At 47.9% G+C, this 63,864-nt stretch overlaps 2 long non-coding RNA genes and 1 pseudogene across 3 annotated transcripts; 2 read left to right on the forward strand and 1 right to left on the reverse strand.

Moving 5' to 3' along the window:
* Nucleotides 1–1,351: 1,351 nt before the first annotated feature.
* On the forward strand, nucleotides 1,352–8,482 carry LOC101907661 (uncharacterized). Of its 2 annotated transcripts, XR_009492832.1 has the most exons (3): nucleotides 1,619–2,958; nucleotides 5,150–6,340; nucleotides 6,450–8,482. It is a non-coding gene; the product is annotated as an uncharacterized lncRNA (long non-coding RNA). The 2 variants fall into 2 exon arrangements; XR_009492831.1 differs by lacking the exon at nucleotides 6,450–8,482 and having other exon boundaries at nucleotides 1,352–2,958; nucleotides 5,150–5,994.
* Nucleotides 8,483–11,945: 3,463 nt separating this feature from the next.
* LOC100295083 (NADH dehydrogenase [ubiquinone] 1 alpha subcomplex subunit 1-like) lies at nucleotides 11,946–12,659 on the forward strand (annotated as a pseudogene).
* Nucleotides 12,660–14,383: 1,724 nt separating this feature from the next.
* Nucleotides 14,384–55,142, reverse strand: LOC107131810 (uncharacterized). Its single transcript, XR_001495063.3, has 3 exons — nucleotides 27,801–55,142; nucleotides 15,824–15,909; nucleotides 14,384–15,048 (listed from the first exon to the last, which is right to left on the reverse strand). It is a non-coding gene; the product is annotated as an uncharacterized lncRNA (long non-coding RNA).
* Between the last annotated feature and the right edge of the window lie 8,722 nt (nucleotides 55,143–63,864).

Raw genomic sequence — 63,864 nt, forward strand, 5'->3', positions numbered from 1 at the left:
GGTGGCCAAAGTACTGGAGTTTCAGCTTTAGCATCACTCCTTCCAAAGAAATCCCAGGGCTGATCTCCTTCAGAATGGACTGGTTGGATCTCCTTGCAGTCCAAGGGACTCTCAAGAGTCTTCTCCAACACCACAGTTCAAAAGCATCAATTCTTCGGCGCTCAGCCTTCTTCACAGTCCAGAATAAGCAAAGCCAGAGACATAAAGTAGATTGTGGTTGCTCAGGGGTAGGGGGTAGGGGGTGGGGGAAGTGGGAGGTAGTAGCTAAAGGGGGCAGGGTTTCCTCCCCAGATGATGAAAATGTTCTAAAACTGTGATGGTTGCACAACTCTCTGTGTACTAAAAGTCATTGAACTGTACGCTTTCAGGGGGTGAATCGGGACTTCCCTGGTGGTCCAGTGGTTAAGAATCCGCCTCCTAATGCAGGGGACAAAGGTTCGATCCCTGGTCTGGGAAGATCCCACGTGCCACAGGGCACCTAAGCCCGTGTGCCACACTACTGCGCTCTACAGTCCCTGAGCCACGACTACTGAAGCCTGTGTGCTTAGAGACTGTGCTCTGCAACGAGGAGCAGCCCCCACTCACCGCAACTAGAGAAAGCCCGCACACAGCAATGAAGACCCAGTGCAGCCAAATAAATAAATACATGGGTGAATTGTTTGGTATGTGAATGATATCTCAATAAAACTGTTAGAAAATAAAATAAAGACCGAGGGGGGGGATACTCCCAAGGCAGAGGACTCAGGCTTTAGGAGTGTTGGCTGTGCTACTGCCTGGCTGCATGACCATGGACAAATCACTTCACCTCCCAGAGCCTCAGTTTCCTTATCTGTTAAATGGGTACATCTGCATGACCATGGACAAATCACTTCACCTCCCAGAGCCTCAGTTTCCTTATCTGTTAAATGGGTACATCCACAGTCCCCCGCCGCCATCTGCAAGGGTTCAAGGGAAGTTGAAGGAGCTAAAGCATGCAGCCCAGACCCGGCCATTTGAGAGCACTATAAACGTTAGTCACTGGACATTAGACTCTGGATGTGTCTCCCGTGCAACCCACTTCTCCTTCATACTCCAGAAACCTCGAGAGCATCCATTCCAGGAATGGGACAATTCTTGGAATCAAAATCATGTAGGCTTTCCTGCCCTGGAAAAAACAGAAGTGCTCACTGTTGTCCTGGCCCCCAGTCCTAAAATCGGGCCGGCCTTCTTTCCCTAGACCCAAAGGGCCCAGTGTATCACTTATAGCTCCAGGAGACCAAAGTGGTCTGCAAAGAGGTCCTCATGGCCCCCATCACCTGGGGCCCTCGAACCTGCGCTCCACTCCCTGTAGTCCCCACTGCTGCTGGGGGCTTTGAGGATCTCAGGAAAGTCAAAGAGAAGCTGGCACTGACCCTGCAAAATAATGGGATGGGATGGGGTGAGGGGACTCCCCAAAGAAGCAAATGTGTGTGGGGGGCTTATCCCTGTACAGTGGCTCCTCAGAAACCTGTCCCTAGGGGAAAACAGAGGATCTCTATCAACATGGCCTGGGGAAAAAAGTCTGTACTCTTTTCGGACCTGCCCCCACAGGCTCCAGGCCAAGAAGGTGCACAGCAGCATCTATTACATTTCTAAAATTATGCCTAGGTCTGGGGGGGCAGGGTGGCCAGGGCTAGGAGCGGGAAAGGATGTGGTAGGCGGGCAGGCAGGCAGGAAACCTTTAATCCAGTGCCTTGTGCCCCGCTTGCACATTGGGCAGCGGGAAGGGAGTGCCCCTTCAGCAGATGCTAGGTCGGTCCCAAGAATCAAAAGCCCTTCTGTGCACAGCCTGGGCGCTCAACCGTTTTTCAACATTGCTGCACTGCCTTCTTGGATGGTTTGAGTTTTCTTTGGATAGAGGCAGTTGGGGGGAAAGGGATGATGTCTTTGGGCCACCCAGTTTGAGAAGTAAATGAGAAAAAGAAAATTGCTGGTGGTCAAAATCTAGAAGTGGGAACAGAGTTGCTGCAGACAGTCGTGCAAGCTGTGCACTGCACAACTGCTGAGGCGCCTTTCCTCAAACAGAGAGTCATGCTGTGTGTATACCCATTCGGGGTCACCCATTATGTGCCAGAAGGAGAACCACCTGGCTCAGGTGACCAGGGCCTTATTCTTGGATGGAGCTGGGGGGATGGGAATCAGTGGCCAGTTTGTATGCGGGGGAAACAGCAAGACCTCATTACAATGGCAGTCCTGATCGAAATACTTAGACACTCCCCATACAGATAATTAAATCTAACAGGGTCGGGGAGGAAGGAGAAGTCAAGGGAGTAAGAGCTCCCAAATATGTGGGCTCTCCTACCTCCCAGATATGATTGCCAGAGAAAAATAGAGGATACCCAGTTAAATTTGAAGGTCAGATAAACAATGAATACATAATATCCCCAGGGCTAAGATCAAACAAAGAAACAAACAATGAAATCTTTTTAGCATAAGTATGCCCCAAACATTGCATGGGATATACCTACGCTAAAGAAATCACCTGTTAGTTCTCCGTCAGTCAAATTTAACTAGGCATCTCTATTTTTCTTTGCTAACTCTAGCAATCCTGCCCTCAGAGGGCGTGTCTGTAAAAGCTCTTTGCCACCCACCATTGCCTGGAAATAGCTATTAAACCAGCAGCCAATCAGGAGCAAACTTCCCCCAGGCCTTTTGTCTGCTGAGCAGGATGGGAAGTAAGAGAGCACTCCCCCTGCTCCTACACACGTGTGCGCACGCGCACACACACACACATGTTGGTGTCATCGCAAAGGCCGCTTCCTCTCCTGGGAGCTCTGAAATCGCCACCTGGCCTGGGTAAGAGGTTTCTCTGCAGGTGGGTGCCCAGCACAGCCACATGTCTGTGGGGAGGATGGAAACCCAGCGTTGGAGCCTGAGGATCTCAGAGCACTGCCCACACAGCCGAAACTGGAAGAGTGTATCTTGCACAAGGCCAGCGCGGTAAGTCAGACGCGGTGACTCTGGGCACTGGGTGGCCTTGGACCCTGGTGTCCTCTCATTCACTGGAGCTGGGGTTGCCCAGGGGTCAGCCTAGCAGGGGGCAGTGCTCAGGTCAATGGGGAGGCTCCTCCCTAGCCGTCCCCTTGGGTTTTCCGGAAGGCAGGTAGAGAACGAGGGAGGTAGGGCCATAGGCAACCCCCAGGAGGTTTCTATGGGAAGAGCTGGCTAACCTCTTGTGGGGCCACCTGTGGTCAGAACTGACTACACGTGACCAGTGCGTGGTGGCACCAACCCAGCTGGCAGGACTCTCATGGGCACAGGAAACCTGCACAGAAAGTTACCCAAGGCCCAGGCAGGACAGACCTGGATCAGGAACCCAGAAGAGCCCTAGCAAGTAACAGGAAGGGTCTCACCAGCTTCCCATTTCCCCCTCCAGCTCAGAACTGGCGACCAACTTCTCCACCCATGCTCCCCACTCCTTTGTCTGTCTGAGCCCCTGGGAAGGGTGGGGAGGTGAGGAGGAGCTAAAGTGCCCCAGGTATGAGTCAGCCCTGTTTGGGAGCAGTTCCACCCTCCCTGGTGGCTCAGATGGAAAAGAATCCACCTGCAATGCGGGAGACCTGGATTTGATCCCTGGGTTGGGAAGATTCCCTGGAGGAGGACATGGCAACGCACTCCAGTATTCTTGCCTGGAGAATCCCCATGGACAGAGGAACCTGGCAAGCTACACAGTCCATGGGGTCACAAAGAATCAGACACGAATGAGCACCTAAGCACAGCACAGCAACGTGCCTACCACAGAAAAGGAGGATTAAAAGAGGAACAGAAAAGCTCCAATGTCTTTCCTTTGAGAACCAGTGTCAATCAAGACCTCTCTTGAGAACTGCCTTTGGACCACGGATCCCCTGTGGATTCCCTGGTGGTTCATCGGTAAAGAATCTGCCTGCCAAAGCAGTAGACGTAGGTTTGATCCTTAAGGATTATTCCCTGGAGAAGGAACTGGCAACCCACTCCAGTATTCTTGACTGGGAAATCCCATGAACAGAGGAGCCTGGTGGGCTACAGTCCATGGGGTCGCAAAGAGTCAGACACAACTGAGCGAGTAACACTTTCACTTCCACCTTCCTAGCCCAGAGGTCATCGGACACCATTTGGGAGGCTCCCTGTGGCTTCCAGAGACTTTCGAGAGTCCTTCTCCTTCATCCCAGAATCCTGTTCCCTGGAGAGGCACAGAGGCACTTGGTCGTTGCAAAAGCTGCCCTGTGTGGTGGCATAACTAGGGCAGAGATGCCTTCTTCCCACAAGAGGGCCAACCAAATGAGTTCTCTTTTTTTATTTTTAATATTTTTATTTATTTATGTATTTATTTGGTTGTATCGGGTCTTAGTTGCAGTATGTGGGATCTAGTTCCCTGACCAGGGATTGAACCCAGGCCCTCCGCATTGGGAGTGCAGAGTCTTAGCCACTGGATCACCAGGGAAATCCCCAAACGAATTCTTGACTCTTGTTTTTGATTCCGTTTCTGATTCTTGCGGGGTGGAAAGAGGAAAGGTGCTCACAAGGGCAGAGGCCAGAGCTGCTCTGTCACCAGGGACTCTCCTAATGCAGCCAGATGCAGGTCCCCAGGGCTGCTTTCTTCTGGGTAATTTGGTCACAGTTTGGTTCGAGGGGTCAGACCGTATTGTCCTGCCTATTTAGATTTGCGCGGTCACAAAGAGTCGGACATGACTAATTACGCATGCATGCATTGCAAAGGTGGAGTAACATTCTCCCCTCCAACTACCAACTCCTGGAGGGCAGGGACCCTGCTGATTCAGCATGGATGGACTCCTGGGAGAGCCCCCATAGGGAGCAGGCAGTCAGGGAAGGCTTCCTGGAGGAAGCGGCACTGGTTGAAGCCAGAGTTCGATGCAGGGAGGAGCAGGAAGGACACTGTCTTACAGAAACAGTGAGATGGAAGGTGTGGCACACGGACAGACTGAGCAGACAGGTAACCCTAGGCAGCTCTGGCTGGTGGAACCGGAGCATGGGGTGGGGAATGGGGAGCCAGAGGAACGGCTGAACAGAGAGAGCGTTCGAGAAAGCAGGATTCAGATTCAAGACAACCAGCCTTTCCCTGACTCCTGGTGCCCGATGACTGGGCAAAGCCACTTCACTTGCTAAACCTCAGTTTCTTCATCTCTAACGCTAGGAAAGATTGACGGCAGGAGGAGAAGGGGACGACAGATGAAACGGTTGGTTTGGCATCATCAACTCAATGGACATGAGTCTGAGCAAACTCTGGGAGATGGTGAAGGACAGGGAAGCCTGGCGTGCTGCAGCCCAAGGGGTTGCAAAGAGTTGGACACGACTGAGCGACTGAACAACAAGATGGAAGCAATGGCAGTGATGAACATCGCTGCTCTGGGGGGTCCCTTCGCTCTCTGCCAGGCCCTGGGTCTGCATTTACCTGCACGTCTCACTCATTCCCATGACACCCCTAGAAAACAGGGGGCACCTTTATCCCCATTGTACAGATGGGGTGGTTGAGGCTTATGAAGGTTCAGGAAGATGTCCTGGGTTCCAAGGTTCAGGATTTGAACCCAGATCCCAGGATTTGAAGCCCAGGCTCGAACTGCCCCTAGGAAGGAGCAGGAGGGATGCTGCTTGGAATGTGAACACAGTTGTCTCTCTCTTTTTTCCCTCCCTGGGGTGGCCATAGCAGTTAGCACAAACTGAGTGGCCTTGAAAAAAATAATTGGGGCTTCCCTGGTGGTCCAGTGGTTAAGAATCCACCTTGCGATGCAGGGGACACAAGTTCGATCCCTGGCCCAGGAGGATCCAACGTGCCTCAGGGCAATAAGCCCACGTGCCACCAAGACTGAAGCCCACTCGCTCTAGGAACCATGCTCCCCAGCAAGAGAAGCCGCCGCAGTGAGAGGCCCACACACCGCCTCTCCAGGGTAGCCCCTGCTTGCTGCAACTAGGGAAAGCCCACACGCAGCAACGAAGACCCAGTGAAGCCAAAAATAAATAAATATAATTTTAAAAATCGGACATTTATTTATTCTCTCTCAGTCTTGGAGCCCAGAAGTCTGAAATCAAAGTGCTGGCAGGGTTGGCCCCTTCTAGAGGCTCGGCGGGGGGAGAACCTTCTTCCTGCCCCTCTCCCAGCTTCTGGGGGCTTCCAATTGATGAAGCTCAGGACACTGTAGCCCAGAATACTGTACCCCAGCATGCTGAATACCTCAAGCAGAAGCAGAAAGATTGCCCTGACCTTGTCCTTCTTCCCTGAAACAGGAGAATAAAATTCCCATGGGAGAGGTGGCCTCCCTGTACCAGGAGGAAGGGGGACTTTCTTATCACCAGGGCAGGGAACTGGGAGTCGCGAAATCTGAAAAAGGTTTGTTCATTTCACCTTTTTCCTAGTTATTTCTCCACTTCCCACCCCAAACCCAAACCCCTTTGTCTTCCCCGTTCTTCACAAATTTACTTGTTTCTTTGTCTCAAAGGTACAAAATCTTCCTGTTTTGATCACTTCTGGTATGTATACTCTTGTAAAGACTCCTCTATACAAGCAAAAATTCAGTCAAACGTGTTTCCTTCTCTCCTGTTCATCTTTGTCAGTTCAACTTCCACACCCAGCCAGGGACCCTAAGAGGGTTGAGAAAAACTTTTTCCTCCTTACCTGGCAGTCCTTGAGTGTTCTTGGCTTGTGGCTGCATCGCTCTAATCTCTGCCTCCATCATCTTTGTATCTGCATCCTCTCTTCATCTTATAAGAACGCTTGTCATTGGATTTGGGGCCCCCACCTGCATAATCCAGGATGCTCTTGAGAGTCTTTTTTTTAATGATTTTTCTTTTCTTTTTCTGCAAGCACGCAGCTTGCAGGATCTCAGTTTCCAGATCAGAGATTGAACCCAGGCCACGGCAGTGAAAGCACCAAGTCCTTTACCACTGGACACCCAGGGAATTCCCTCAAGGGTCTTAATTACATCTGCAAAGATCCCATTCACATCTGGGCAGAGATCTCTTTGGGAGAAGGGGCTCCATTCAGCCCCCCTCCACTCTCCCCATCTCTGGTAGGGAGGACTGACCAGAGCAGACAAGACTCCAGAGGCTCCATGAGCAAATCACACACTCAAATGGAGGGGCTTTGCAGTGAAAAGTTTACTTTCTGGTGGCTCCTCTGAAGCCTTGCTTCCTTCTAGAGCCTCACTGTCTGACGAGGGAGTAGCCAACCCCACTTGGCTGCTAAAACTTGAAATGTGGCCAGTCCAAATGGAGCCGTAGTGCATTGCCCAACACATGCCAGAATCCCAAGACTTTACATGGAAAAAGGAATATAAAATATCTCATTCATAACTTCTTATATCGATTGCATGTTCTAATAATAACATTTTAGGGGGCTTCCCTGGTGGTCTAGTAGTTAAGAATCCATCTACCAATGCAGGGGACACAGGTTCGATTCCTGGTCCGGGAAGATTCCACATGCTGTGGAAGCAACTAAGCCTGAGGGCCACAAACACTGAGCCCACGCGCTGCAACAAGAGAAGCCACCGTAATGAATAGCTCCTGCTCCCCACAGCTAGAGAGAGCCTGTGCATAGCAACGAAAGCCTAGTGCAGTCAAAATAAATATATAAAACAAATCTTTCTAATAAATAAATAAATAAAATAACATTTTGGATAGACTGGGTTAAAATATACATTATTCATATTAAGTTCATTCATTTTATTGTTTTAAATTGCAGTAAAATTCATGTATCATAAAATCAACCATTTTAAATTAAAAAATTCACTGGCTTTTAGTGCATTCACCATGTTGTGTGACCATCACCACTACCTGGTTCTGGAACATTTCTATCACCCCAAGTACCCTGATGAATAGACGAAACCTCTTTTATGTTGGATTCAGGATGGCAAGAAGGGGGAGCTCTCACACCCTCTCACACGTTGCTATCCGCAGACTCCAAACAGGAAGAGATGTACCTTGCATCTCCAACAGAAAGAAAGTTGTTACTTTACTACTTCAGGAGGAAGAAGGAAGATTTCCTCCTTGCCCGGCAACTGCCCAGCCAATGAGAGGCTGCAACAACTCAGCCAATGAAAAGCCACTACACTTTGGAGGAACTCCCAGCTTCCTCCAATGAGCTCTTTGTTTATCATAGCCCCGCCCAACTCTCCTTTCCTATAAAGAATGGTCCTGTCTTTGTGTCTCCGGACTTAGTTATAGTTTTGGTTATAGGTTACACGCTGTAACATGCTTGTCCTGAATTGCAATTCTCTGATATTCCTCAATAACCCCATTTGCTGGTTAAAAACAAAACCCAGAAACCGGCTGTTTTAGTTTTAGTCAACAACCAATTAGCAGTCACTCCCCTCTCTCCCCAGCCCTTGGCCACCACTGACTGGGCCATTAGTCTCTATGGAGTTCCCTAGTCTAGATACAGCAGGGACTTCAGTGGCTACTTTATGCCAGTGGATGCTTGGCTTCCAGGACCTCATAGAGTGGTACCAGTTGGGGCCAGGCCCACCCCCACCCCTACCCCCACCTGGGCAGCTCAGCCCTGGCACAAAGTGGATGCTCAATAAACATAGATGCTGGGAGAAGGAAGGAACAGGGATCCCAGAAAGAGAAGCAACTCTGGGATCCCCATTCTGCCCTGCCGTCGGAATGGCCTGGGCAGCAACTCAGTCGAAAAGTAGAGATGTGTGTGTGTGTGTGTGTGTGTGTGTGTGTGTGTGTGTGTGTGTGTGTGTGTGTTATAACAAAATATATGTACATATATATATTTTTATAGATACCAAATATATCTATTTGGTCTTTGCCCCATTCCTGGCACAGAGCCCCTAAAATCCTTGGAATTTCCTGAGTGATAAGAGCGTCTTTTGTTTGTTAATGGGAACTCCAGGGACTGGGGCTAAAAAGCTTCAGGAGGGGAGCTGGTAGCCAGAAAAAACAGCCAAGTGCCTAGAGAATGGGAACTTTCAGTCCCATCTACTGGGGAAAAAACGCTGAAGATTGAGTTCAGTCACCAGCGACTGACAATCTAATCACTTGTGCCTGTGTACTCAAACCTCAATTTTAAAAATACCCTAAATAATGGGGTTCTGGGGGCTTCTGGCTTGGTAAACTCATCCATGTGCCGGGAGGGTGGCACACCCCCAGCTGCAAGGGGTCAGAGGTCCCTGTGCTCAGGACCCTTCAGACCCTGTGTCTCACATCATCTTCATCTGGCGGTTCACCTGCCTCCTTATGATAAACGGTGATACGTAATAGTAAGGACAGCTCTTTCCTGAGTTCTGCGAGCCCTTCCAGCAAATGATCAAACTGAATGGGGGGCATTGTGAGAACCCTCAGATCTCTAGGTGGTGGGACAGAAGTGCAGGTAACCTGGGGACCCCATTTATGGCTGGGGTCTGAAGCGGGGACTGTCTTGTGAGGCTGAGCCCTTAACCTGTGGGGTCTAATTCTAGTTGTGGAGTCTAATAAGTGGCACAAGTTAGAGTCAGAACTGAATTGCTGGGACTTCCTGGTGGTTAAGGATCCACCTGCCACAGGGGACGGAGGTTGGATCCCTGGTCCAGGAAGATCTCATAGGCTGCTGGGGCAACTAAGCCTGTGCGCCAGAACTACTGAGCCTGCACCCTGCAGTACTGAAGCCCACGCACCTACAGCCCATGCTCCACAACCAGAGAAGCCAGCACAAAGAGAAGCCTGTGCCGGCAGCTAGAGAGTAGCCCCGATCGCTGAAACCAGAGAAAGCCTGTGTGCCCCAACGAAGACACTGTGCAGGCAAATAAATAAATATGAAAAAAAAAAAAAAAGAATTGAATTGCAGGACACTCAATTGAAATGGGAGAATCAGTGTGTTTGAGGGGTTCCTCTGGGCTTTGTTGCATGGATGGGCTGACAGCAAGATAACTTTGTTGCTGGTAGTAAACATGGGTAATGCCTTTGCTTCCCGGGAGATGGGGTATTTCTGGGGGGCCCCCCAGGGCACTTGTGAGGATGGGTGAGAGGATGTGGGCTGAGAGCTGGCCACCACCCTGGGCTCAGAGGAAGGAGTTCTAAGGTGTTACCAGGTGAAAGCCAATGCTCCAAGGGCTCTGCTCACCACATGAATGACAGGGCTTTGCTCTGTGGGTGCGAGGCTGCCAACACAGCGCCCAACAGGGACCAGGCCAGTCACAGAAACAGGAGGAGTGAGCAGACTGTAACTATAAACATGGGGCATTCTTAGCTTTTTACTCTCCTATTTGTGAAGGTGATTTAGGCAGAGGGACAGTTCTCGTCTATAAGAAAATCAAAACAAGGTGAAAAGACAACTCTCAGAATGGGAGAAAATAATAGCAAATGAAGCAACTGACAAAGGATTAATTTCCAAAATACACAAGCAGCTCATACAAGTCAATACCAGAAAAACAAACAACCCAATCAAAGAGTGGGGAAAAGACCTAAACAGACATTTCTCCAAAGACATACAGATGGCTAACAAACACATGAAAAGATGCTCAACATTGCTCATTATTAGAAAAATGCAAATCAAAACCACAGTGAAGTATCATCTTACACCAGTCAGAATGGCCATCATCAAAAAGTCTACAAACAGTAAATGTTGGAGAGGGTGTGGAGAAAACGGAACCCTCTTGCACTGTTGGCGGGAATGTAAATTGATACAGTCACTATGGAAGATGGTATGGAGGTTCCTTAAAAATCTAGGAATAAAACCATCATATGACCCAACAATTCCACTACTAGGCATATAAGAGGAAACCAAAATTGAAAAAGATACATGTACCCCAATGTTCATTGCAGCACTATTTACAATAACTAGAACATGGAAGCAACCTAGATGTCCATCGATAGATGAATGGATAAAGATGTGGTACATATACGAATGTGAAAATTATTCAGTTGTGTCCAACTCTTTGAGACTCCATGCACTCCAGGCTCCTCCGTCCATGGAATTGTCCAGGCCAGAATAATGGAGTGGGTAGCCATTCCCTTCTCCAGGGGATCTTCCCAACCTAGGTCTCCTGCATTGCAGGTGAATTCTTTACTGTCTGAGCCACCAGGGAAGCCCAAGAATACTGGAGTGGGTAGCCTAGCCCTTCTCCAGGGGATCTTCCCAACTCAGGAATCGAACCAGGGTCTCCTGCATACAGGCAGATTCTTTACCAGCTGAGCTACCAGGGAAGGCATATATAAACAACAGAATATTATTCAGCCATAAAAAGGAACACATTTGAGTCAGTTCTAATGAGGTGGATGAACCTAGAGCCTATTATACAGAGTGAAGTAAGTCAGAAAGAGAAATCAAATAACGCATACTAACACATATATGTGAAATCTAGAAAGACAGTACTGATGAAATTATTTGCAGGGCAGCAGTGGAGACGCATACATAGAGAACAGACTTCTGGACACAGCGGGTTAGGGCGGGGGGTGGGAAGAAGAAGGACAGGGCGGGATGTATGGAGACAGTGACACAGAAATTTAAAATACCATATGTAATTTAGATAGCCAACGGGAATTCACTGTATGACTTGAACCTCAAACTGGGGCTCTGTAACAACCTAGAGGGGTGGGATGGGGAGGGAGATGGGAGGGAGGTTCAAGAGGGAGGGGACATATATGTACCTGTGGCTGATTCCATAGGTAGTGGCTTCCCTCATAGCTCAGTAGGTAGAAGAATCTGTCTACAGTGCAGGAGACCGAGGTTCAATTCCTGGGTCGGGAAGATCCCTGGAGGAGGAAATGGCAACCCACTCCAGTATTCTTGTCTGGAGAATCCCACGGACAGAGGAACCTGGCGGGCTACAGCCCACGGGGTCGCAAAGAGTTGGACACAACTTAGCGACTAAACCACCACGGCCGATTCATGTTGATGTTTGGCAGAAACCAACACAATTCTGTAAAGCAGTTATCCTTCAATTAAAAAAATAAATACATTTTAAAAAATAGGAAAAAAAAAAAAAAGGCGGGCGGGGAACAGTGTCGCGATGTGGTTCGAGGTTCTCCCCGGGATCGCCTTCATGGGCATGGGCTTGTTCATCCTGGGGAATGGCCACTGCAGGCATCCACAGGTTCAGTAACGGGGGCGAGGGAAAAAGAGTTGCCCATTACTCATATCAGTGGTATTTGATGGAAAGAGACAGGTGGGTCTCTCAAGTAAACCGTGACTATGAGTCAAAGGGTTTGGAGAACATTGATTAAGCAAACGTTTTCCTGATTGATGAAAAACAATTCAGTCATGCTCTTCTATCCCTGCTAGAAGATCATGCAGCGTATTGTGTAGCACGCAGAGTATTTTGTAGTGTGTAATAAAAAGAAAAAAGAAAAAAACATCAGCAGTACCAGTGTCAGTTACAAATTGGCACTTGCCATCTACATCTACAATGATTAAATCACGAGCTGCAGCAGCTACTGATTCTCAACACCCTCTGAAAGGAGTTCAAGGTGGAGAGCAGAAATGAGGCACTCTGGACTCAGGGAAAAACTTGGCAGGATAGGTCTTCAGACAGATATTTTCAGCAGCTGATTTTATGAGTCCAATTCTTATATCTCCTCCTACCTGGAAAAGCACTAAAATCCTTCTCGGTGATGACTGCTCCTTGTTCTGCAAAAGTAAGTGCTTGACTGCGTGTACTCCCCCTTCACTAGCATCGCATCTATACGGTCTCTCCCCCTACCTCTTTGGAGCAGTTTCTCAGAGCTTACCTGCGGTGCTGTCTCCCTGGCTATAGTCCTCATTTTGTCCCCAAACAAAACTTAACTCGAAACTCTCACATTGTGTATTCTTTTTTAAGTTGACACAAGCATGACAGCCTCCTGTCAGGGAGATAGAGACAGAGAGCAGAGGGCCCATGGCAAGCAGGAGGGCAGGGCCATCTAAAGGATGCTACAGAGCATTGCCATTAGTGCATGCAATGCTTCTCCATCCAGGACTTTCTTTTTTAAAACTTACTCATTTATTTTTGGCTGCTGAAACTAGAGAAAGCCTGCACGCACGAGTGAAGACCCTGGGCAGCCAAATAAATATATATTTTTTAAAAAATTGAATTACTGGACACCCAATTGAAGTGGGAGAATTAGTGTGTTTGAGTGTTTTTTTTTAAATCTATTTATTTTTGGTTGCATTGGGTGTTCATTGCTGCATGCAGGCTTTCTCTAGTTGTGGCGAGGGGGCTACCCTCTAGCTGTGGTGTGCTGGCTTCCCACTGGGGTGGCTTCTCTTGTTGCAGAGCACGGGTTCTAGGGCATGCAGGCTTCGGTAGTTGAGGCGCGAGGGCTTAGCTGTGCCACCACATGTGGAGTCTTCCCCGGACGAGGGATCAAACCATGTCCCCTGCATTGGCAAGCGGATTCTTAGCCACTGGATCAACAGGAAAGTCCCATTTGTGACTTTCTAACTAAGCTTTTTTCTTGGTCCAACTGGCAGTGCCAGGGAGCTAATACTCCAAGGACAGGCGCTGGCAGGAGACACCCCAGTTCCCTGGCCCCTCGGGCAGCATGACTCCCAGATGTGCCCAGAGGCACTGAGCCCCAGCTGCCGACAGCCAGCATCCTGAGCTACCTCCTTCCCACCCCCGCCCTGTTCCCCACCCAGCGCTTCCCGGGATCCCCTCCCTAATAAACTCTTTGCACTCAGAGCCTGCTTCTGGGGCAATCAAAATTAAGATAAGGGCCCACGTAAGGGACTGGCTGTTCCTCCGCTGCAGCCCGTGTTTGCTGGATAGGAAGGCAAACCCTGTATCACTAGACATTGCCATTTTTTTCCCAAAGAGAAACCAGGATCCAGACTTTCCTGTGAAACCTTCCGAGTTTTCAAAGCCAGTTCAAATTAAAACAATACAGAACAAAGTAAAACAGAACAAAACACAACGTGTCTGCGAGCCGGCCCTGACCCTCGACCGGCCGGGTCAGAGCTGTTGGTGGCGGGTGGAGGGCCCCCCCGAAAGCTGTGAGCAGCAGGGAGCCTTGGTCAGAAGGGCTTCTTGGCAACCTGCTTTGGTGGCCTGGGGGGTGGGGACCAGCGGAGGAGGGCCTCGGTGGGCCGGGCAGTATGGCCTGTTTACAAGACCCCAGATGGAAGCATCTGGAAGGCCCTGCGTTGCCGCCCGCGGGCCGGCAGTAGACCCAGAATAAACAATCAGCCCGAATGCTTTTCTAAACACGCAGACCCGGAGCCGCCAGAGGCCTCCCCAGGCTCGCCAGGGTGGGGTGCAGTCCCGGGATCACTCCGCCTGCCCGACATCTAAGCCCAGGCCCAGGAAAAACAAACTTGGGGAGCGGGGGTCTGGGGGGAGCGCTGGAGTGCCCCCAGGAGCAGGCAGTCGTTTGAGAGCCAAGTCTAGACCCCCACACTTGTGAACTTCTTTTTAATTCCGTGCAGACGGAGGAGGCCGTCTTTATAGATTTCCATCTCCCTGCACTGCATCACCACCCCCACCCCCCACCGCCCCCGCCTCTTTCCTCTTGCAGAGAAAACAAAGCGGGTGTCTCTCGAGATTGTTTTTGCCCCATTTCACATGGTTTATTTAAAGCAATCGCTTTTCGCCTGCCTTCTCAGAATTTAAATTAAGAATACAGGGTGTCAAGAGTACAGGCGAGTGATGTAAAATTTGGGTTCTGTGAGTTTATTGTTCTACAACCAGCGAAAGCCATCCACACCTGTTCTAAATTGTTTAGTGCTTTTAGTAGATTTTAAGTTGGAACTGTGTTCCGTCAGGGAGAGGGGAAGAAACATTCCTGAAAGCAGACCTCTAGTGGGCCCCCTAGGAGCCCCATGTTTCATATATCATAGCACATTTAATCCTCCTCATGATCCAAATAAGCTGTATAGCATTGTCAGATTACAGTATCTCTTGGTTACAAGGAATAGAAACTTACATCAAAGAGGCTTTACATGATTGGAATGACTGTGGGAAGGACTTCAGGCATGGCTGGATCCAGGAGTCCCAATGCTGTCATGAGACTCTCGCTCACTCTCTCCATCTCTTGGCTCTTCTGTCCACTTTCACTGTTTCCTTCTCAGCCAGGCCTTTCTCTTATGATTGCAAAGATGGTCCCCAGCAGTTCCAAGCTTCCAGTTGCCAAGCAACCCTGCTGGACAGAGTTTCCCAAGAATTTCAGCAGAAGTCCTATGACTGAATCTCATGGGTCTAGCTCACTGGGTCACATGCCAATCACTATGGCTAGGGTGACAGAGTTCATAAGCACAGGCCCACACTGGGAGTTTGAGAGGGTCAGTCCACTAAAATACAGGTAGGAATAGGGGTAGTTACTGTGCCCATTTTGAATGGGTAGACAGTGGGCATTCAAAAATAACAATCCATGGGATTCCCCTCTTGGTCCAGTGGCTAAGACTCTGTCCTCTCAATGCATAAGGCCCAGGTTCAATCCCTGGTCAGGGAACTAGATTCAACATGCCCCAACTAAGAGTTTGCATGTTGCAACTGAAAGATCCTACATGCCACAAAGAAACGTGAAGATCCTTCCTGCTGCAACTCCCAGAACAGCTGAATAAATGAATATTAAAGAATAAAATAACAGAAGCCAACCACACAAGGGGAGAAAAACAGGTGAATCCTGTGGCAATCAGCAGGGCTGTCGGGACAGTTGCACAGGTTGTACACAACACGTTTCTGGGGTGCTCCGTTTACATTCAGGGTTGTGCATTTATATTTTTATCATAGTCCATTTCCAACAATGGCAGTTTAGTGTCTCACAGTTGAAAACACAGTTTGAAAAGAAAAACAAAACCATCAAGAGGTGGAATCTATTTTCTCACCCCTCAAATCTGGGCTGGCCTTGTGACTTGCTTTGACCAGTAGAACACAGCAGAAGTGACGCTGTGAATTTTGAGGCTGATACTTACATTCTCTTGGAAGAGGAGGTCCTTTGGGAGAATAAGAAGTCACGTGAAGGAAACCAAGATGCCCTGGCTGCCCAGCTTTGGAGGACCTGGGGAGGTAGGACAGACAGATGGAGCAAACTTTGCGGTCAGCTCATTTAAGCTGCCTAGAGGAAAAAATGGCAACCTACTCTGGTATTCTTACCTGGAAAATTCCATGTGCAGAGGAGCCTGGCAGGCTGCAGTCTGTGGGGTCACAAAGAATCAGACATGACTGAGCATGATCACATGCAAGCACCCACACACGCATGCATGCATTTAAGCTGGGAACTCAGTTTCCCAGAATCCCTTCTCTATATGATTCCAGGTTTGTTCTTCAGTTGCTCAGTCGTGTCTGACTCTGCGACCCCATGGACTGCAGCATGCCAGGCTTCCCTCCATCTCCTGGAGTTTGCTCAAAGTCATGTCCATTGAGTCAGTGATGCCATCTAAACATCTCATCCTCTGTTGCCCCCTTATCCTCCTGCCCTAAATCTTTCCCAGCATCAAGGCCTTTTCCAGTGAGTCAGCTCTTTGCATTAGGTGGCCAAAGTATTGGAGCTTCAGCTTCAACATCAGTCCTTCCAGTGAATATTCAGGGTTCATTTCCTTTAGGATTGACTGGTTTGATCGCCTTGCTGTCCAGGGGACTCTAAAAGAGTCTTCTCCAGCACCACAGTTCAAAAGCATCAATTCTTCGGCTCTCAGCCTTCTTTCTGGTCCAACTTTCACATCTGTACGTGACTACCGGAAAAAACCATAGCTTTGACTATATAGACCTTTGTTGACAAAGTGATGTCTCTGCTTTTTAATACGCTGTCTAGGTTGGTCATAACTTTTCTTCCAAGGAGCAAGCATCTTTTAATTTCATGGCTGCAGTCACTGTCCACAGTGATTTTGGAGCCCAAGAAAATAAAGTCTGTCAGTGTTTCCATTTTTTTTCCCGTCTATTCGCCATGAAGTGATGAGTTCCAGGTTAGAATTAGCCAAAAGGGGAATGTGAAACAGAGTGGCGGATGAGGCCCTCTGAAAGTCCGTGTGGTCATATACAATGACAGTGTCTCCTGGGATGACTTACATAGAAGCACAGACACACTAGGGGCTTCCCTGGTGGCTCAGCAGTAAAGAATCCACCTGCCAATGCAGGAGACACGGGTTCAATTCCTGGATAGAGAAGATCCCCTGGAGAAGGAAATGGCAACCCACTCCAGTATCCTTGCCTGGGAAATCCCACAGACAGAGGAGCCTAGTGAGCTACAGTCCATAGGGTCACAAAGAGTCAAGACATGACATAGGGAATAACCAACACCACCACCTCAATTTATTGTGTTTTGCTTTATTGTGATTCACAGAGATTGCAGGATTTTGCTGTTTTTAACAAAGGTTTACATCAAGCAAGTTTATTGACACCATTTTACCAATGGCATTCACTCCCTCAGAGTCTCTGTGTCATGTTTTGGTACTTCTTGCCATATTTCACACTTTTTCATGATCATTTTATTTGTTATGGTGACCTGTGATCAGTGATCTTTGATGTTACTACTATGACCAACTGAAGACTCAGAAGATGGTTAGCATCTTTCAGCAGTAAGTATTTTAAAACTAAAGTATCTATATTGTTTTATTTAACATAATGCTATTTTCATGCACACTTAATAGACTACAGTGTGATATAAACATAACTTTCATATACACTGGGAAATTTTAAAATTCAGAATTCAGTTCAGTCGCTCAGTCATGTCCAACTCTTTGTGGCCCCATGGACTGCAGCACGCCAGGCTTCCCTGTCCATCACCAACTCCTGGAGATTGCTCAAACTCATGTCCATCGAGTCGGTGATGCCATCCAACCATCTCATCCTCTGTCGTCCCCTTCTCCTCCTGCCCTCAATCTTTCCCGGCATCAGGGTCTTTTCCAATGAGTCAGTTCTTCGCATCAGGTGGCCAAAGTATTGGTGTTTCAGTTTCAGCATCAGTCCTTCCAATGAATATTCAGGACTGATTTCCTTCAGGATTGACCAATTTGATCTCCTTGCAGCCCAAGGGACTCTCAAGAGTCCTCGCTTTATTGCAGTGTTTGCTTTATTGCCATTTGGTCTGAAACCAAACCCACAATATCACTGAGGGATGCCTGTACTTTCATCCAAATCCTTGTTTCAGAGCCTGCTTTTGGAGGAACCAAGTCTTGGGAGGCCCAAGTGCCCCTCTGTTGTGTGCTGAAGGAACCCAATGACAGAGCTCTGAGCAGAAAGAAATAAACCTTTCCTTTTAACCTTTCGTTCATTCATTCAACAGTCAACAGGCTCCTGCTACGTTCAAGCACTGGAGACACTAGAGGCCAGAACTTGGGGGCATTTGAGCTGGTGCAAACTGGAGCCACAAACATGGGCACATCACCCACTCTTTCAGAGCTTCATTTAATCGTCACTATGTCCTATGAGGCAGGAAATGTCATGGTCCTTATTTTTCAGATGAGGAAACGGAGGCACAGAGAGGCTGAGTAACTTGCCCAAGGTCACACAGCTAATCAGTAGCAGAGCCAGGATTCAAGCCCAGGAGTCAACTCCATACCCATGTTCTTAGCCACTTCCTCAGAAGTTCTAGAGACTGGGCTGATTAAGGAAAGTCCCGGAATTTAGGACTTGAGGCTTCCCTGGTAGCTCAGCAGCAAAGAATCTGCCTGCCAAGGTAGGAGATCCAGGTTCGATCCCTGAGTGGGGAAGATCCCCTGGAGAAGGAAATGGCAATACACTCCAGTATTCTTGCTCGGAGAATTCATGGACAGATGAGCCTGGTGGGCTACAGTCCGTGGGGTCACAAAGAGTCAGACACAATTTAGCGACTAAACAAACAAGAATTTAGGATTTACTCCCCCAAATGGTATGAGTCAGTTCCATAATACTTGTGAGAAAAATCTCATTAGTTTGCTTTTCTAAGTCTGATGAAATTTAGATCTGATTCCCCTTGCCAGGGGGCAGGCTTTTGCCATTCTGAAGCTTGTTTCCACAAACAGTTCCCACAAGCCTCTCCTGGATAGCCTGGTTCCATCCCCCTAAGGCCCCAGGTGTACACAATATCTCTTCCTTTTACTGCCAAATCTTCCCTTCCTAGCCACACCCCAGGTTCCTGAGTACTGAGCAAGGCTGGCCACAGTGCTTGCTTCAGTAATGAGCATGTGACTTAAGCTGAGCCAAAAAGACTCCGGCCTAAGAGGAAATCTTCACTAGGCTGGTGAGATGAAACCCTGGGGCTGTGATGCACCATCTTTGCCAGCCAATGGAGAGAGCCCACTGAAGAATTAGGCAAGCACAGCCAAGAGACACAGACAGATCCCCAACCACCTGCCTGAGCCCCTGGATCAAGCCATGCCTGAAGCTGTTGCTCTCCTGAATTTCCAGGGAGACAAAATAATATGTTCTGCTTCAGTGTAAGTTAATTTCAGTCAGAGTCTGTAATTTGCAGCTAGATGAAGCCTGACTATGTACTAGACTTAAAAAAACAAAAACAAAACATGGCTTTTTGATTCTCTACTGCTGCTGCTGTTGCTAAGTCGCTTCAGTCGTGTCCGACTCTGTGCGACCCCATAGACGGCAGCCCACCAGGTTCCCCCATCCCTGGGATTCTCCAGGCAAGAACACTGGAGTGGGTTGCCATTTCCTTCTCCAATGCGTGAAAGTGAAGTTGCTCAGTCGTGTCCGACTCTTAGCAACCCCATGAACTGCGGCCCACCAGGCTCCTCCGTCCATGGTAAACACCACCCTTTAGAAAGCAAAGACTTTGAGGATCCTTGAGAGGGGCTGAAGGGAGGGAAAATATTTCTCATTCTTCTGTGATGACTCAATAGCTAAAATAAGCTCTGGTTCATTTCTCAAGCAGGTTATCCTGCCTGACAATCATTACTCATCCCAGCCCTAACCAGCCTTGAGGTTGGTGTGGCTGCAGAGACCTCTAAGGCTCCCTAGGTTTTCCATGTTCCTCTGAAAAGACTGTGTCACTGCACCTTTCACCTCCAGCTCAGAGTCCTGGGAGTTGGACTTTTCTAGCACACCAAGAAAACATCTTACCAAATGCCCAGCCAAATCAACACCCAATAAATACTGGCAATGCACAAGAGGACCTTGGAAATCTCGCCTCTATAAAAGTGTCCAGAGAAGCTGTTCTTGCCTCTTCTTACCAAGCGCTGGGCCAGCTTAGCTGGTAAAGAACACACCTGCCTATGCAGGAGACACAAGAGATGCAGGTTCAATACTGGGTCGGGAAGATCCCCTGGAGGAGGGCGTGGCAACCCACTCCAGTATTCTTGCCTGGAGAATTCCAAGGACAGAGGAGCCTGGCAGGCTACAGTCCATGGGGTCGCAAAGTGTGAACGACTAACACTTTCACTTTTGAGAATCAAGAAGCGGGGTCAGCAAGGGGGTAGAGAAGGACTCTCTGGCTGAGCTGAAGAGGCAAGACTCTTTCTGGAAGGACTGAGGGAGTATGGGAAGATTCTAAGTTGGGGAAATCAGACACAACCTCATTTTAGGTTAGGTTCCCTAGAAACAGAGCCTGAGATGGGGATTTGGGTGAACGTGGCTTTTTGAGGGGGAGGTTGTCAGAAGGGGGGCGGTGTCAGTCCCTCCGGGCTGTGTGTGGAGCAGCGGGTAGCAGGGCGGGGGTGACGGCTGTGAGTCACTGGCCGCCAACGCTCACAGCAGCTGGCACACAGAGGATCTGGACAGCCCCTTCCTTCCTTCTCGGGACCACCCATCTGCTTTCGGGGAAGAAACTCTCCAACGGCTGCAGCTGGCAGGAATGGGGGTTCACCAGTGACGGCACAGCTCAGCGGTTGAGTGCCCAGAGCTTTGCGGGCTGGCAGAGCTGGGATGAATCCTGGTGCCCGGATGCCTCAGGCACCCATCTGGAGCTGCAGAGGTGCCCGGCTCCCAGGATGAGGGTGAGTGAAACGTGATCACTTGTTAGGGCCCCTCCATCCGAAGCCCAGCCTGTAGTGCCTGCATGTGCATGTTAAGTCCCTTTGGTCATGTCCGGCTCTCTGTGACCCCATGGACTGTAGCCCACCAGGCTCCTCTGTCCGTGGGATTCTTCAGGCAAGAATACTAGGAGTGGGCTCACTGGATTTAGTTCAGTTCAGTCGCTCAGTCGTGTCCGACTCTTTGTGACCCCATGGACTGCAGCACGCCAGGCCTCCCTGTCCATCACCAACTCCCGAAGTTTACTCAAACTCATGTCCATTGAGTCGGTGATGCCATCCAACCATCTCATCCTCTATCATCCCCTTCTCCTCCTGCCCTCAATTTTTCGCAGCATCAGGGTCTTTTCCAATGAGTCAGCTCTTCGCATCAGGTTGCCAAAGTATTGGAGTTTCAGCTTTAGCATCAGTCCTTCCAATGAATACTCAGGACTGGTCTCTTTTAGGATGGACTGGTTGGATCTCCTTGCAGTCCAAGGGACTTTCAAGAGTCTTCTCCAACACCACAGTTCAAAAGCATCAACTCTTTGGCATTCAGCTTTCTTTATAGTCCAACTCTCACATCCATACATGACTACTGGAAAAACCATAGCCTTGACTAGATGGACTTTTGTTGGAAAAGTAATGTCTCTGCTTTTTAATATGCTGTCTAGGTTGGTCATAACTTTCCTTCCAAGGAGTAAGCGTCTTTTAATTTCATGGCTACAGTCACCTTCTGCAGGGATTTTGGAGCCCCTTAAAATAAAGTCTGTCACTGTTTCCCCATCTATTTGCCATGAAGTGATGGGACCAGATGCCATGATCTTAGTTTTCTGAATGTTGAGCTTTAAGCCAACTTTTTCACTCTCCTCTTTAGGGCCCATCCTAAATCCAGGATGGTCTCATCTCAAGAGCCCCAATTTGATGACATCTGCAAAGACCTTCTTTTCAAATAAAGTCACATTCACAGGTACCACGGTTAGGACACATCTTTAGGGGAATTACTATCAACCTACGGTGCAGTGAGAGAGCAAGAATAAGCCATCAGCTGCCGCCACTCCATGGGGCTGAGAAAGATGAGGAGGAGTGCCTGCCCAGGGAGAGGAGGAGATGGGGAGGCTCAGAGATCAGCAGGGACAAAGGGGCCACCAGGCTTCACTCCCCACTGGAAACCCCATTAATAGAGGAGGAAGCAGCCAGGGAGGTTGCAGCGCCACGGAGGTCCCACTCGGGACAAGCAGCCACGTCTGACCCCGCGGCCCCTGGAGCCTCTCGTATCCCCGCCCACCTCTCTGGACCTTCTCGGCCCAGCATCCGGGAGCGTGGGGTCCCTTGGGCCAGCCTGGGGGATGAGGGGGGCTCGTCGAGCCAGACCAGGGAGGCTGGCCAGACTCCAGGTACAAGGCAGACGCCGCCCAGGCTCTGCTTTTGGTTCTGCAAAGGCCACCGGCTCTGCTCCCTCGAGGTCACAGAGTCTGCCCCCCACCACCGCCCACCCTAGTGACCACGCTGGGGGTCAGAGTTTTCCATGCGTTTCCCCCGCCCTCCCCACAAAGCCTGAATGCCTAGAATTCTGCAGGAATTCCCACAGCGGCCCTCCCACCCTGGGTCCCCAGTGAAGGAAACAAAGGCCCTCTGGGACGTGGGGCTAGAGTACAGGGAGGCCCAGGGCAGTCTCTGGGAATCCCATTCCTGGAGATTCACTCTTAGACAGGAAAGGACGGAGCCAGAATAAACCCTCCTGGGGCCGCCACGGCAGGCTGTCAGCCCATGTCACACGTGCACACGGAGTTGTGTATCCATCTCCACACCCTGCTCCACACACACACAAAACCACAGACACCCCTACACATGTGCCTGACCACACAGGCAGGCGCGCAGGCATCCCCCTCCCCGATGCTGAGATGGGACACAGGAGGATGCCACGTTCCCAGAGGGCATCCATCCTTATGGATAAGGGGAACCCGGGACCGAGTACACAGGAGCTGGTGTGGTCTGGGGGCTGACTTCAAGCACACCAAGCCTGGGTTCAAAGCCTAGCACTGCGACCCACCACTGCAAGTCACTCAACCCCTCTGTGTCTGTTTCCTCATCTGATTATTGAGATACTATTCATTCCCACCTCAAAGGGCTGTTTCTTTGGGGTAGGGGGGAGGCCACACTGCTCCGCTGTCCAACTAGGGATTAAACCCGTGGTACCTGCATTGGGAGCATGGAGTCTTAACCACTGGGCCACCAGGGAAGTCCTTCAAAGGGCTATTGGAAAGACTATCTCATGGAACATGTAAGCACTCAGAAACCTGTTCACAGGAAGGACCATACAGATGTCAGCTATGATTACGATATGCTGATTTTTTAAAAAAATGCACAATGTAAGAGTTGATAGTTAAGTTTTATTGGGGGCAAAATGAGGGCTGCAGCCTGGCAGACAGCAGTTCAGATAGCTCTGAGAGACTGCTCTGAGGAGGCGAAGGGTTGTTGTTCAGTCGCTAAGTCATGTCTGGCTCTTTGCAACCCCATGCACTGCAGCACGCCAGGTCTCCCTGTCCATCACCGACTCCCAGAGCTTGCTCAAACTCTTGCCCATCAAGTCGGTGATGCCATCAAACCATCTCATGTTCTGCCACCCCCTTCTCCTCCCGCCTTCAATCTTTCCCAGCATCAGGGCATTTTCCAGTGAGTCGGCTCTTCACATCAGGTGGACAAAGTATTGGAGCTTCAGCTTCAGCATCAGTCCTCCCAGTGAATATTCAGGGCTGATCTTTAGGATTGACTGCTTTCATCTCCTTGCAGTCCAGGGGACTCTCAAGAGTCTTCTCCAGCACCACAGTTCGAAAGCATCAATTCTTTGACACTCAGCCTTCTTTAGAGAGACATTCAACCCCAAACAAAAACTCACATGCAAAGAGACACACAGACATACAGACTGGTTTCTGTCTGTCTGACCTAACACCTTGCCCTGCCCAGGGTATGGGATCAGGACTCCCAGCAGTCTGTGGGACTGAGCCCTAAACCTGTGGGATTTGATACCCAACTCCAGGTAAGTAGTGTCAGAATCGAATTAAATTATAGGATACCCAATTGGTGTCCAGAGAATTGGAGAATTGGCTGGTGAGGAGGAAAAAATATTCACATATTTGGTATCAGAAGTGTTATGAGTAGATAGTTTTATCTTTATGAGGGTATTGTGAGGATGAAATGAGACAATGCATATAACAAGAGCTCAGGAAGAATTTGCCATGGGTAGCATTTGCCTTAATATGGTAACAGCATGATTTATTTGGGTTTTATGAAATAAGAACTGAGTAGCAGTCCTCAAATTCAGAGTACCCATAGACTGAGATAGGAGAAAATTACAGTTTTGTTTTCACTAGCCTGTAACTGAAATTTAGTGTCTGTCTTCAATTCCAGATGTAGCAACATCCATCACCAAGAAGAGCCACAAATATTTTCATATCCCAAGACTGTCATATGTATCTATGACACAGCTGGCTTCTTTTGTAACTTGTAGGGGGGTGGCGGTTGCATTGGAAAAGACTCTTCTGAATGTTTGTGGATGTGATCAGTCATGTCTGACTCTCTGTGGCCCCATGGGTTATAGCCCAACAGTCTCCTCTGTCCATGGAATTTCCCAGGAAGAATACTGGGGCAAGTTCCAGGGATTGAACCCACATCTCTTGCGTCTCCTGCAATGGCAGGTGGATTCTTTACCATTACATCACCTGGGAAGACCGATGTTCGGATGTTTGCAAGTTATTTTGAAATTTATCCAAAAAAAAAAAAGGCTATATAGAGTTATAAATGGATGGAGAGATGGAGAGATAGGGAGATGAAGAGATGAATAGATGGAGAAAGGGATGAAGGAATGAATGGATGAAGGAATGGATGGATGGATATAACAAAACGTTATCTGGGTGATCAGTATGGGGTGTTCTCTGAACAAATCTTTCAACTTTTCTATATGTTTGAACATTTTCACAATAAAGTGTTGGGGGAAAGATTTCTAAAAGAGAAAAGGATGAACCTGAGAAAGACAAAGACATTCACAGTCTGAGCAAAGAAAGATACATCTTAAAGCTCATGTTTATCATTGAGTCCTTTTATCAAAGTCAAATTATACAGGGAAGAAAATGAACAAAAGAAATGTAAGGACTTCCCTGGTGCTGGTAGTACAGTGGATAAGAATCCACCCGCCAAAACAGGGAACATGGGCTCGGTCATGGGTCTGGAAGATTCTACATGCTGCGGAGCAACTCTGGAGCCAACACTACTGAGCCCACACTGTAGAGCCTATGCTCTGCAGCGAGAGAACCACTGCAAAGAGAAGCCTGAGCACAGCAGCTAGGAACAGCCCCGGCCCCCGCAGCTAGAGGACGACTCGGCTAGCAACGAAGACCCAGTGCAGCCATACAGAAAGAAAGAAGTGTAAAATGCAGGCACACACTGCAAGTCTTCAGTAACTGCACATTAAGGCGGGAAAAAAATCACATTTTCCTTAGAAGGAAAGTTCAATGTCTAGGCTGTATTGCCAACATGATGCCCACAGGCCGCCTGTGGCACTGAGCAGTTGAAATATGGCTGGTCAGATCCAAGATGTGCTGTAAAATATATACCTGATTTTGAAGACTTCGTATCAGAAAAAAAGGGGGGCAGGGAGAGAGAGGATGGAAAATAGCTCTGGAATATTTAAAAATATTGATTACATGTTGAAATGTTAATACTTTGGATATATTGAATTAAATAAAATATAGCTAAAACTAATTTCCCCTGCTTTTTTTTACTTTTTTAAAAGTGCAGCTACAAGAAAATTAAGATGACATATGCGGCTACATTAGTTATGTTTCTGCTGGGTAAGTCGGGTCTACAGGAAGTGCCCACTGAGAAAATTCTGACTTTACCAAGACACATGCATTTCTCTTATGCTTCTAGAATTATTTTTTTCTTTCAATGGCCAACTAGACATGGATATATACCAGAAAAAAAAATTCACTGGCTGACTAGACATGGATATGCCACGAAGGGCGTAATTGTTTCCCTTTGCTTATCTTTGGCAGAGTACCTGCTTTTTCCATTTTTCTTGTGGTTCCTACCTCTGGGAAAAAATGATGTCAAATTAGTGTTTAAGACATTTGGAAGTAAAATAAAATCTTTATATAATAAAAATATTTTTAGAAGAAATATCCAGTCTTAAGTCAACAGAAATAAATCCAAAAATAAATTCAATACAAAACATAATTTTGGAAGGGATGTCTGAACCTCACAAGAGTCCCCAGGAACTGGGGTGTCCCAGCTGGGTCCCCTGCCCTCACCTCCTTTGAGAATCACGTGGTTTCTGACCAGGATTTTCCTGTTTCCAGATGACTCTGCCCCAAGAAGACAGTCATCAGGAAAGCTCGAGGCCCATGTGACAGTCGCCTGACCCTTCTGTGTAGGCTGTGGCACCAGCCCTGACTGGGGCAGGCATGAGGTCTGGTCACTCTGGGTTTTGCTCCAGAGTAAAAAGACCTGGAGAAGGGTCTGCCAGAGTAGACAGCAGCTCTGTCCTCCAGCCAGAGTGTGGCATCTAGCTACATCAGGGTCCATGCCCCCTGGACACCTACCCCAAAGGCAGCCCGGGCAGGGGATGCCTGGGAGGTGGGGCCAGGCTGGCCCACCTGTCAGTATCATCAGCAGCTTACTGCGAGGTCCTTGCTGGACTGGCTCTCTGGTGCTGCTCACCTCTCCAGGCTTGAGCCCTTCTCTTCCTTGTTAACATATTTTGAGCATGTTCCAGATGCTGGCGCCAGACAAAGCTCATCTCATTTCACTCCTAGGCTCCCTTCAGGGAAGAGCTGTCATTACGTTTCCTAATTCGCTGATAAGAAGACGAAAGCACAGAGAGGCTGAGTGGTCCAAAGTCACACAGCTCAGGACCCACATGCTTGGCAACCACTCTGTGCTGCCTCTTTGAAGAAGAGCCAGAAACTCAAGTGCTCCATTTCAATAAAGCAGTTCCTACCAGGGAGGTGTCACACTGCTCACCAGCGCCTCTGCCCAGGAGAGCTGCTCCTCCCTCAGGTGCCCCACATCCTCAGGGCGTCACCTCCCACCAGTCACCCAGCCAGACGCTCCAGTTTAGCAGCCAGTGCTTCCTGCGCAGTCCTAGGCATCTCTGACGTCCGCTGCTCTCTCTCCAACCCCTCCCCTCACTACCAACTTGCGTCACCTGGTCCAAGTCACTTGGCCTCTCTATGCTTCAGTTTCCCCATCTGTAAAATGAGGATATTGATAGGCCTATCTCATAGAATCATTTGAGATCAAAATGATTTTTTTTTTTAAAATTTTTGGCTGCACCAAGGCTTAGTTGTGGTATGTGGGATCTAGTCCTCTGACCAGGGATGGAACTGGGGCTCCCTGCTTTGGGAGTGAAGAGTCTTAGCCACTAGATCACTGGGGAAGTCCCCAGTGTGATTTTTTTAGCTTTAATTTTTATTTCTTTATTTTGGCCCCATCAAATGGCTTGTGGGATCTCAGTTCCTGGACCAGGGACTGAACTTGGGCCATGGCAGTGAAAGCCCAAATCTTAACCACTAGGCCACCAGGGAGCTCCTAAAGTGATTAAACACACACATATATACATTTATATATATATATATATATATATATATATATATATCTCTCTCTCTCTCTCTCTCTCTCTCAGGGCATACCATGGCCCTGGCACACAGTAAGAGCTCAACGCCATTTAACTATCGTAATGAGCATCTGCATCCAGAGCCCAGCACAGCGGACAGGACCACAGATGTCTGGGAGGTCAGAGATGGTTTCCTGGGCAGATTCGATCATGCCGCTCCCTAGATGGAGGTCCTGTGGTGCGATCCCCAGGAGCCTGAGCATGAAGCACAAACTCCTTGGGCTGTCTCAGGGGCCCCAGCTCTGGTCACCTCCCCGCTCCTGCCCACACCCTTCCCCCGTCCCCGGCCCCAGCATGGAGTTCTCCCCCCATGGGCCCCCGCAGTTTGTCAGTTCATACCTGCTTGTCTGTTGACTGTCCCCCCACTGGAATGCCCCAGCTGTGAGGGCCAGGACCTCACCAGGTGCCCACAGCTGCGTCTCCCGGCAGGTACGCCTGGCTGGTGCTTCAACACGCATTTGTGGAATGACTGAATGCGGGAATCAGTGAAGGAAAAAATGGATCTCTTCCGGCACTTGTTCTACCGCCTGGGAAACTGAAGTGGAGATGCGGTGACATCACAGGTCAGATACACGGTGGGTGGTGGAGTCAGCTTAGGGTTATTACTATGAAATATTTCATGAGGACAGAGGGGCCACATGCCAGCAGACAGAGCTCTGGACGACTTCCTCTCTGATGTGCCACCAGCGCTGGTGACGCAGGCGACTGGAGGTTCCACAAATCACTGCCGTTCATCACGACTACAGTCCCCCCTGAGCACTGGGGTAGGGGCCAGCTAAAAGGTCTTTTCATCCAATGCTGGGATGGGGGGGATGGTCAGGATGGTCCCTCTGGTAGGATCCTCCACGGGATGTGAAATCATATCCTAATGGCTGAGTCATAGCCAAGGGGTGGAATGGCATCACTGGCAAGCATGACCCGTGACATCCATCCCAAACTCATCCCGGCCCTTTGCTCCAATCTACAGAGCTTGGCTGTAATGCACATTGGCTCACCGGAAAGATACTGCAGAGGAGGAAGGAAGAAGCAAACCCAGAGAGGAGAGAGCCGGCTTGGGGTGGGCAGCCTGACCAGTGTCCCGAGGGAGAGAACCAGGTCTTGATACCCAGGCTCATGAGGCGCCTATTGTCCTGAGTCCTCACTTGCACCCTCATGAAACAGGCAGAACTGTTATCTCCATCTCACCTTCATGAAACAGGCAGAACTGTTATCTCTGAGCAGGGCTCAGAGAGGTTGAGGGCTTTGCCCAGGGTCACACAGCCAGCCAAGAATTACCCTGGGGCTGGAACTCCTGGGCCTCCCCTGCAGCATTCCAGATGATCCCAATCTACACTCCAGCCCATGCCAAGTGTTTAACATGTTGCTGCCTTTAATTATTTTTTATAAGAAACTCACAAGCTATGCGCTGTTAGCCCCATTTTACAGAGGAGGAAACTGAGGCTTATATAAGGGAGACCATTTACCCAGAGTCCACAGCCAGTGGGAGTGGGATTTGAACCCAGTGCACCTTCAGGGCCCACGGGCTTACCTCTGCACCTGCTGCCTCCTCCATCATCGCCTCTTGGCTTCTGCACAGTTGGGCAGGAGCAGGCGGGTTGACCCACACTCAGTCAAGGACACGGGGCTGCAGCCACCCCCCTACCTTCCCAGGCCTCTGGCTCCCCAGCACCTGTGTACCTGGTCACTCTGTTCTCATGCACGACCTCCTGCCTTGGCCCTGCCTGACCCCCCATCCCCAGAAGCCCCTTTGAAAGAGTGATCGGAGCTGGAATGAGGGACTGAGGCTGAGGGAAGAGCAGACAGCCAGCCTGGAGGCAGGCGGGGACACAGCCAAGGGACCCAGACAACCTTGGCGAGCTTGAGAAAGCAGGCGATGTACATGCGAAATGCTGAAGTCTGATGTGAGCAAGGCAGGTAGAGAAATCTGAGTTAACTGTGGACCAAAAGCGAAAGAGAAACGCCGCTTCTCAGCAGCCTAACACGGCCCCCTGGAGGCCAAGTGTGTGACCTTTAAAGAAATACCCTGAAAACTGGATTTGGCTCAGCTGAAAGTTTTGGAATCCTTCCCCCACCCCCCACCATAGCTTTATCAAGATGTAATTCATATACCAGGGAATTCCCCAGTGGTCCAGTGGTTAACACTCCACACTTCCACTGCAGGGGGCAGGGGTTTGATCCCCGGCTGGGGAACTAAGATCCCATGGTGTGGCCAAATGTTTTTTTTTTTAACTCACATATCATACAGTTCACCCATTTAAAGTGAACATTTCAATAATTTTTAGTATATTCAAAGTCGTACAACCACCACACAGTCAATTTTAGAACATTTTCATCAGCTCAGACAGAAACCCTGCACCCTTTACTATCACTTTCCTGTTCCTCATTCTGCTCCCCACAGCCTCAGTTCAGCTCATTTCAGTCGCTCAGTCGTGTCCAACTCTTTGCAACCCCCTGGACTGCAGCACACCAGACCTCCCTGTCCATCACCAACTCCCGGAGTTTACTCAAACTCATGTTCATCCAGTCGGTGATGCCATCCAACCATCTCATCCTCTGTCACCCCCTTCTCCTCCTGCCTTCAATCTTTCCCAGCATCAGGGTCTTTTCCAATGAATCAGTTCTTCTCATCAGGTGGCCAAAGGATTGGCGTTCCAGCTTCAGCATCAGTCCTTCCAAAGAATATTCAGAACGGATTTCCTTTAAAGTTGACTGGTTTGATCTCCTCGCAGTCCAAGGGGCCCCACTAATGTTTCTGTCTCTACAGATTTGCCTATGTTGAACGTTTCCTGTGAGTGCTATCTTGTATATTAGGGCCTCTCGTCTCCTTAGGGTCAGGGTGTCAAGGTTCACCCACATTGTAGCACGTATCAGTACTTCACTTCTTGGGGAGGGGGATGAATTAGGAGTTTAGGATTAACATGTACACACCACTATGTATAAAATAGATAACCAGCAAGGACCTGAAGGGACAAAATAGGTGATTAATTAGTTAATCCCACTAGGTGACTGTAAGTAGAAAAATACGGGAGACCCCTGTAAAGTTAATGATTACTCGAGAAAGCAGGTTTGCTTAACCACAAAACCAAGCGGGCTTGCTTATCAACAAAACCATGAGACAGAAGCCCAAGACAAGCACCCAAAACAGTAAAACAGTGGTGCCATGAGACCACATCCCGGGCAGTGAGCTCAATAATGTAATGGTCCTGGGACACGCTCACTGCACACACAGAAGAAAACAATAATTTGTGGGCCCAGCTTGACCATGTAGGGACGAGAAAAAGCCTTTGTCCGACGTGGAGGAAGAGTTGATGATGGCACCATGATGTTTACTCGAGAAAGACAAAGAAGGTCTTCTCCCCCTCCCCACTTTTCCTTTGATTATAAAACTGTACCCAGTAAGTTCTCAGGGCATGGCACTTTTCACCCACCTGCATGGAAGCCTCGCAAGCTATTCTGATAAGTCACTTCTTATCTCCCACTTTGCTCTTGCTGAGTTCTCTGCAGTGAGACATAAAGGACGGGGTACCACAGCTCTTCAGAGCCCCCATGAAATGACACCGATCGGTTCCAATATCAGTACCTCATCCCTTGGGGAGGGGGATAAATTGGGAGTTGGGGATTAATATATACACACCACTATATATAAAATAGATAACCAATAGGGATCTACCGTACAGCACTGGGAACTATACTCAACATTTTGTAATAACCTACAATGCAAAAGAAACTGAAAAAGAACAGACACATATATGCATACCTGACTCATTTTGCTGTTCCCCTGACACTAAAACAATACTGTAAATCAGCTATGCTTCAATTTTAAAACACACTTTATTTCTTTGTATTGACCAGTAACATTTCATGGTACAGATATCCCACATTTTGTTTGTCAACTCATCCAGCTGCCAAGACAACTCGGTTGGTCCCTCCATTTGGTATGATGAATAATCCGCTATGAACATCCCTGTACGGATTTCTGTGTGTTTCTGCTTCTCTTGGGTCTACGCCTAGGAGCAGAAATGCTGGGTCATATGGGAAAGAACCTTGGGGTCTTCATGCACATTTGGAGATCCTTGATAAACACGTGGGCAAGAAACTCTAAGAATAATCCCAGGACACACAGGCTTCTCACATGCCAGACCCTGTTCTCTAGCCACTCACCGCAGCTTCACAACAACCGACTCGTGAGGCACGAGTATTATCTCAATGGCACAAAGACACTGGGGCACAACTCTGGCTGGCTCCCGACACCCTGCTCTTAACACTAGACCAGGGTGATAAAACGGTGGACAGAAGAGAGCAAGGCCCCCTGGGAGTCACACCCCGAGGACGTGGGGCCGTGGCTTCCTCTCCCTCGCTGAGTTGACCCCAAGGGACGAGCGCCTCACCAGGGAGGAGCCCACTGAGCACCCTCAGGCCTCGCTGCACCCCTCCAGGGAGAGATTTTTTTTTTTTAATATTTATTTACTTGGCTGCACCGGGTCTTAGTTGCAGCACACGGGATTTTTTTTTTTTAGCTGATGTACACGGGATCATTAGTTGCAACATGTGGGGTCTAGTTCCCTGACCAGGGATCGAATGAAGGCCCCTTACATTGGGAACATGCAGTCTTAGCCACTGGACCATCAGGGAAGTTCCCTGGATGAAACCATTTTTTTTTTTTTTTGGACTGTACTGGGTCTTCATTACAGAACTTACACAGGACTGGGGAAACAGACTCTTGGAGGGCAGAAACAAAACCTTGTGTGCACCAGAACTCCGGAGGAAGGAGAACTCACCCCACAAGAGACTGATGCAGACTTGCCTGTGAGTGTCCAGGAGTCTCAAGTGGAGGCCTGGGTCAACAGTGGCCTGCTGCAGGGTCAGGGGCATTGAATACAACAGTGTAAGCACAAGACCTTTTGAAGAAGGTGGCCATTATCTTCATTACCCCTACCATAGTTTGCTTTCAGGTCAAACAACAGGGAGGGAACACAGCCCTGTCCATCAGCAGAAAACTGGATTAAAGATTTACTGAGCATGAAAACATCAACAGCTGCAGATATGCAGATGACAACACCCTTATGGCACAAAGTGAAGAGGAACTGAAGAGCCTCTTGATAAAAGTGAAAGAGGAGAGTGAAAAGGTTGGCTTAAAGCTTAACATTCAAAACATGAAGATCATGGCATGAGGTCCCATCACTTCATGGCAAATAGATGGGGAAACAATGGAAACAGTGACAGACTTTATTTTCTTGGGCTCCAAAATCACTGCAGATGGTGACTGCAAAGTGAAAGTGAAAATGAAAGTGAAGTTGCTCAGTCATGTCCCACTCTTTACGACCCCATAGACTGTAGCCCACCAGGTTCCTCCATTCATGGGATTTTCCAGGCAAGAATACTGGAGTGGGTTGCGATTCCCTTCTGCAGGGGATCTTCCTGACCCAGGGATCAAACCCAGGTCTCTCGAATTGCAGGCAGATGCTTTACTGTCTGAGCCACCAAGGAACTGCAGCCATGAAATTAAAAGATGCTTGCTCCTTGGAAGAAAACCTATGACAAACCTAGACAGCATATTAAAAAACAGAGGCTTTACTTTGCCAACAAAGTTCCATCTAGTCTAAGTTATGCTTTTTCCAGGAGTCATATACGTATGTGAGAGTTGAACCATAAAGAAAGCTGAGCGCCAAAGAACTGATGCTTTAGAACTGAGATGCTGGAGAAGACTCTTGAGAGTCCCTTGGACTGCAAGATCAAACCAGTCAATCCTAAAGGAAATCAGTCCTGAATATTCACTGGAAAGACTGATGCTGAAGCTAAAGCTCCAATACTTTGGCCACCTGATGCGAAGAAATGACTCATTGGAAAAGACCCTGATGCTAGGAAAGATTGAAGACAGGAGGAGAAGGGGACGATAGAGGATGAGATGGTTGGATAGCATCACCGACTCGATGGACATGAGTTTGAGCAATCTCCAGAAGTTGGTGATGGACAGGGAGGCCTGGCGTGCTGCAGTCCATGGGGTCACAAAGAGTTAGACATGACTGAGCAACTGAACTGCACTGAACTGGACTGAGCATGGCCGTGCCCATCGGAACAAGACCCAGTTTCCCCCCAGTCAGTCTCTCCCATCAGGAAGCTTCCAGAAGCCTCTTATCCTTCTTCATCAGAGGGCAGACTTAATGAAAACCACAATCACAGAAAATTAACCAACTGATCACATGGACCACAGCCTTGTCTAACTCCATGAAACTATGAACCAAGTCATGTAGGGCCACCCAAGATAGACCCGTCACAGTGGAGAGTTCTGACAAAACGTGGTCCACTGGAGAAGAGAATGACAAACCACTTCAGTATTCTTGCTTTGAGAACCCCATGAACAGCATGAAAGGCAAAAAAAAATAGGACACTGAAAGATTAATTCCCCAGGTCAGTAGGTGCCCAATATGCTACTGGAGAAGAGGGAGAAATAACTCCAGAAAGAATGAAGAGACAGAGCCAAAGTGAAAATAACACTCAGTTGTGGATGTGACTGGTGGGGGAAGAAAAGTCCGATACTGTAAAGAGCAATACTGCACAAGAACCTGGAATGTTAGGTTCATGAATCAAGGCAAATTGGAAGTGATCAAACAGGAGATGGCAAGAGCAAACGTTGATATTCTAGGAATTAGCAAACTAAGATGGACTGGAATGGGTGAATTTAACTCAGATGACCATTAGATCTACTACTGTGGGCAGGAATCCCTTAGAAGAACTGGAGTAGCCCTCACAGTCAACAAAAGAGTCCAAAATGCAGTACTTGGGTGCAATCAAAAACAACAGAATGATCTCTGCTCGTTTCCGAGGCAAACCATTCAATATCCCAGTAATCCAAACCTATGCCCCAACCACTAATGCCGAAGAAGCTGAAGCTGAATGGTTCTATGAAGGCCTACAAGACCTTCTAGAACTAACACCAAAAAAATATGTCCTTTTCATCATAGGGGACTGGAATGCAAAAGTAGGTAGTCAAGAGATACCTGGAGTAACAGGCAAGTTTGGCCTTGGAATACAAAATGAAGCAGGCAAAGGCTAACAGACTTTTGCCAAGAGAACACACTGATCATAGCAAACACCCTCTTCCAACAACACAAGAGAAGACTCTACACATGGACATCACCAGATGGACAATGCTGAAATCAGATTCCAAAGATGCAGAAGCTCTATGCAGTCAGCAAAAACAAGACCAGGAGCTGACTATGGCTCAGATCATGAACTCTTTATTGCAAAATTCAGACTTGAAATTGAAGAAAGTAGGGAAAACCACTAGGTCATTCAGGTACGACCTAAATAAAATTCCTTACAATTATACAGTGGAAGTGACAAATAGATTCAAGGGATGAGAGCTGACAGAGTGCCTGAAGAACTATAGACGGAGGTTCATGACAGGAGGCAGTGATCAAGACCATCCCCAAGAAAAAGAAATGCAAAAAGGCAAAATGGTTTTCTGAGGAGGCCTTACAAATAACTGTGAAAAGAAGAGAAGCGAAAGACAAAAGAGAGAAGGAAAGATAAACCCATCTGAATGCAGAGTTCCAAAGAATAGCGAGGAGATATAAGAAAGCTTTCCTCAGTGATCGTGTAAAGAAATACAGGAAAACAATAGAATGGGAAAGACTAGAGATCTCTTCAAGAAAATTAGAGCTAACAAGGGAACATTTCATGCTAAGAAGAGCACAATCAAGGACAGAAATGGTATGGACCTAGCAGCAGCAGAAGATACTAAGAAGAGGTGGCAGGGATACACAGAACTACACAAAAAAGCTCTTAATGACCTGGACAACCATGATGGTGTGATCACTCACCTAGAGTCAGACATCCTGGAATGCAAAGTCAAGTGGGCCTTAGGAAGCATCACTATGAACAAAGCTAGTGGATGTGATGGAATTCCAGCTGAGCTATTTCGAATCCTAAAAGATGATACTGTGAAAGTGCTGCACTCAATAAGCCAGCAAATTTGGAAAACTCAGCAGTGGTCACAGAACCGGAAAAGGTCAATTTTTATACCAATCCCAAAGAAAGGCAATGCCAAAGAATGTTCAAACTACTGCACAACTGCACTCATCTCACATGCCAGCAAAGTAAAGCTCAAAATTCTCCAAGCCAGGCTTCAACATACGTGAACCGAGAACTACCAGATGTTCAAGCTGGGTTTAGAAAAGGCAGAGGAACCAGAGATCAAATTGCCAACATCTGTTGGCCCATAGAAAAAGCAAGAGAGCTCCAGAAAAACATCTACTTCTGCTTTATTAACTCACGAGGTGAAACAGCACTGTAAAAAGGCTGAAGTAAAACCAGAGCTGCGTTTTTGCTCACAACTGATAATGGTATCAGTTTGCAGCCCGGAATTATAAGTGGAAGCCCCTGGAAATTTGAAGTCTTATGCAAGGAGTGAATGCACTGTCCAGGACCCTTTCCCAACTGGTACTCCAGATTACTGTTAACAAGGGACAGCGCTGTTGAATTCTGGATGCTGCTGGGCCCCATTTGATGATGTATGTGCAGTTACTCCTATTGTTTTTATTTCTTTTCTTTTAATGAGTGTATATGGAAATCAAGTCAAATAATCTATAAAGAATTGAAATTGTATGTCATGAGTGAAGTGGTTTCTCTGGCTAACAAATCTTTCAAAACTAAAACTTTTTAAACACCAGGACCAGGCGGCACTAGTGGTAAAGAATCTACCTGCCAATGCAGGAGATGCAAGAGATGCAGGTTCAATCCCTGGGTTGGGAAGATCCACTGGAGTGGACCCACTCCAGTATTCTTGCCTGGAGAATCTTGCCTGGAGAATCCCATGGACAGAGGAGTCTGGTGGGCTATAGTCCACGGGGATGCAAAAGAGTTAGACACAGCTGAGCCACTGAGCACACACAGTCTCAGTTTTAAAGCTGAAGGTGCAGGGCCTGGGAAACCCCTTGGTCCCAGGTGGGCGGGACAGCTGGTCACCCTACTGGCACAGAAGCCCCATCAACTGCCAGCCCTGCCACCCATCACTGCCACCCCCCAGCACCTTACACTACAAGTCACATTCCAGCTTTTGTCCAGCATCTCGTATTCTCAGCTGTGGTTTTCTTTTACCATTTCTCACTTTACCCTCATTCTCCAGGCCCAATTTCTCATGGGTCTTTGGCAAAACAAGGAATATACAGAGTTTGAATTCCTTATTAATCTGGACTAACTCTGTTTCAACTCTTGTCCATTCTGAGATGAAGACCTTCCTTCTGTTATGGACCCCCTTTCTTTTATGAAACAATGGGGGAGTGGAAGTGACTCTTTTATGAAACAATGGGGGAGTGGAATGTGAGATTTTTAATGTCTTCATTAATCAAAATTAAAAATTAGTCATCTTGGCTTCCTTGGTGGTCTAGTGGTTAAGATTTTGCACTTCTATGGCAGGGAACATGGGTCCGATCCTGGATTAGGGAATTTCCCCAAGCCACCAGGTCCATGTTGCAAAAGAAAAAAAAAAAAAAACCAGCCAACTCATGTCCCTCCTTAAATTTTAAAAATCAACTTTAAATTTTAGTTTCAGACTCGGAGAAAAATTGTGAAAGTAACACAGAGAACTCATATCCAGCTTCCCCTGTTATTAACATTAATACATTTTTACTTACTAAAGTCTGTGCTTTATTCTAATTTCCTTAAAGTCTTGATCTGTTCCAGAAGCCCATCTGGGACACCACATTACATGTAGGTTGCTCTGGGCTGTGACAATTCCTCAGACTTTCCTGAGTTTTTGATCACCTTGATTCTTTCCAGGAATAAATGTCAAGTCCCTCAACCGGGGTTTGTCTGATTGTCTCCTCATGACTTCTCTTGTCCACTCAGTAGTTAAGACTCCCTGCTTCCACTGCAGGGGGCACAGCTTAGATCTCTGGCTGAGGAACTAAGATCCTGCAAGCTCCATGCCTCACCTCCCAGAAAAAGAAGAATGTAGTCTGTGTTTTGGGAGGAAGACCATAGAGGTGAAAGGGCATTGTTAACACAATCATGTCAAGGGTACATGCCCTCAAGGTGACTTATCACTGTTGGTGGTGACCTTGAACACCTGGCTGATTGAGGTGAATTATCTGGAATTCTTTTGTGTGTGAAATTCATCTCTCTGGTATTTTTTGTTCAGTCACTCGGTTGTGTACAACTCTTTGCAACCCCATGAACTGCAGCATGCCAGACTTCCCTGTCCTTCACTATCTCCCAGAGTTTGCTCAAGCTCACGTCCATCAAATTGGTGATGCCATCCAACCATCTTATCCTCTGTCATCCCCTTCTCCTCCTGCCTTCAATCTTTCCCAGCATCAGAGTCTTTTTCAGTGAGTCAGCTCTCTGCATCAGGTGGCCAAAGTATTGAAGCTTCAGCTTCACCATCAGTCCTGTCAATGAACATTCAGGGTTGATTTTCTTTAGGACTGACTGGTTTGATCTCCCTGCTAACCAAGGAACTCTCAAGAGTCTTCTCCAACACCACAATTCAAAAGTATCAGTTCTTCAGCACTCAGCCCTCTTTATGGTCCAACTCTCACATCCATATATAACTACTGGAAAAACCATAACTTTGACTAGACAGACCTTTGTTCCAAAGTGATATCTCTGCTTTTTAATATGCTGTCTAGGTTTGTCATAGTTTTTCTTCCAAGGAGCAAGCATCTTTTAATTTCATGGATGCAGTCACCATCCACAGTGATTTTGGAGGCTGAGAAAATAAAATCTGTCACTGTTTCCCTTTTACCCCATTTATTTGCCAGGAAGTGATGGGACCAGATGCCATAATCTTCATTTTCTGACTGTTGAGTTTTAAGCCAACTTTTTCACTCTCCACTTTCACCTTCATCAAGAGGCTCTTTAGTTCCTCTTCACTTCCTGCCATAAGGGTGGAGTCATGTGCATATCTGAAGTTATTGATATTTCTTCCAGAAATCTTGATTCCAGCTTGAGCTTCAACCAGCCTGGCATTTCGAATGATGCACTCTGCATATAAGTTAAATAAGCAGGGTGACAATATACAGCCTTGACGTACTCTTTTCCCAATTTTGAACCAGTCCCTTGTTTCATGTCCCATTCTAACTGTTGCTTCTTGACCTGCATACAGATTTCTCAAGAGGCAGGTAAGGTGATCTGGTATTCCCATCTCTTTAAGAATTTTTCAGTTTGTTATGATCTACAGTCAAAGGCTTTGGCGTAGTCAATGAAGCAGAAGTAGATGTTTTTCTGGAATTCTCTTGCTTTTTCTATGGTCCAACGGATGTTGGCAATTTGATCTCTGGTTCCTCTGCCTTTTCTAAATCCAACTTGTACATCTGGAAGTTCTCGGTTTACATACTCTTGAAGGCCGGCTTGAAGGATTTTGAGCATTACTTTACTAGCATGTGAGATGAGTGCAATTGTGCAGTAGTATGAACATTCTTTGACACTGCCCTTCTTTGGGATTCAAATGAAAACTGACCTTTTTCAGTCCTGTGGCCACTGCTGAATTTTCCAAATTTGCTGGGATACTAAGTACAGCACTTTAACAACATCATCTTTAAGGATTTGAAATAGCTCAGCTGGAATTCCATCACCTCCACTAGCTTTGTTCGTAGTGATGCTTCCTAAGGCCCACCTGACTTCACATTCCAGGATGTCTGGCTCTAGGTGAGTGATCACACCATGGTGGTTGTCCGGGTCATTGGGAGCTTTTTTGTACAGTTCTTCTGTGTATTCCTGCCACCTCTTCTTAATACTTTCTGCTTCTGTTAGGTCCATACCATTTCTGTCCTTTATTGTGTCCATCTTTGCATGAAATGTTCCCTTGGTATCTCTCATTTTCTTGACGAGATCTCTAGTCTTTCCCATTCTATTGTTTTCCTCTATCCAAAGCCCTAATTCTGGCTTCACCACTGCATACTGTAACTGGCCCAAAGGGATTTGCCAGAGAGAGACAGAGCCCCCTGTGTGTGCCAGGCCTGTGTGGGTAATTTTTATTTCACACAAGAGGCAGCTTTCTCACAAAATGGGGTTCAGTCTCCCCAATTTACAGACGAGGCTGAGAGAGGGGCGTGGAGCCCTGGGTCACACACTGTTGAGTGGTAGCTTCAGGGTTTGAACGCACTGGCTTCTCACCACCCTTCCCACCCCTGCGCTGGGCTCACTAAACCTAATTGCTGACGAGCAGGAAGAAACCCAGGCCACAGAGCGGGGCACTTATACCAGTCTTGATCCCTTTCCTCTACCCTGGGGCCCCACACACCAACGAGAGACATGCCAGGCAAGAACCTTCAGCGGCTGCCGCCCTGGAAACCCTGAGTTAGAAAACGGAAAAGGGAGGAGATGAACCACAGGATGCCCGGGCTTGAAGGGTGCCTGCCACCTGGTGTCGCCCCTCCGTCACCACCCTTTATACACAAGCCCTCCCGGGAGCCCATCCACTGGGAGAAGCCTGGAAGTTTCTTTCCGGTAGTCTTGGCTCACTCCGTGGACCACATCCTGAGGCTCGTCTCCATCACTCTCCGGCCTGCTGCTGCTGCTGCTAAGTCGCGTCAGTCGTGTTCGACTCTGAGCAACCCTATAGACGGCAGCCTACCAGGCTCCGCCGTCCCTGGGCTAGCGGAACTGAATTGGGTATTGGTGAAACCGGGGGTTCCTACTCCTAAGGGAAAGTCTGGGGGTCCCGGATCCCACTCTTGACCTCCACGCCCCCTCTGGTGCTCTCAGATCTGGGAAACGCAGTTCAGGTTTCCAAGCGGGAGCAGTGGACTAGGCAGTATCCTGAGACGCTGATTCACCCCTTGGGAGACCCTTTCCTGCTCTCTGGTCGTGGGGTTCCTCCTCTGTAAACCGCGGGTAAGAGCTGACTCGCCAGCCCAGGCGGCCCAGTCCTCCGCCGGCAACCCGGATGCCGCTGGCCCGGTAGCCCGTGACCACAGCGCCCCCTTCTGGCTGGGTGCCTCTCGGCCTCGGGGGCACGTCCCCTGCTCTCTGACTCCCCCTGCAGATCATTCCTGGAAGGGCAACACGGTTGAAAGCCACCCAGAAAGAGACCAGAATTCGGTTTCTAAAGGGGCACTCCGGGGTTTCCATTCTGGCTCTACCACCTGCTAATGGAGCCTCAGTGTGCCACTGAACCCCTCAAAACTTAATCCAATGCTTTGTCATTTATAAAAGACATACAAACAGGTGAGGAGGACATCCATGCCTCTCTGTGGTAACATTTGCCCAGGAAATTATTTGCTCCAGCCTTGTCCACTCAGCGTCGTCAATGCTGAATGTCCACCACCCATCCCTGCCCCGGCTGGACCCTCAGCCTCGCTCCTGAATCACTGCTTAGGCCTCCCAGTGGCCTCCAGGCTCCACTTTAATCACCCTCCCAATGGCAGCCAGGGTTCTCTTTCTAAAAAATACAGATCTCATGAGTCAGTCTCCTGCTTGCCGTAGTCAGTGGTCCTCTGTCAGCCTCAGGATAAAGTCACACCCTCCACGGTATTCAAAACCTCTTCCCTCAAACCCGTCAGAATGGCTATTAACAAAAAGACAAGAGATAACAAGTGCTGGTGAAGGACAGGGAAGCCTGGCGTGCTGCAGTCCATGGGGTCGAAAAGAGTCGGACACGACTGAGTGACTGCACAATGAGTGCTGGTGAGGGTGTGGAGGAAAGGGAACTCTGGTGTCTAGAGTGGGAATGCAACCTGGTGCAGCCACTATGGAAAACAGTATGGAGGTGCCTCAAAATATTAGAAATACCCTATGATCCATCAATTCCACTCCTGGGTATATATCCTATGGAAATTAAACCACTATCTTAAAAAGATATCTGCATGTTCATTGCAGAGTTACTTACAATAGTGATACAGAAACAAGCTAAGTGTCCACTGATGGATGAATGGATAGAGAAAATGTGGTATCTATATACAATGGAATATTATTCAGCCATAAAAAAAGAATGAAACCTTGCCATTTATCACAACATGGATGGACCTTGAGGACATTATGCTAAGCAAAATAAGTCAGACAGAGAAATAAAAAAATGGTATGATCTCACTTTATATGTGGAATCTAAAAAAGCCAAATGATACAGGAAACAGATTGGTGATTGCCAGAGGCCAGGGGGTAGGGATGGGGAGGCATGAAATGGGGGAAGGGGGTCAAAAGCCACAAAGTTCCAGTCATGAGATAAATAAGTCCTGTGAATATAATGCACAGCATTGGTGATTGCAGTTAACAATCATGTACTATTATGTATTTGAAAGTTGCTAAGAGGGGAGATCTTTAAGGTTCTCATCACAAGAAAAAAAAACTGTGCAAGGTAATGAATGTTAATTAAACTTGTTGTGATGGCATTTTACAGTATATACACATATTAAATCATCGTTGCATACCTGAAACTATACATTTTATGTCAACTGTATCACACACACACACAAAAAGCCTTTTAGACCTGGATCCTGTCTTGTCTCTGATCCAATCATGTACCATTTCTTTTTGCATCCCAGGCTCCTGCATACCATCCACTGGGACCTTCTGCACCCCCTCACCTTATGGCAATTCCTGCATCTGGGCCTTTGTGTATATTCTTCTTGCTGCTGGAAAATCTTGCCTGTATCTCTGTTTCCTATTTGTCATTCAGGATACAGCTCAACTGTCTCCACCACTGAAGTCTTCCTTTCTTCCTTCCCACTCACTGCCCCACCCAGAGAAAAATGGGTTCTTCCTTCCCTTTGTCCTTCGGGTGTCTGCTCAGGGTCCACCTCCTCCAGGAAGCCATCCCTGACCACTCCACACCCGCAAGGTCCAGAGTTGGGATAGTGTGCCTTTGGTCTATTTCTTCCTGGGGACTGAGCTCTGTGAGGTCGGAGGCCGTGTCTGAGTACTGGGGTATCCCTGGCACCCAGCCAGGGCCCAGCGTGGAGGAAGAAATCAGCTGGGGTTTGGTGGACAGATGAATGAATACATGAATGAATGAATGATGATCTGAACAAGCAAGTTAGAGCTGGTGATCATAAGGAAGACTTCCTGAGTGCTACTCAGAGGACCCCTTGGCTTCCTGGGAGGTGGAAAAGGCTTTGCTCTGAGACAGATCTTGGCTCCTTTGACCCCATCTAAGCTTCAGTATCTCCACAGGCAAACTTGGGAAAATAGTAAACTATTACCCAAGTGGTTATAAGGATTGACTGGGATCACATTGCTATTGATGCTACTAGCCTCAACCACCAGAGTCTGACATTGAAGTTCGTGGGCCCTTTAGGTGTTGGCCTCACAACAGCGTTTCTAGGAGGAAGTATCCAGGACACACAGTGCTCAAGGTCTCCAAGGCCCGCCCCCCACCACCGGCCGTAACTCTTCTAGCTGAGCCCCAGGCAGGCTTTTCCAGAGGCTGGGCTTTAGCCTCCCTCAGCCTCTTAGACTCTGCAGTCCTCCTGCCATCGCTGCTCCCCTGTGACATCCATCAGCGCCTGGCCAGCTGTCGTCCAGAGTGGCCCCTTCCTCCACCAACCAGCCCCCCATCCATCACCGCAGCCCGGGGGACTTCAGCCCAGCTGCAGCCATCAGTCCCTGCACCCCTCCTGGGGCTGGGGTTCCTGGCAGCCTCTCTGCTTAATCCCAGCTCTGGGGATCGACAGCAGCTGGGTAGGGGCAGGTCTGGGGGGCAGGTCCGGGGGGGGCGCCAAGGAGACCTTCCATTCCAGCTATTGGAAGGCGACCCCTCCTGCTGACTGAGCCCTTTAGCAGGCTACCCATTGAAAGGGGATTAGGAGCCCATTTTCACAGCAGCTGACCTGTACTGAGCACTTTGTGTGTGTCACCTGTTAAGTCGCCAAGTTGTGTCCAAGTCTTTGCGACCCCATGGACGGCAGCATGCCAGGCCTCCGTGTCCCTCACCATCTCTCGGAGTTCGCCCCAGTTCACGTCCATTGAATCAGCAATGACATCCAACCATCTTATCCTCTGTCGGCCTCTTCTCCTGTGCGTCAGACCCTCTGCCAAAGGGGCATTCTTTGCCTCTGCTAATTTAATCTTCAAAGCAAAATAGAAACAACCCATGAGGTTGGTTCTGTTATCATCCCACTTGATGAAGTGGAGAGACCGAGGTTCAGAGCTGTGACTTGCCCATGGTCACATGATGGGCAAGTGCCACATCTGGGACTCAGACCGAACGATTCTGGAGTCCAGGCTCCTTCTACCCTACACAGGTGCCCACGTGGAAGCTCGTGGAAGACAGATGGAAGTAAGGACAGGGTGGGGTGGAGTGGAAAGAGAGATTCCTGCTCAGAGAGGCATTGCTTGGAAGCTCAGAGAGATGAGCAAGATGTGGGTGGGCAGAGGGCTGATGGACATGTGTGCTGAGCAGGCGGAGCAAAGGCTGGAGGTGGGAGCCTGAATCACTCTCACCGCAAAAGGAGAGTCAGAGAGACACCCAGACACACACAGAGGGAGGCCCGTGTGTGTGCTGTGGCTGTGTGTGCGTGACTGCCTTTGTTAGTGATTGTGACTCTGTGTGTGCATGTGTGTGTAAAATTATGCAAGGTTTTGAACTGGGCAAAAAGATGGCCGGTGTCTTGCCTAGTGCACCCTCCTGGGTCATCCTGGCCTTGCAGAGGCAGAGTCTTCAAGGTATTTCCCACGAGGTAGAAAACAGACTGTGATGCAAATGAGTCTCTTCCTTAGACATGCAAATGACCTGCATCTGGTAGAGACACAATTGATGTCTGCCCTTTGCACACTGACCAGTTTCGCACCTGTTTGCAAATTCATTTGGGCACTCCGCATTGGCCTGTGTCTGGGTTTTTTAATCCTCCTTTGAATTGGCTGTAACATCTTACTAGCTCCCTAGTAAACTCGTGAGTCAAAAATCTTTGACATATGTTCAAAGATTTTTTAACAATATAACTGCTTTTCTAACATATAACTCCGTTTGTTTGTTTGGGGCTGTGTTGGGTCTTCGTCGCTGCACTAGGGCTTTTCTCTAGTTGCGGTGGGTGGGGCCCACTCCTGGTTGCGATGCGTGGGCTCTCATTGCAGTGATGTCTCTTGTGCAACATGGGCTCTAGGGTACACAGGCTTCAGTAGTTGTGGCACCTGGGCTTAGCAGTTGTGGCTCCCGGGTGTGGACTGGCCAGTTCCAGAGATTTCTCTCCTGTGACCTTAGTATAGGGCTCCACCCCGGGCCTCAGAGCTCAGGCTCAATACTTGTGGCACACAAGCTCAGATGCTCCGCCGCATGTGGGATCTTCCTGGACCAGGGATCAAACAGCACTGACCGGCAGACTCTTTACCACTGAGCCACCAGGGAAGCCCCTTGACTTTCCCTTCTTAAAGAGATGATCTTTTCAGCAGTGCCCATGTGCCTGCCCGCTCAGGGGCTACAAAGCCTGCATACCCGCTGCCCCCCGTCCTGGTGCCCCTAAGGCTCCAGCCTGAGCAGCTGACCACAGACAACAGTCCCCTGTTGTGGTTCTTTGTGACATTAGTCAGAACTTACTGTATGTCCAGCTCTGGACTGAGCACTTGAAACATTTCAGCTCAATTCTTCTTCCCAACACTGCTGTGAAGTGGGTGGTCTCATCATCCCCATTTGACAGATGGGGAAGCTGAGGAACAGAGAGTAGAAAAAGTCAGCTAGAGAGGAAGTGGCAAGGCCAGGATTTGAACCTCAGCTGTCTGACTCTCAGCTTCCCTTGTGGCTCAGATGGTAAAGAATGTATGCGCCCACAGTGTGGGAGATCCAGATTCCATCCCTGGGTCAGGAAGATCCCTTGGAGAAGGGAATGGCAACTCGCTCCAGTATTCCTGCCTGAGAAATCCCATGGACAGAGGAGCCTGGCGGGCTACAGTCCATGGGGGGGTCAAAAAGAGTCAGATACGACTGAGTGACTTTCACTCACTGTCTGACTCTCATGCCCATGGGTTCCATCACCACCACAGTGAGTGGGTCTCTCTAGCTGCTCCAGCTCAGGAAAGGTAGGAACCAGGACTCCCAGTGGTTCAGCCCCAGCCCCTTCACAGGGCAGCAGGGATGGCTGGTCCTCAGCGGGGAGCACCTCCTGTGTGCCAGGCACTTCCCATCCACAGGCCCACAGTGTCCTCAACATAGTGGGGCAGGTCCCACCCCATCCCCTTTGGACAGAAGAGTCTGAAGCTCACAGAAGTTAGGCAGCTTGCCCAGGGTCACAGAGCCGAGCTGGGGTTTGAACCCAGGGCAGTCTGTCTCCCAGGTCTGGGCCAGGTTCAGGCTGCCTTCCCCTGCCCTGCGGGGGGAGGGGGGGTCACTTATCCCAGCCGGGGTTCAGAGGCGGCTGCAGTCAGCAGTGGCGGACATCGGTCCCCTCCCTTACCTGCTTCCTGCCTGGGAGATGAGGACGGCCCCTGCAGAAGGAGCTGGGGTTGGGAGTGCCAGGTGTGCCAGACCCACTCTGCTCCCTCTCCAAGAACCACCTGCAGCCTCCCAATCAGCTAAAGTTGGACGTCGCTGCTGTCTGCATGTTCCCGCGTACCTAGCCTCGCTTCCCACACCTTGGCTCCCGCTCCCTCCAACACCAGCTCACTTGTTAACCACAAGGTACAGTTAGAAAGAGCCCCTCCGTGCTTCCTGCCTCAGCAAGTGGCACCTCCACCCACACATGAGCACAGCTGCTACGCACGACCATTGAACCGTGAACTCCTGGGTAACGTGCATCACAGTTATGACTAAAATTCCCACGAGGTCCTCTCAATGTTGCTGTGAACCTAAAACTGTTCTAAAATGTTAAAAATCTTAACTTTTTTTTTTTAAACCAATCTGGTTAGAGTTCGTAAGAATCTGCCCCCAAAGTACAAATTCACATATGCACAAAGCTTTTTGTTGTTGTTGCAGCGCTAATAGAACCAGCAAAGACTGGACACAGTACAAACATCCGCCAAGGGGAAACTGGTTGAATAAACTGGACGTCCACATAGGAGAGTGCACAACGGTTGGGAAAAGAAATGAAGATGCTCTCCTAATACCGCCCGGGAGTGATCTCCAGGATATAGGTTTATGAGAAAATAGCAAAAATAAAATCTAAGGTGCAGAATTGTGTGTGCACGATATATATTCTAGCTTCTGAATGTGTGGGAGATGTGTCTACATTTGCTTATACTTTCAGAAAGAGACAATGGAGGGGACTTCCCTGGCGGTGCAATGGCTGAGACTTTGCACTCCCAATGCATGGGGCTTGGGTTCGATCCCTGGTCTGGGAACTAGATCCCACATGCCACAACTAAGACCCAGCACAGCCAAATAAATAAATATTAAATATACAAACATACATATACAGGTGGCACAGATGGTAAAAGAATCTGTCCAGAATGTGGGAAATCGTGTTTCGATCCCTGGGTCAGGAAGATCCCCCAGAGAAAGGAATGGCAACCCACTCCAGTATTCTTGCCTGGAGAATTCCATGGACAGATGGGCTATAGTTCATGGGGTCGCAAAGAGTTGGAGATGACACAGGGATTAACATTTCAACTTCTTCATATATTTATATAATAGTGCTCTTTTCAGAATTCTTTTAACAGAATTGTTTAAAAAAAAAAAAGAAGGAACAAAGAGGCAATGGAAAGATAAATCAGAAGCTAACAAAACTGTAACCTATGGGGAGAGAGGTAATTAGTGAAAGGAACAGATGTGGAAGCTAGATTTCTCTGAGTGTATCTGGTTTCAGTTTTTATTTTGTAAATGCAAACAGTCTATAAAATTATAAAGCAAAGACCAAAAAAAACCCTTAAAATAAAAATACCCAGCAGAAATGAATAAACCTGACTGAATGTCAAGTTGGCAACCACACTGAGGAGCATTGGAAGTGACTTTAACACAGCAGTTTGATTACACATCCCTAATGGGCTTTATCCGAAGGACCACAGAATCAAAGAAACAGAAGCAAAACGAAATCCTCAACAGCACTCGGTCATCTTATAGGCAGTGATTATATTGGTATTATTAGGTTGAAACTGTCAGCTTTATAATATAAGATAAAGATGGTAAGAAATGTGTGCTAATGTTGTTAGGAACCGAGATTTTCTGTGTAAAAATTTTTTAAAAAGAGAGATACATAAAATCAAAGAACTTAAATGAAAACCTTGTAATCTTAAATGTGAATGAAGAGGATCGGTATCTCTAGTTTCACAGCTAGATGCAATGCTAACCCAACGGGAATAAGCACTTCATGTCTGGATTGTGGTCCCTCACTCCCGTTTATCACCAAAAGGAGCAAGGGCCCCTCTGAGAAATGGCTGATGAGCATAAATGTGTTATGAAGATGGCTGCTGTCAGTTGAAAAAATGCACAACCCAAAAGGAGAAAGGGTTTAAGAGGATCTGGGACATGTCTTCCAAAAATCAGGAAAACTCTCAAAGACTATGGAGTTCGAGTCAGAAACAGAAGCAATGATGTAACAAATCCAATAAGCGTCATGAGCTTGAACAGCTCAGTACCTCTCTGAAACTGTTTCCCCATGTGGGCAATGGGAATGCCATTTCCACCTGGCTGGGTGTTGGGAGGAATTAAACACACCAAGAGCTTCCCTGGTGGTCCAGTGGTAAATAATCTGCCTGCAGTGTGGGAGACCTGGTTTGATCAAACCAGAAAGATCCACCTGGATAAGGAAACGGCAACCCACTCCAGGATTTTTGCCTGGAAAATCCCATGCACAGAGGAGCCTGACGGCCTACAGTCCATGGGGTCACAGAGTCGGACACGGCTTAGCAACTAAACAACAAAAGGACTCTAAAGAAAGTGGTCATTAAAAAAAATATATATATATATATATTTTAAAAAGGAAATGGCCCAAGGCTCGGCAGAACCACAAATGGCACCCCAATCACTTCTCCCTCATTAGTTTTGCTTTGTCTATAACAGGGTGCTCAGAGGCTGACCCTACTGGGGCTCAAGCACCAGCTGGGAGGCGCCTGGCCTCATCCCCTCATCAGCTGCAGACCGTGCTCCCAACATGCTCAGCCTCCCTACCAGTCAGTCTTCACATCTTCCTGTCTCTCCCAGGGCCACCTGGGCTCTCTTCCTCAAGACCACCACTTAAGAGCTGCTCACCATTAAATTTCTCACAACACCCAGGTAGAAACGGGCATCCCATGGCCCAGATGGGGAAACTGAGGCTCAGAGAGGATTTGAGCTGTCCAAGCTCACAGCGCTGGGAAGCAGCTGATTCTGGCATCCATGCCCTCGTCCCGCCCCATCTCTTTGCTCTGTTGGCTACTGCTCTTCGGAAGGCTGAGCGTGGGGTGTGGGTGGTCCACGCTGAGGAGTGAGTCACCCTCATTTTGGTGTGTTTCACTTCCCCAGCTGCAGCTGGGAGGAGGGGGTCTGTGCACATGAGCACCAGGCAGGAAGGCTGCTTTCCCCCAGAGAGGAAGGAGTCTGCTGTCCAAAGCACTCCAGGGACTTCCCTGGTGGTCCAGTGGTTGAGACTTTGCCTTCCAATTCAGGGGCTGCAGGTTTGATCCTGGTTGGGGAACTACAAGGCCACGTGCCTCAGGCTGTGGCCAAAAAATTTAAAGACAAACAAAGCATCCTGGACAGCTCCTTCCCTCGTGGTCACTGCGCCAGACCAACTCGACCTCCAGAACACTCCTGGAATCTGTCCCCTCTTCACCTAAGCCACGACCCTGGCCCAGCACATCATCAGCTCTCGTCTGGACTGTGGGAGCCTCCCAGCACCCCAGCCCTGCTTCCCCCCTCACCTCCTCCAATCCACTGCAAGAGAGAAAGGGCGGGTTCCATATATGCTTTGAAGGGGGGACGGACACCATTTGTGACAAATGAATATACTTAGTTGCTGTCAGGGCTTCCCAGGTGGCACTAGTGGTAAAGAACCGGCTTGCCGATGCAGAAGACGTAAGGGATGCAGGTTCAATCCCTGAGTCGGGGTCCCCTGAAGGAGGCAACCCACCCCAGTATTCTTGCCTAGAGAATCCCATGGACAGAGGAGCCTGGTGGGCGGCAGTCTATAGGGTCACAAAGAATTAGACACGATTGAAGCGATTTAGCACAGTTGCTGCCAACATCACTGAGCCTCCCTTTTCTACCCAGGCCTGATTTTATTTCATTTCAGATAACCTGTAAGGTAGAAATACAGGCTCTGCACAAGGTCTGGAGGCTGGGCCAAGCCCCCACCATCTCCTGCCCTCTCCGCCCGCTACCCTCCAGCCTTCGAATTTCTGCTGGAGGCCATTTAAGAGGCAGCAAATCAATGCTTAAGAGGAAGGATCCCATACTTTCTGCAACAACTAAAAGGCAAGGAAATACAAAAGAGAGAATTGTTATAGCTTACAAGGGATTTAAGAGAAACACCAGCCAAATGCAATGTACAGATTTTGTCTCTTGATTTGAACCAACCAGCCCTTAAACGCATTTAGGAAACATCAGGGGGCGGCAGGTGGAGATGGGATTTGAGAGGATATTACAGAATCGTGAACTTATAGGTGTGAGAGTGGTAGTTAAATGAAAATGTGGTTATTTGAGACAGTTCCTATCACAGAGGTGAAGAACATATGAATGAAATGACGATATGATTCATGATAAAAGAACCCAGCAGGGGACAGGTGGTGGGGTGGGGCAGGGCGGATAGGGCTGAAACAAGATGATTTAGAGGACACTGCACTTTTCTCAAATGATATGGAGGTTCCTTTAAAAAACTAAAAATCAGTATCAGTATCAGTTCAGTCGTTCAGTCACGTCCGACTCTTTGCGACCACATGAACTGCAGCACGCCAGGCCTCCCTGTCCACCACCAACTCCCGGAGCCTGGTCAAACTCATGTCCATCGAGTCAGTGATGCCATCCAACCATCTCATTCTCAGATAGAGCTAACTTATGATCCTTCAGTCCCACTCCTGGGCATTCATACAGAGAAGTAATATGATGACAGGGGCTTCCCAAGAGTAATTCAAAAAGATACATGCACCCCAGTGTTCACTGCAGACAACAGCCAAGACATGGAAGCAACCTAAGTGTCCACTGACAGATGAATGGATAAAGATGTGGTACATACACATGATGGAATACTATTCGGCCATAAAAAAGAATGAAATATACCATCTGCAGCAACACGGATGGACACAGAGATTATTATACTAAGTCAAAGACAAATACATGATGTTGCTTATATGTGGAATCTAAAAAAACCTGATACAGATAACTTAAATACAGAAACAGAAATAGACCCACACACATAGAAAGCAAACTTACTGTTACCAAAGGAGAAAAAGAGATAAATTAAAAGTTTGGTATTAACATACACAGGCTTCCCTGGTGGATCAGATGGTAAAGAATCTGCCCGCGATGCAGGAGACCCTGGTTTGATCCTTGGGGCGGGAAGATCCCTCGGAGAAGGAAATGGCAACCCGATCCAGTATTTTTGCCTGGAGATTTCCATGGACAGTGGAGCCTAGCAGGTTACAGTCCATGGGGTCACAGAGAGTCAGACATGACTAAGGGACTACCACATTCACTTTCATGAACGTATATACACTAATAGATAGGGTGGCATTACTGGTAAGGAACCTTCCTGCCAATGCAGGAGATACGAGATGTGGGTTTGATCCCTGGGTCGGGAAGAGCCCCTGAGGAGGGCACAGCAACCCACTCCAGTATTCTTGCCTGGACAATCCCACGGACAGAGGAGCCTGCTGTGCTAGTTAACAGGGTCTCGAAGAGTGGGACACGACTGAAGCGACTTAGCTCCCACGCATGCAGATAAACAAGGACCTAATGTACAGCACAGGGAACTATACTCAGTATTTTATAATAATCTGTATGGGAAAGAATCTTTAAAAAATAGATATATGTAACTCAATCACTGTGCTGTACACCTGAAACATAACATTGTAAATCAACTGCACTTCAATTAGTCATTTAAAAAAGAAGATATTCTTCACATCATTGCAGAGGGTCCAGAACTAGGCCAGCCTGTGGTTTAACTGGTGCTGATAAAAACTCGGGGAGCCACTCCTGAGCTGGGGACACTTGACGGTTATTCTATTGTCTTCTTTACTCTTGTCTGTATCAGAGGCAGATGTGGAAGCACTGGGGCTAGACTGTGGGGTTCAAACTTTGCTCGGACACTTCTTTGTGTGTGAGCTTGGCCGGTCACAGAACCACTGTATGCCTCTGTTCCCCCAGCTCTCAAGGGTGGGGGTGTGATAATTCTTCCTGATGGAACTGTGGTGAGAGTCAGAGGAGTTAACTAGCATATCACCAGCACTAAAGCAATGCTAGCTCTGGGGACTCCCCTGGTGGTCCAGTGGATAAGACTCAGAGCTCCCAATGCAGGAGGCCTGGGCTTGATCCCTGGCCTGGGAACCAAGAGTTCAAATGCTGAAACTACAGATCCCAAGTGCTGCAACAAAGATGGAAGATCCCACATGCCGCAACTACGACCCAGTGCAGCAAAGTAATAAATAAATAAACTTTTTTTAAAGAAAGGTTAGTTCTGACTGTTGCTATCAGGTAAAACTTGAGTGGTGTCATGATTTTTTTTTCACATTTCATTTGTCTGAGCAGACCTGGACCCACCCTGGGCAGACACAGAACACTTGTGTTTGTTGTTCTTTTTTTCTTAACTAGATAAATTGAGTTGTAATTCACATACCACGTGATTCCCCATTAAAGAGTACAATTCAGTGGTTTTGTGTCTTCATGGAGTTATGCATCCATCACCACAATCAGTTTCAGATTATTGCCCCCAAAGAGGACAAGGAGGGGCAGCAGTGACTCTGAGCCCTCTATGACTTCTCCGGCAGAAGGGGGTGGGCTGTGAGGGCCCCCACCTCCCCAGAGCCCCTCTGGGGTGGGCGCCGTCAGCCACCGGGTCCTGAGGTATTCTTTAGGGACACCAGAGATCAGCCGGCTGGCCTGGTCGCCTACCCACTGCACTTACCGCAATCGTGTGAAGTGTATCTTTAAAGAAAGGTGACCACAGACCTTGTGCGGCTTTCTCTAGATCAATGATAACCTGCCACAATTTAATTTCCTCTTTTTTTTTGTCTCAAGAGGGAGAGAGAACCACTAGTCAGATATGTTGGGTGTTAAAGCTGCAACAGAGCCCATAAGGGGCATTTCGTGACCAGCCCCTGGTAGAGGCGGGCAGCCAAGGGCTCAGAATGACTCTGGGGTGTCTGCTTCAGCAACTGGGACACTGGCGGCAACACTTACCCACAAGGCGGCAGTGAAGCGAGGCAGGTAGGAAAGAGGCGGAGGAATCTGGATCTCCCGGGATCCTGAAACTCTCCCAAGACTTGAGTAGGCTCTGCCCAACCTTTAGGATGAGACTAGGGCTTCCCTTGGAGAAGGAAATGGCGACCCACTCCAGTACTCTTGTCTGGAAAATCCCATGGACAGAGGAGCCTGGTAGGCTACAGTCCATGGGGTCAACAAAGAGTCGGACAGGACTGAGCAACTCACTTTTCAGGGCTTCCCTGGTGGCTCAGATGGTAAAGAATCTACCCTCCACGAGGGAGACCCAAGTTCGATCCCTGAGTCGAGAAGATCCCCTGGAGAAAGGAACAGCAACCCAGTCCAGTATTCTGCCCTGGAGAATTCGCATGGACAGTCCACCCAGTTCACAAAGAGTCGGACACGACTGAGCGACTAACACTTCCACTTTCAGGATGAGACTCAGCTGAATTTAAATCTTGGCTCCTGCTTTCGGGCCACATGGCCTTGAGCGAGTCACACTGCGTCTGGGTCTCCTGGTCTGTAGAATGGGGCCCGTAAAACCTGAAGAGTCCCCTTGTGAGGAGCCGAGGGCCCAAGTCACAGAGCGCCCAAGTCACAGAGCGCCCAGCAGGGGCCAGGGCACTGGGTTAGGAGATCCCAGCACTGATGGTCTTGACAATGATGGGTGTTATTTCCCCTCCCTGACTGTGCATCTTGGGGAAATTCCAGCCCAGGGAGTACTTGTTGTGGTGGGGAAGGAGGCAGAGAGGCTAGAAAGGGCTAAAATAGGGAACTCCGGGGGAGGGGGTTTCCAGCTGAGCAAGAAGGGAGATTCTGGTAGGTCTGGGGAACGAAGCCCATCGCCCGGTCTCACCCCTGTCAGGCCTCTCCAGGTGACATGCTCACCAGGGCGGTCCACCCCTTGGGCCCCTCCTTCACCACATCTTCCCCTCCCCGCCTCCCTGGTCTCTTCCGTCCCACCTCAAGCCTTTGCCTTGACTGTTCCCCCCACTACAATGCTTTTCCTTGATGGGCTTCTCTGCATCCTCAGAGAATGTGCCGCCCTGACCTCCTCTCTCACACAAACCCCAGCCCACCCTTCCATTAGTCTCCATCACATCACTCGCTAGAGCATTTATCTGGCTCTGAAATTAAATTTCATAATGTATTTATCAACGTGTCTTCGTGTTTCCCTCCTCCCCCTCTAGACTGTCAGCCCGCTGCGGGCCGGCATCTCGTCCCCTTGTTCACGCTCTGTCCCCAGGACTTGGCATGTGCATCCTGAGTGGTCTAAAGCAGGGGTCCCCAACCTCTGGGATCCAATGCCTGATGATCTGAGGTGGAGCTGCTGTAATAATAAAAGAAAGAAAGTGCACAATAAATGTCATGCTCTCGAATCATCAAGAAACCACACACACAAACACACACACACTCCACTATGGAAAACTTGTCTTCCACGAAACTGGTCCCTGGTGCCCAACAGGCTGGGGCCACTGCTCTCATGAACATGCCCAGGGGTGGGGTTTGGCTGAACCTGGGTGGGGGCTTCCTGGGAGGAGACCACTGGGAGTCTTTGATCCCCAAGGAAGTGGATGAGCCTCTGGCTCTCAGCAGGAGGGCAGGCAAGGCCCAGAGATGGTCACTCAGCAACTCCCGGGCAGAGTAGGGCCCAAAGGATGTAGAAGACTTGTCTGCTGGAATGTGTCATCCCTGGAGACAGGATTAGCATCCCTCGTGTCCCTAGGCCCATGTCTCTAGCTAGGGGATCCTTGGCTGGTTAGTGGCCAGGGCCCCAGAGGCTCATCAGACCCTCCTCCTGAGAACAGGCTGCTCCCAGCTGGCCAGGTCCTGCTTAAGGCAGGACACCATGCCTCCCTCTGAATCCTGACTTTGTTCTCTCTGCAGACCGCCCCCATGGGTGGGCCTGTAGACTGGCTCTTTGCTAAAAATCCTCCACGCCTGTCCACATCTATCTATCCTCGCCTTAATCCAAGTCCTTCAAGAACTGCAGGGGCCTGCTCCCTGCCCTCCTGGCCCCTCTGATTCATTTTTCATGTGGCAGACACAGCTAGCTCTTTCCAATTTAATTTGGGTTCCATCTTCCCAGGGATGATGAAATCCTTTCATGTCCTCACACTGCTCTGTGGATAAAGTTCAGCCACCCTCCATGTGACCTGACCTTCCCACCCCAACCTCTCGGCCACGGCACCTCTCACATACTCTCCTTTGGATGTTTCTTGACCACTGGGCCTTTGTACTTGTGGTCCCCTCTCCCTGGAAAGATCTTTCTGCCTCTCTCTATTGGATTAATTATTCTTGCTCAGCTTTCAGATCAAGCCTCAAACATCATGTCTTCCAGGAAACCTCAGGTCCCTGTCAAGGTGGAATCTCCCTCTACACACTCTCATTGGCTCTATATTTGTCTCCTGGGACTGTTCAGAGTGATTGTATAATTATCTGTTTCATGTCCGCCTCCCCTTAGACTGAGCAGCGCTGGGGGTGGGAACCTTCTCTTACCTGCCCCTCCTAACACCGCACATGGAGCATCAAAGTCTGGATGGAGCAGAGACATGCTCGTGCCTTCATGCACTTGTTCTCAACAACCATTTGCTGAGAATCCACTGTCGCTGGGCTACCAAGTTGGCACAGATCTGATTCTAGATCTCAGAGGGCTTAGCCTGTTGGGGACCACACACTATGGTGAGACCCGGGCTGGGCAGCGACCACAGAGCAGGACCTCAGGAAAAGCTTCTCAGGATTTGAACAGTGAGTAGAAGTCTGAAAAGAGGTGGGTGGAAACCCGAGTAGTGGGAACAGCCTGTGCAAAGGCCCTGAGACAGGGAGGGTCGGGGAACCGTGGTGGCTGAGCATGGCTGCAGTGCAGAAAGGGAGGCAGGGGCAGAGGATACAAGGGCAGATGGAGGTGCTCAGGACCCAGAGCTGCCTTCCTGCCTCACTACCCTCCGGTCTCCCCGCCAGGACAGGTCAGGACCTGCCAGAGACCCACTCATAGGCTCCAACCCCTTTTCCCTGGGGCCAGGGATTCCCTCACTGGTGGTCCAGTGGTTAAGATTCTGTGCTTCCAATGCAGGCAGTGTGGGTTCAATCCCTGATTGGGGCACTAAGATCCCACATGCTGTGGGTATGACCAAAACTAAATTTTTAAAATATGTGTCTGTTGAAAAATTAAATAGTTGTCTTTGGGAGGTGATTGGAAGACAAGAGGAAGGGTACTGTCTTTCCATTGTATTCCCTTTGAGTTTACAATGAACAAGTATCTTCTTTTAAAAAGAAAGAGAGACATAAAATAAATGAATAAAACACAATCAAACACTCCCTTTGTGAGGAATTAATATATTAAGAGAAAAAATCGTCACTTATATACTTGAAAGATGCCTCGCAGGAACTTCGTGGTGGGCCAGTGGTTAGGACTCTGCTCTTTGACTGCAGTGGCCCCAGTTCAATCCTTGGTTGGAGAACTAAGATTCCTTAAGCTGCAGAGGGTGGCCAAACAAACAAAAAAAAAGATGCCTCTCACAGGTATAGACTCAGATGGCTTAGTGTGGCAGCTACGAAGTGCCAGAAAGCTGAGTCTTAGATGATGGGGGAGATTCCTCTCCACGCCCCAGGCTCAGGGAGGCCCCAGAGTCTCCTACGAGAGTGCCAGGCGGGGAGGCCAAGCCCAGGGATAGATCCCCATTGTCAACAAACTAAGATCCCCACTCCCCAGTTCCCTCCACTCTTCCTGCCTGCTTCTGGGGTTTCTTCTGTCCCACTCCCCAGTTCCCTCCACTCTTCCTGCCTGCTTCTGGGGTTTCTTCTGTCCCACTCCCCAGTTCCCTCCACTCTTCCTGCCTGCTTCTGGGGTTTCTTCTGTCCGTCTGTACAGTGGGCTCATTGGACTCACTTCATTTTTTTTTAAACTTTTTACTGTGAAAAATTTCAAACATATACAAAAACACAGAGAAGAGTAAAGGGAACCTCCACGCACTGCCCCTCCCCTCAACAACCATCGGCTCCTTTTCTTTCACATCTACCCCCTCCCCACCCTGATTATGTTAAAGCAATTCCTCAACAGAGTATCACTTCATCTGTAACTAGTTCAACATGTTTCTCTCAGAGACATAGCCTTGTTTTCAAAACATAAGCACAGAACCACTATCACACTCCATAAAATGAACAACAACAGCTTAATATCATCCAGGATTCCCTTGGTATTTGCATTCCCCAAATATCAATGTAAAACAAGACAGTTACTATGTTCAGTCAGGATCCAAACAAGGTCTGCACGTTGAAATCAGCTTACATGTCTCTTAAATCCTTAACAAAATGTTCTTAGTTGTACATTGTAGTCTAGTTGAGGAACAATGTTGCGTCGGTTTCCGGTGTACAGCAAAGTGATTCAGTTGTACATATATACGTATCTATTCTTTTTGAAGTTATTTTTGTATTGAGGTTATTACAGAATATTGAGCAGAGTTCCCTGTGCTATACAGTAGGTCCTTAACCCTTAAAATTTTTTATTTTATTTTTTGGCGGCCCCACTGGGTCTTCATTGTGGCATGCAGATTCAAAAGCTGTGGCATTTCAGCTTAGTTGGTGTGTGGGATTGTAGTTCCCCAACCAGGGATCAAACCCACGTCTCCTGCATTGAAAGGTGGATTCTAACCACTGAGCCACCAGAGAAGTCCCATAAACCCCTTTCACGTAGGCGTTAGATTACTCCAGTATATCCTTCTATTCCCCCCACCCAGCCACTCTCTCCTTCTGGCCAATATTCACCACATTAGTTACCTATTTGCTGCAAAATGAATTTCCACAAAACAGAGCAGCTTAACACAACAAATATTTACAATCCCATAGTTTTTGTCAGGCAGGAATCTGAATGAGAATTCTTCCAGCTCAGCCTTTCTCACTGCAATCTAAGCGTCGGTGGGGCTGTGAGCTCATCTGCAGGCATGACTGGGGAAGGACCAGCTCCCAAGCTCCCTCAGTACACACTGGCAGCACTCACTTCCTTGTTACAGGGGCCCTCCAACGTGGCAGCTCACGACATGGCAACTTGTGTCAACAAAGCAAGCAAATGGGAGAGGGAGTGATGTGTTTCACACTTGTGCATGCACCCAACCTGCCTGGAGGAGCTGTTCAAAGACAACTCACTAGGCTCCACCCCCAGAGTTCCTGACCCAGCAGGCTTGGGCAGGGAAGGACATGCATTTTGAACAAGCTCCCAGGTGACGCTGAGGAGCCACAGGTTGAGAATTACAGAATTATAGGCACTCCCTCCCATATTTTTTAATTTCTTCAATGCACTTTATCTGCTGAGGGATCACTGTTAAGAATTCCAAGGTGAAGACAATGGCTTCAACCCTGGCTGCAAATAAGAATTAGTTGGTGAAAAACTAAAAATAGAGTTGTCATATGATCCAGCAATCCCACTCCTGTGTACATATCCAGACAAAACTCTAATTTGAAAAGATGCACGTACCCCTACGTTTACTGCAGCGCTATTCACAATGGCCAGGACACGGAAGCAACCTAAGTATCTACTGACAGATGAACAGATAAAGAAGATGGGGTATGTGTGTGTGTATATATATATATAGGAATACTATAAAAAAAGAAAAGAATGAAATAATGTCATTTGCAGCAATATGGACAGACCTAGGGATTATCATACTAAGTGAAGGAAGTCAGAAAGAGAAAGCAAACATCATATCATACCACTTATATGTAGACTCTAAACACAACACAAATGAACACATCCACACAACAGGGACAGACTCACAGATACGAGGCTCAGAGTCGCGGTGGCCAAGGTGGAAGTGGGCTCAGGAGGGAAGGACTGGGAATTTGGGGTTAGCAGATGTGAACTATTATATATAGATAATATATATAATTATAATATTATATATAACAAATATTATATATAGGGAGTTGGTGATGGACAGGGAGGCCTGGTGTGCTGCGATTCATGGGGTCGCAAAGAGTCGGGTACGACTGAGCGACTGATCTGATCTGATATATAGAATGGATAAACAACAAGGTCTTGCTGTGTAGTGCATGGAACTATGGTCAGTATCCTATGATGAACCAGAATGGAAAAGAATATGAAAAAGAATACATATGCATACACATATATATCTTCACTGAATCACTTTGATATCAGTGATACCATTGAATCACTTTGCTGTACAGCAGGAATTAACACATTATAAATCAACTATATTTAAATAAAAATTTTTAAAACTTACTAGGTGAACTTTAAAGGGTCACACCATCTCTGCATCCCCAGAAAGGCCTCAGAGACAATCACCTAAAGAGCAAATGTTACAACAGCAACTCTGGTGGTCAACTCTGGTACCCATGCCTCTAGCCGTAGATAATTTCCAAATCTATTAACGAAGTGGGGCTAGTTATTCCCACTTTACAGATAAGGAAATTGAGGCTCCAAGGAGGTAACTGGAAAGCAGCAGAGCTGGGCTCAAACACAGCCCCAAGTGCCCTGTTGGCCAGCGGGTCGCAGGCCTCTTAGCTTGTGCTGGAGTCTCCAGCCCCTCTGGGTTGAAAGTCCCCAGCCCTCAGATCGAGAGAATGAGGTTGCTTGTGGTCAGGCTCAGCTGTGGATAAAAGCCCCTAAGAGCTGGGCCTCGGGAATAATTCCAGCCTGACCCCAAGGCCACCCCGTGCCTGGGATGGCAGCTATGAATAATGGACGACACTGGGGAGAACTCTGTGGCTGGTGATTCATCTTCACTGTGATGGTCAACTGCCTCTGGTGCGGGGAGGGGAGGATGGATGGACTTCCCCGCAAGAGGCTCAGGCTCCCCCTTCCTTCCCCAGCCTCTCCCCAGCCTCTCCCCAGCCTCAGAGTCAAAGGCAGGGGCCATAGGAGAATCAGAACCCCACTGCCTATTACTCCCCCATCTCCACCTCTAGACCCTTCTGCCTGGAGAAGCAAGGCCCAGAGACTAGATTCTGGAGGATGAGGGAAGGAAGGAATGGCTTTGAAATGTGATGCAGTTTGGTCTTCCCTAGCGGCTCAGTGGTAAAGAATCCGCCTGCCAATGCAGAAGTCCTGGATTCCATCCCTGGGTTGGGAAGATGCCCTGGGGAAGGACGTGGCAACCCACTCCAGTATCCTTACCTGGAAAATCCCATGGACAGAGGAGCCTGGTGGTCTCCAGCCCATGGGGTCGCAAAGAGCTGGACACAACTGAGCACAGTGGCACGATGGCTGATGGGTGAGGGCTCTGTAGCTCAGCTGCCAGGGTTCAAGTCCTCTGACTCACGCTAGCATTGTGCCTTTGGGGGGCTCACTCTTCCTGTCTGAGACTCAGTTTCCTCGTCTGTAAAGTGTGGAAGATACCATCGGCTTCACGGAGCTGCTGCTGCTGCTAAGTCACGGAGCTGTCAGGGGTTAAATGAATAAATAACACATGAAAAGTGCTTGGCCTCATCCGGCACATAGTAGGTACTCAATAAATGCTAGTTAGGTTGCGTACCCACAATGTGGGCAGCTTTTCTGCACACTTTGTCTCATGTACTCCTTGTGACACCCAAGGACAGTATTTGCTATAATTCTCATTTTACAGATGAGGAAATCAAGGATCACAGAGATTAATTAGAAGATCACAGAGCAGTCCATGAGAGGAGCAGAATTTGAACTCAATATCCAGTGAACAACTTCCAGTACGCTCACGAGTCCCAGTGGAACATCCTGCCCCACTGTCCTGCACTTATTACGCTACAAAAGCTCCTCAGTTTACACAATCCTTCCTTACACAAAAATCGACTCCAGATTAAGTACTTAAATACCAAAACCCAACAAAAAGCCCACCTTAAAAACTTTTAGCAGGAATAAGAGGAATAATCCTTTCGAACTTAATGATCCAAAGATGATAGATTATAGACTTAAATGTCAAAAACAAAGCTTCAGAAACCTTAGCAGGAAATATAAGTGAATATATTTTAGACCTCAGCATTAATAAAGGTGTTCAGCATCATTAGCGATCCAGAAATGCAAATCAAGATCTCTACTGGGAACAATTTCACAGTCAACTGGAAAACATTTTTAAATCGATCTTACCAAGTGCTGGAGAGGATGTAGATCGTACATGTTGCTGGCCGAAGTGTAATTAGGGCAACCACTTCATAAAGTACCTTGCTGTCATCTCTCACAATTGAATATTCATATATTCAGAATCCCAGTGATTCCATTTCCAGGCAAACACTCCAGAGAAACTCTTGCATGGACAATCAAGAACCACTTATAAGAATGCCAAAGGATTTCCCTGGTGGTCTGGTGGTTAAGAATCTGCCTTCCAATGCAGGAGATGAAGGTTCGATCCTTGGTCGGGGAACTAAGATCCCACATGCTGCAGGGCAACCAGGCTCAAGCACCTCAACTACTGAGCCTGTGCACTCTGGAGCCCACAGGCCACAATTAGAGAGAAGCCTGTGCACTGTAACAAACAGCCCATGTGCCACAACTAAGCCCAACAAAGCCAAAAAAATATATAAAAAATAAAGAATGCTCAAACAGCACTGTAAATTAGCAGACACCCGTACACCATTCAAGAGGCTGTCCACAGGAAACCAGACTGGCCAGCCAGGATACACTGACCTAGGAGAATATGACACAAACAGTTAAAATAAGCAAATCCCAGTATGGGCCGATCTTAGCTATATGTAGACTATTAAATGATGAAATGAAGTCTCATAAGATTCACATATCTTGATACACTTTTTGGGTTATCTGGCTTCCCTTTGTTGATGGATTGAATTGTGCCCCTGAAGAGATACACTGAAGTCTTAATCCCTGGTATCTGTACATGTAACCTTATTTGAATCTGTATAGGGTCTTTACTGATGTGATTAAAGTTTATTTTTAAATTTTTTAAAATTTATTTACGGCTGTGCTGGGTCTTCGTTGCTGCACATGGGTTTTCTCTAGTTGTGGTACGCAGGCTTCTCATCGCAGTGGCTTCTCTTGTTGCAGACCATGGGCTCTAAGCACGTGGCCTCAGTAGATATGGCATGCAGGCTTAGCTGCCCCATGGCATATGGGATCTTTCCAACCAGGAACTGAACCAGTGTCCTCTGCTATGGAAGGTGGATTCTTAACCACTGGACCACCAGGGAAGGGGTATTATTTAAGTTTAGATGAGGTCATATGAGTTAGAGTAGGCGCTAAATCCAGTGACTGGTATCCTTATAAGAAGGGCAAGAACTCCCAGTAACAATTAGACAAACAAAAGAAGTAAAAAGCATCCAAGTTGGAAAGGAAAAAGTAAAATTATCTGTTTGCAGATGACATGATCTTATGTACATAAAATCCTAAAGACTCCATCAAAAAGCTATTAAAGGACTTCCCTGGTGTTCCAGTGGTTAAGACTCTGCGCTTCCACTGCAGAGGAAGCGGATTCCATCCCTAGGCAGGGAACTAAGATCCCACGTGCCATGCAATGTGGTCAAAAAAACTTTTTTCAAAAGCTATTAGAACTAATAAATGAATTCAGTAATGTTGCAGGATATATAAATCAACAAACAAAAATCACTTGTGTTTCTATCCATTAACAGTGAACTATCTGAAAGTGAAATTAAGAAAGTAATCACGTTCACAATAGCATTAAAAACAATAAAATCCTTAGGAATAAATTTAACCAAGGAGGTGAAAGACCTGTACACTGACAACTATAAGACAAAAAATAAAACAAAACCAAAAAAAAAAAGAACCCGTAAGATACTGATGAAAGAAACTGAAGACACAAATAAATGGAAACCTCTCTTGTGTTCTCGGATTGGAAGAATTAATATTGTGGAAATGTGCATACTATACAAGGTGATCTACAGAGTCAATGCAGTTCCTATCAAAATTCCAATGGTATTTTTCACAGAAATAAAAAAGTACCCTAAAATTTGCATGGGACCACAAAAGACTTCAAATAGTGAAAGCAATCTTAAGAAAGAACGAAGCTGGAATCACACTTCCTGATTTCAAGCTATATTACAGAGCTTTAATAAAACACACTGGCGTAGGGACTTCCCTAGTCGTCCAGTGTCTAAGACTCCACACTCCCAATGCAGGGGGCCCCGGTTCTATCCCTGGTCAGGGAACTAGACCCCACATGCCCCAACAAAGACTGAACATTCTGAGTGCTGCAACTAAGAGCCTGAGCAGTCAATAAATTTGATGAAAAGATACTGGCATAAAAAAGGCACTGAGATCAGTGAAAAATAATAGACAGCCCAGACGTTAAACCTACACAAACACAGTCAACTGATTTTTGACAAGGCAACAAGAACACGCAATGGAGAAAGGACAGTCTCTTCAATAAATGATGCTGGGGAAACTGGATATTCACATGGCAAACAGTGAAACTGAATCCCTGTCTTAGACCACTCACAAACTCAAAATGGATCAAAGACTTAAAGGTAAGACCTGAAACCATAAAACTACTAGAAGAAAATATCAGGAAAATGCCCTTTGATATTGGACTTGGCAATGATTTCTTGGATAAGACACCAAAAGCACAGGCAGTAAAAACTAAAATAATCAAGTGGGACTACGTCAAACTAAAGGGCCTGTGTAAAGCAAAGGAAACAACCAACAAAGTGAAAAGGCAACCTACAGAGTGGGAGAAAATGTTTGCAAACCATACGTCTGACCGGCAGTTAATGTCCAAAATATACAAAGAACTCAACTCAATAGCAAAAAAGAATTTGCTATTTTTAAAATGGGCAAAGGACCCAAATAGACGTTTTTCCAAAGAAAACATTCAGATGGCCAATAAGCACATGAAGAGGTGCTCAACATCACTAATTATTGGGGACAAGCAAATCGGAATCACAATACCACTTCACACAAAAGGGAACCTTTGTGCACACTGGTGGGAATGCAAATTAGGCAGCTACTGTGGAAAGCAGTATGGAGATTCCTCAAAAAATGAAAAATAGGACTGTCATGTGATCCAGAAATCACTCCTGGGTATATATCCAAATGAAATGAAATCGGTATCTTGAAGAGATATCTGAACTCCCATGCTTATTGCAGCATTCTTCATGATAGCCAAGACATAGAAAAAAAAACCAAATGCCGGTCAATGAATGAATGGATAAAGAAAATGTGGCATACACACACACACACACACACACATGTAATATATCATATATGTAATATAAGATATACACACACATATATGTAATATATCATATATGTAATAT

The sequence above is a fragment of the Bos taurus genome, chromosome 25 (assembly GCF_002263795.3).
Source record: "Bos taurus isolate L1 Dominette 01449 registration number 42190680 breed Hereford chromosome 25, ARS-UCD2.0, whole genome shotgun sequence".
NCBI classification, from domain to species: domain Eukaryota; kingdom Metazoa; phylum Chordata; class Mammalia; order Artiodactyla; family Bovidae; genus Bos; species Bos taurus.